This window comes from Urocitellus parryii, chromosome 2 (genome assembly GCF_045843805.1).
Source record: "Urocitellus parryii isolate mUroPar1 chromosome 2, mUroPar1.hap1, whole genome shotgun sequence".
NCBI classification, from domain to species: Eukaryota; Metazoa; Chordata; class Mammalia; order Rodentia; family Sciuridae; genus Urocitellus; species Urocitellus parryii.
Window position 1 is genome coordinate 169485595 of NC_135532.1, and position 72089 is coordinate 169557683.

Consider the following 72089-nt stretch of genomic DNA (forward strand, 5'->3'; position numbering starts at 1 on the left):
ATTTCCCCTGCTGGTACCAGGTATTGAGCCCAAGGCCTCACACATGCTGGGCTAGTGCTCCACCACAAGTTACACCCCAGTCAGTCCTAACAGCTAGAATATAGAATTATTAATTGCAGGGGAAGTGAAGGATGACTTAGTCCATCCTCTGCCCAGTCAGTTCTCTCTACTGTGCTATCTGTGACTTGTGATTATGTAGGCACTGTGACCATTTCAAATATGAAATGAAGAAGAAACTGATACTTCCTGGAGAAGCCTGTTCCTGAGCCAGAGGTCCTCCAGAAACTTTTCTTAGTTGTGAACTACATGACATAGTTAGAATCTACCTCATACTCTTAAGACGACTGGTTACTCAAACATAAGAACATCATACCTAACTGAAGTGGCATATATTGAAAATCCCTTGGTGGCCAGTACCCTGACCTAATGAGATGGATCTCCTGCCCTCGACCACAGGCTCCAGGAGGGCAGAGATCCCTCTTCTTTAGCTAATCCTGGATCCCTGTCTGGGGCCTATATTCAGTCAGGGCTTACTAAGCATTTGTTAAATGAATGAAGACAGGTTAAAAAGTAGAAATTTTAAATGGTGCAATGATCCATGGATTTTAAGTATATTTTTGGAAGATGGGAAATATTACTGAGATACAGAGATGGGTAATAACAAAGAGGGACCATAAAATATGTGTCTTTATGTGTCACTAAAGTTTAGAGTTATTACCAGTTCCCACGCAGCCCTGGTACCTGACCCCTCTCCTCTCATGAGGTGTTGGGATACACGGCAGGCAGGCAAGGTGTGGGAAGAGTGTTCTGCGTGTGGTCCTGTGGCTGTATCCTGTTCCCCTGTGTCCATGGGGTGAGTCACGGGTCCCTGGGTTCCCTATACTGCAATCCTTCTCTGGCCTAGCCTTGCTTCCATGAACTGTGGTCCAGTTCTCCACTGGCTTCTTCAGTTCCCCCATGATGGCCCTTGTTCCATACACTGCACAGTGCCCCATGCCACTCTGCTATGCCTACACCAGACCACAGATCTCACTCCGATGCTGCTCATAGGACAGTGGGCTCCTCACCTGCTGCAGTGGTTGTTACTAGTTGTAGGTCCCCCAGTCCATCGTTTCCCTCCTTCCCATGGCCTGTACCATGAAAGCAACTGCATGTCCAGAGTCCCTGGCACAGAGTCCCCGGCACAGCAGTACTTTTTCTAAAAATGCATGCATCTTGATGACCATTTTTTTATCCTTTTGACAATTTTCCCCTTAACCTACCTGCTAATATAAGAAACTGCAATCTTCAGTCCAGATCAATGCATTTTGCTGCTGAAGTTCAGGTATGTTTTATTAAAGCCACCATGTGATTTTGTTGTTGTTGTTGTTGTTGCTGGGTATTAAACCCAGGGGCACTCAACCAACGAGGCACATCCCCTGCTCAATTATTAGTTGCTGAGGACCTCCCTAAATTGCTGAGGTTGGCCTTGAACTTGAGATCTTCCTGCCTCAGTCTCCCAAGTTGCTGGGATTACTGCACCCAGCACTACTGTGTGATTTTTGAGAGAACGTGTAGACAAAGTGTTTCCATTCACTTGATAGAATCCTGCAAATACCTGTTGGTGTCCCTTGCCTTTCAGACTTCTCCTTTGAGGCTCTCTAGGCAAAACTGTGTCACTGAAGCCCAGGTTCCGCGTTCATAAACTGATAGAATACGAGTTAAGAAACAATACACCTTGCTTCTTTCCTAGCATGCATGAATGATGGGTATAAATTTGCATCATGAGAAAGTGAATACAAAAAGATCCCCCAGGGCACCTAGGGAGACAGAAAAAGCCAATCTAGGATGAGCATGGCATCTGTGTGAGAGTTCTTCTCTGCCTCAGTGACATAAATACCAAGGCTGCAAGTGTGGGGCAAAGAAAAAGAATCAACCTTTAATTCTTAACTATATAAATTTTGCTCTCAGTGTAGGATACCATAGCATCCCCCCTCAAAGATAAAAGAAACCCATTACATTTCTAAGAATGTTCCTCCAGAAAAATGGAACTGAAAGCTTTTTTTAAAAAAAATTGATCTGACCCTAAGAAAACAGTGGGGCTTTTTCTTTAATTTACCTAAGGAATTGACATTAAAAAATCTATGGCTCTGCACCAAAAAATATGCATAAAGTGTGAAAGCAGAGGGCAGTCATTTTTAAAAGACTGGAGATTTTTCTAAACATTGTATGTGTGGCATTTAATTACAAGTGTGCACCATGGGGAAGTGAATCTTTGGACTGTGAAATTGATGCTAATTTTCTTTCCCAGCAGTTTAGGAACCCTCTAAAATGTCACATCATTAATTTAGTCGCTTTGCCAGGAATCAGTGCATGTGGTCAGAGTGTGTGTGTTTTTAAATTAATAGCCTTTATTTTTAGAACAGTTTTAGACTTACCAAAGGGGGAAAAATTGAGCTGATAGTACAGAGAATTCCCATCTACCCTCTACCAGGGCACAGTTTCCCCCATTTTTTGCAAACTTGCATTAGTGTGGCATATTTGTTCTGATTAATGAGCCAATATTGATGTATAATTAAAGTCCATGCTTTATATTAAGGTTTCCTCTTTGGGTCATATAGTTCAATGGGCTATATGTATACCATGTACCCACCATCATACCATCATACTAAATAGTTTCACCACCCTAAAAATCCTCTGTGTTCCACCTGCTTATCCCTCCACATCTCCCTCCAAGCCCCTGGCAACCCCTGATCTTTTATTGTCTCCATTATGTTGCCTTTTCCAGAATATCATGTCATTGGAATCATACAGTATGTGGCCTGTTCAGATTGGCTTCTTTCCTTAAACAATAAACACTTAAGTTTTCTCCACTCTTTTTCATGTCCTGATAGTTCACTTCCTTTCATCATTGAATAAGAGTCCATGTATGCATGTACATAGTTTGTCCATTCACCTATTGAAGGACATCTTAGTTGCTTCCAATTTTTTGGCAATTATGGACAAGGCTGTTATAAACTTGTGTGTAGATGTTTGCAGTTATTTTATTTTTAACTCAATTGAGTCAATGTACCTAGAAGTGTTCTTGCTGGCTTACGAAGTAGATGTTTGCTTAATTTTGTAGGAAACTGACTGCCAATGTAATTTTATCGTTTTGCACTTTTACTTTTACCAGCAATGAGTGAGAGCTCCTGTTGCTCCACATTCTCGGCAGCATTTGGTGCGGTCAGGTTTTGGGGTTTTAGCCATTCGAATAAGATATGCAACTGTCCCCACCCTCACTCTCTTGAGTCCACTGTGGTCTGTGAAGTCTGGCAGCTCCCTGACCTCATGCCACAGTGGGAAATGAGAATGTTTACAGAGACTGCCTAAGCTGAAGGCTGCCTCTCTGGGCATGAGCCATCACCCTGAGGTTGTCACCCTCTGGGAGCACCAAGCAAGGGGTTCTGGGGTTCCCACTGCTTATAGGATCATACACTTCTGTCCTTCCTTCTTCTTGCATAAAACACAGGATACCCACATCATCTCCTCCATGGGCTTTCACAAAAGCCCAGAGGAGAGCCTTTGACTTTGGATCTCCTCTGCTCACCCCCACCTGCACAAATCTGTTTCAAAGAAAGTTCAGAAAACAAACACTACAGAGAGTGGAAACTGTTTATCCTACACTGGAACCGCCACTTCCACCACTATCTAGAATACTTTTAGACGGCTCCCTAGCCACAGGCCACAGGCAGTCATTTAAACAGAGCAAGGGACAGATGGCTGAGAAGGGAAATTAGAGCTCAGTGCTGGATGATTCTAAATGCTGATGGGTGTCTGGCTCTGTCACACTGAGCAGACCCTGAAGGTGTGGGCGTGGCGTCAGGAGGGTGTGTGCCTTTTCCCGCCCACAGCTCGGTCTACTGCCCTGGGTGGCCTCTCCCTCTCCCGCTGCTTTTCCTTGCAGCCTTGGACTTAGGCATGAGAACATCCGCGGATGAGGCAGTGGAGGAAGAAGGCCAACACAGAAAGCAGCTTTCTGAGGTTACCAGCAACTTCCTCCTCACCAAGCACAAGGAACTGATCTTCATTCTGCGCCGCCTCCTGGCAGCCTTTGATGCTGGTGACTACCAGAGCTGCTGCATCCTGTCCGCCCCGGGCTCTCGTGGCGCACAGGGCAGCCATGGTGCTTCTGATTGGCTGATCTCTGGCCCCAAACACCGACACACAAACAAGAGTGGGTAAGGGGGCGGCCATCGGCTTAACGTGTGAAAACAATCATGGTCAGCCGACCTCCTACAATTGTTTTAAGCTAAAAGTGACCTCTGACTCATTGATGAATGTCATCTTGTCACTGCCTGCTCCAAGCTGCCGGGGCCCTCTCTGCGGGAGGTATGTGGACTCACTCAGGGAGGAGGGTGCTGGTGGGAGGGTCCCTAGCCTGGTCTCAAGGACCCCGTTGAGCGGGGTCCTCGAGATCACATCCCACCGAACGGTGGAGGAGACTGCTGGTATTTAGCAGAGAGTGGATTTATAAAATCTGCATTCTGCATATCGGGAAACTTTGACCTAAGAGGGTTCATGAATATATTTTGGTAATTCTAAAAAACAGGACAGGGACAACTGGATGTTACTTACGGAGCTGGGGAGTTAGAAGCGGTAGATAAGGGATCATTATAAAAAGGACCATGTTCCTATAACTATCAGGTAGTGAGTCTCCGAGTCTGGCCAATGAGAAAGCAAAGCTCAGACATGCCTCCATCAGAGATGACACAGAGGGGTCCCTGCTTGAAAGGCCAGAAGGAAAGTTTCCGAGGTCCTTTACATTCTTGCAGTGCTCAATCAGTGAATTTCAAGACACCACATGGTCCCTTATTTCTGGTGCTGGCCTTGCCACTCATCTCCCTCCTTTAGGGTGCTTCTATGTTACAGCCTTGGAGGAGGCCACTCACTGTAAACAGGAACTGAAGTAGGGATGTAGAAAAGGAAAAACTATAAAATGGGCTTTTAAAATAAAGAAAAAATAGCCTCTGGTGTGCCACAATCTCAGGCACCATATAACTTCCCTAAGAACACACAGGTATCCGTAGCCACAGTATGAACACTGGTCTCTGTGATTCTCAAACCCAGTTTGATATGCCATTTGACTCATCTTTTTTTTTTTTTTTTTTTTTTTTGCAAATGATACTACTTTCTGTGATTCTTAGTATTAACATAAAACTTTCTTTTTAAATAAATTTAGTTAAAGTAAGTTAAGAGAAAAATACTATAAAAGCAATAGTCCAGATTTTACATGGATGTGAAGTGGTACTAGTAACTAGAATGACTAAAGTTTGGGAAATATAGCTTCAGATATTTTGATAGCAGCACTTTCAGTTTAGCATATCTTGCATCTTGACTGTGTACAAGGAAAAGGAAGACCCTTAAAAATAAGGGAAACATGAATGAATTCTCCTGTCCTCTGATAGGTGAGTGATTTCATATTTTACAATAAAAAAACCACACGGACCCTTTCAACTAAAAGAAAATTGTGATTGTAAAACCCAGAGGAAACCCCCAGGTGGAGCCTATCCATATAAAGGGTGAAGTTTCCAAGATCTGCATGTACAGTGGCTGAGGGGAAGTAAGGCCCAAGTGAGTCAGGACAAGGACCTGGGCAGCAGCCTGTGGGTTGGAGAGGCCCAGGATGGAACGTGAAGGGGCTTACAGACCCTGCTTGGGAAGAACTATCATCACCTCTTTAATGCTAAGGGGAAGATCCTTGTGGAAAGGTCAAAGAAAGAACTGGGAAAGACTCAAAAGAAAAAAAGGAGACTAATAACGGAAAGTTAAACAGCTCATACTTGCTACCAGGTGATTTGCATAGAATACCTTATTTGTCTCTCATAACAATGCAGAAAGGAAAGCTATAACTAGTCCCATTTCACAGGACAGAAGATTGAGACTCCAAGGTGTCCAATAACTTGCCCTGTATCCAGTGGTCAAGCTAGAATCTGATCTGGGACCACCAGTTCCAAGCCCAGGGTCCTTCCCCGGTACCACATGTTTTGGCTGGGTGAGCTTCCTCAACCCGGCCACCAATAACCAACTTTCACTTTGTCACTTTTCATTTCTCTAGCTTTGCAGGCCACAGCTAGCCTCTAAAAAAAGCAGGGGAGGCTTTCTCAGCAAGACTGCCTTGCTTCTTCTGAGCTCAAATGCTGCAGACCTCAGAGGCCCACAAATGCCTATCATTGCCACCAGTACCACTGAGTATAGGGCTCTGCAGTCCTCGATGCTCCAGGGCAGATCATAATGATCCCTGTCTATAATTGAAGCCTATCCCTGCTGAAGCACTAGGTTCAGAGATCTTTACCGGGCATAAACCCACCTTTCTCACTTCTGCTTGTTACTAGTCCCAGAACTCAACAATTCCACCCACTTCCAGGAATAGTGGACCAAAATAATAGAAGCATTCCAGATTCATACAATTCGGATTACATTAGGGTAATCGGACAATGATGGTTGCATATGAGGCTTCTAGCAGGATCCATGGAGAGGAATGAATGATTCAATCTCTGCTCTAATGGAAGACCATCTCCTGCATCTCTGGGAGCCAGATCCAATGTCTGGCACGTGGCTGAGCTGAGCTGAGTCTTTTCCCGTGGGCTTTGAAGATTGCCCTTCTCTTCTCTACCACTCTGTCAGGGAAGGTGTCTGTCATGATTGTGGATGGGGCTGTCTTTGGGGGTTTCCTCAGGGCTTTACACTGCCTCTCTGTCCAAGCCTGCATTTGTAGTCATTCTCATCAGTGGAAATGCCCACCTGCCAGCAGAAGTTATCTGGAACCACGCAAGAACACTGGCCCGTCTGCGGTGTTGTTTCTCTCTAGTCAGTTCCCCTTTCTGTATCTGAGTTCTAGCCTCAGTCCTGAGATTATTCTCTCTCTACAAGAGGAGTCTTAGGAGGCCTGGGGAGCTGGCACTAACTCCTCCGAGTGTATTTTCAAAGCTTCGCTCCTGTGCTCTTCGGGAATGCTGCTGTGCTCATGTGTCTGGTCTCTGGGAGCTACGGTGGATGGGCGTAAGTGACAGGTATGTTCTTTTGAAGCCCATGTGCCCGGGGAGCACAGCGTGAGAGAAGGCTGCATTGGGGCAGAGATGGGGCTGGTGGCTGGCAAGGGGATGCATCAGAGGGAGGGCAGAAGACATGCTTAAAACCTTTGGCCATCGGGCTTAATTTGGAGACTAGCTACATTGGAGATGAGATATCAGAAAAATGAGTCTCTTCCAGCCAGATCCCTGTATGGGCTTTAGTGGGCCAAGAGACCGGATAGGCAGAAGAATGGAAGGTGCCACTTACCAAACAGCCGGCAGCTGCCCTTGACCTTGGAGTGCTGGGGGCTCCAAGCAGCTCTGCTCTGGGAGAAACTGTCCAAGGATGTTGGCCCTGCCTGAGCCCCATGTACAATGGGAAATGTAGAGGAGGGAGGCAGTGTCACAACTTCTCTGTAATAGCCTCGGCTTTCCTGTCTGACCTTTCCTCCTCTGGTCCAGAAATGCTTATCCTCCCACCCCAACTTCTTCCCTTCTAGCTGCCCCATCCCAATATTGAGACCAATAGGTCATTTGGAAAGAAATACTCTGGTCAAAAAAGAGCCTGGTCAGTGGTTTAACACAGTTGCACATACTGTGAACACATTTGCATTTATTTGCAAATAGGCTTAAAATATCGCCTCCATTAATAGTGATTTAAGGTTCTGGAGAGACAGGTGAAAATAATTTTTGGCCAAGGGAACTTCCCACTCCTCTCAAATTGTAAAAACTGAGGAGATGGCCTGCTCTTCTTATATGTAAATTCAATCTTGGGACTAAGGCTCTGGACTGTGTATTTATGTGGTCAAATTCACCATTCTGTATTATGTTTGCTAAAGAGACCATGAGTGTTATCTTGTGAGCCGTCCAAAGTGTAATGGGTTTTCTGAATCTGTTATTATTCATATATTCAGAATATGTATATTGTGTGCTTACTATGTCCTAGGAACTGGGTTTTTTTTTTAATATATTTTTTAGGTTGCCAATGAACTTTATTTTATTTATTTATCTGCAGTGCTGAGAATCAAACCCAGTGCCTCACACATGGTAGGCAAGTGCTCTACCACTGAGCCACAACCCCAGTCCCAGGAACCGGGTTTTCAACAAGGAGCATAAATGATATAAGGGGACGCTGTGCTCTTGAAGCTGCTGCGCTCTTGAAGTGGAAAATAATGAAAGCATACTGTAATCACATTAGCACCACTGGGAGCAACAGTGCTTTGAAGGAAAGGAAAGGCTCTGAGTCATGGTGCTGATTAATTACTCTCTTTATGTTTGATATTTTCACAACTCTTATTATCCCTGGATATTGGATGTCCCATCCTGGGTAGAAATGAGGATTAGGAGAAAATTAAAAAAGAGAAAAAGGTGAGCCATGCCAGATTCTTTAGGAGAAAATCAGATACAAGTAGGAATTGAGGTTAGGGATCTCTGGGCCAGGGGATTGACACTTTGAGGATACAGGAGAGAAAAGACAGAATTAAAACAACCTGGCTTAGTGGGGAGGCGCCTGGGAAGTTTTCCAGAATTTACGCCGTTCACTTTTCATGACCAGGCAGATAAGAATATGTGAGGGGCGCAGGAAAGACAGCACCAGAGTCTGTGTGCACAACCCCTCATTGAACACTACTCCATAGATTTGTTTCTGAACTGTTTGCACATTGGAGGGTACACAGGCTGCAGCTTGGGATATAGACAACATTTCAAATGTGTGTAGAGGAAGAAAATGTGTTTTCAGCACTATACCTCTCTCCACCAAGGGCCTAGGACTTCATCCTCTTCCATCCAGGGATGTGATTCCTTTCTGAGTTCCTGAGTTCCATGTCTTATTTAGGTGAATTACCTTGAACTTAACTCCTTAGGGTTAACAACAAACAACAACGAAAAACCCAACCCGTTTCTCCCTTCTAACTCTAATTTGCATTTTGACAGGGGCTTTCAAAAAATGACTGACCCCAAGGAATGAGTAATGTGGGAATTCCAAGTGTTAGATTAGGACTGGTACACAGATGGGGAGAAGGGGCTGTCCCTCAAACTGTGCCCTTGAAACAGTTAGCTTTTCTCTCTTTGACCTGGTTCTGGTTCTGAAATCAGAAAGGGGCTCCCTTAGAGGGCAGGATGGGCATAGCTACCTGTTAGTAAGTTCTCTAGGCCTTGTTCCTGGCAGGCACAGCCCCTTCCCGGGATGTGTACAGACCTGGATAGGCACCTATAAAATTTTGCATGATGTTTTTACTTTGGGCACTTATTGGCAAAAAAAGGAAAACTGATTTTGAAAACCATCAATATTTTTAAAAGGTGGTAAATTTTAACTCCAAAAAGTTATGATTCTAGATATACCTAAGAGAACTAGGTGTCTGTCTCAAACACAAAATTCTTGTTGGGGGACAGGAAAATCTAAAAGCTATTCCTATATGGTGCCCCCTCTTCTGAGCCGATGAGGGTAATGTACTTGTTTTCCCCCCGTTGGGTACTAGGGATTGAACTCAGGGGCACTTGACCACTGAGCCGCATCCCTAGATCTATTTTGTATTTTATTTAGAGACAGAGTCTCACTGAGTTGCTTAGCACCTCGCTTTTGCTGAGGCTGGCTTTGAACTTTCAATCCTACTGCTTCAGCCTCCAGAGCCGCTGGGATTGCAGGCACCCAATGGGTAATGTACTCTTAATTTTAATACTTTAGTTACCACAGTATCAGAGGATGAGTAAAAGCCTCCTTTGGCTCCTTGTGGATCTGCTCAGATGTTTGCTTTTTGAATCAGTGCACATCCTTGTCACATGTACCATATTTGATGCTGCCCTCCTCATATCTGTGTGGAAATACTGTACTTCCAAATGAACAAGGGCAAGAGCAGCTCCTGAAAGGAATCCAAGAGTTAGGTAAAAAAATTCTCCATAGGGCTGGGGGTGTGGCTCAAGCAGTAGCGCGCTCGCCTGGCATGCGTGCGGCCCGGGTTCAATCCTCAGCACCACATACAAACAAAGATGTTGTGTCTGCCGAAAATTGAAAAATAAATATTAAAAATAAAAAAAAATTCTCCATAGATGGAGGCTACAGAGGGATTTGCTCCAAGGAGAGATTGGAAACTGATCAGGCCTGGATTAGAGGGAGATAAAGCTGGTGAGGGAAGTGAAGCTCAGCAGGAATGATGTGTCTGTCCATAGCCAGCTATCCTTGGTGTCCACCAGACCAGAACTGTTCATGTTCTCAGTGAGACACCGCTCACTCACCTCCTCCTCATGCCCACTGCCTCTATGCTGGTCCTGCCTCTTCATCTCAGGACCACAAGCTTTACTGTTGGCTTTCTTGACCACTCTGATACCAGCCTTAACCTCTTTCCTTGGGCCACTAGCTTATTTTCTTCAAATTTTCATTGCATTATTTTTATTTATTTATTTTTAGTTGTTGATGGGCCTATGTTTATATTTTATTTATTTATCTATCTATCTATCTATCTATTTATTTATTTATTTATAGTGCTGAGAATCAAACCCAGTGCCTCACACATGCCAGGCAAGCACTCTCCCACAGAGCCACAACCCCAGCTCATTGTTATATTATTATTATATTTTTAATATTTACTTTTTAGTTGTAGTTGGACGCAATGCCTTTATTTTATTTATTTATTTTTTAATGTGGTGCTGAGGATCCAACCCAGGGCCTCACACGTGCTAGGCAAGTGCTCTACTACAGAGCCACAACTCCAGCTCATCGTTACATTATTTTTTATACTTCCAAACTATTGATCCCCAATTCCCAATTTTCTCTCAAATCAGATATAAACTCTTTATCTGACTTTCCAGGCCCTGTTAAGCTCTTCTGATCTACTTTCAAAAAATTAATTCCTTGTTATTTGTGCAAATTCAACCTCTTCTCCAGTCCAGTCGACTCTTCTTAATTTCCCATGAAAAGGCTCCAATCATTGCTGCATTTCCATACGTCCCTAAACGTGATTCTACTTGACCATATTCTAGAACCTTGCCAGAGTAGCAGAGAGGATTTTGAATGTTCCCAATGCAAAGACATGATAAAAGTTTAAGGAGATGTTTATGAAAATTATCCTGATCGATCATTGCACATTGTATAAATGTGTTAAAATATCACACTGTAGCCCATAGATATGTAAAATTATTATGTGTTGCTTAAATTTAAAAAAATATATATATAAAAGGGAAAAATGTGAAAGAATATTATACTAAGAAAGAACATGGAAACCATGGTTATGCCTGACATTCTCTGCGTAGGTGCATGTATATCAAGAATGTGACTGAAAGGCTTAGCCAGTTCTACTCAATCAACATTTAAAAGAATGTTGATTGGAAGCTTGCAGAGCTTTTCAAGGGCAGAGGCAGAGGGCCATCACACCAAGTTCTAGGAAATTTATCATTGCTGATGTCACAGGAGAGCAACCCTTAGAGGAACCTGTTCAATGATGCAGTGGCCCAGGCTGAAACCCTCATGAGTACAAATATCAGAAGAAGTAGAGTTAGTTAGAGCCGATACTGGGTACAACTTCATCCACTCTAACAGAAACTGACTACTGCAATCCCTCGCAGCCTGGCTCACTTTGTTCACGCCATCAGGGTACAGTTCTGAGACCAAGTCAAGGCCCAATTCAAATACCACCATCTGGTACCTTTCTGGGTCATAGGAGGCTTGCTCTTCTCCATGTCATCTGAAGCCCTGGGTCACTTATAGTCAGCTCAACAGACTGTCCAGACAGGAAGGTCCTCTAAACATACCATACTGTCTTCAATGCTAAAAAAAAGAAAGAAAGAAAAAGTTCAGGATGGGGACAGACAGAGATGGAGTGCTTCCGCGTCTTCCTTTATTTTTCCTTTTTCCTGGAAATGATACTTTTAAATTTAAAAGTTATGGAGTTCGATTACATAACAAGAAATCCCTCCCCACAAAAGTATCTCTTCTGCATTGTACCCCACTTTTCCTTGAGCAGTGTTGATAATGGGGAGTTCATTTCCTCCCAAGAAAATTGTGGCTCTCCATTAAAACCTTCATCATCTGGAGCTGGACTCTGGCTCCTATGACTTCCAGTGATCGGAACTGCTTGCCCTTCAGCAACAATGTGTGTGCTCCCCCCAGGAGATCCCTTAAATGTTTTCAGAAGGCCACAGGGTGTTCACAGTCTTTTCTTCTTCAGGTTCATTACCCCTGGTCTTTTTAATTGTTCCTCATTTGACATAATTTCAATATTCCCTAGTGAACTGTGCTGCCCTTTCACTTGATAAACCCTAATTTTGTCAGTGTGATACCACAAGCTATGTGGTCTGATTAGCACAGAGTACAGAGAGCGAGTTCTATGTTAAGACTGAATTAATTGGGCTGGGGTTTAGCTCAGTGGTAGAGCACTTGCCTAGCATGTGCAAGGCCCTGAGTTGGATCCCAGGCACTCCCCTCGAAAAAAGGACTGAATTAATTTTGGTTAGCCACATCATATTAATATTTATGTGATTCTTATATTTATTCTAGATAAGCTATTTCTCTAGCACCCACCTTTTCCATTTACATAGTTGTTACTTTAAAACTTAAGTACAGGTCTGTACACTTACCCTTATGATGTTGGTCTCTCTTTTTAGACTTTGTGAATACTAATTAGGCTGACCCAGTTGGGATCATTTTTGTGTCATCTGTATATTTGAAAATAGAAGTATAATTTCTGTTGCTTTCATTTATAATTTTACTAAGTATATGAAAGTGAATATTAAAAATCAGAGAGTCCTGTGGTACCCACTGAGGTATCAGTGTGTCAAGAATGATTCTTGGCACTCAATTGTTGGATGAATAAAGGAATCAGTCAATGAATCAACACTTTGTTCTCATCCCTTATATTTAATCCATGCCATATTCTGTTAATTATAAACCTAATTATTTCTTCATCTACCAACTTACCTCCATTTCTGCTATTACCATTCTAGACCAAACAGCTATGTTCACTAAACAACTTCAGTGGCCAGCCCATTGGTCTTTCTGCATCTGGCTTCCCTACTATACATTTGCTATATAATAACTACAGTCATTTTTTCCAAAAGCAAAGCTGATTATGTCCATCTCTACTATAATTTCTTCTTCTCTCTTTTTTTTTTCTTTTTTTTGACATTGAGGATTAAACCCAGGGTTGCTTTATCACTGAGTTACATTCCTCAAACCTTTTTATTTTCATTTTGAGTCAGCATCCTGTTACATTGCTTAGGGGCTCGCTTAGTTGCTGAGGCTGGCTTTAAACATTTTTTTAAAAAAATATTTTTTAGTTGTTGATGGACCTTTATTTTATTTATTTGTATGTGGTACTGAAAATCGAACCCAGTGCCTCACACATTTTTTAAAAAAGCTCCTGGGCTGGGGGTGTGGCTCAAGCGGTAGCGCGCTCACCTGGCATGCGTGCATCCCGGGTTCGGTCCTCAGCACCACAATCAAAGATGTTGTGTCGCTGAAAACTAAAAAAAAAAAAAAAATCTCTCTCTCTCTCTCTCTCTCTCTCTCTCTCTTTAAAAAGCTCCTAATTGAGTTCTTACTTTAAAATGCTCTACCACTGAGCCACAACCCCAGCCCCAAGACTTTTAACTTTTGATCCTCCTGTCTCAGCCTCCTGAACCACTGAGATTACAGGTGTGTGCCACCACGCCCATCTCCACTATAATTTCTTTAGTGGTTCACATTGCTCTCAGAATAAAGACCAAAATCCTTAACTGACCTATAAGACAAGTATGGCCTGGCCCCTGCCTAAGACGTCCACCTTGTCTTCCACCTGCCTTCATCTTAGCCACAACCTTCTTATACCTTCTTTCATGTGCTCTCCTGCCTCACTACCTTTGTATATGCTATTTCCATTGCATAGAATCCCTTCTAGCCACACTCCCTAAAAACCCTTCATTTATTTAGCACCTATTCAATCTGTTTTATTTACCTATTTGGTGTATAAGGAATTCTCCCAAATACAGCAGCTTTAACAATGGATATTTACCCTCTCACAATGCTGTGGGTCAGGAATCTGAGCAGGCGTCAGAGTGATTCTTCTACTCTTCATGGCATCAAATGAGGTCACTTTATGGTAGCAAGCTAGTGGGTAGGTTGGCCTAGAGACACACTGATTCAGTGGCCACCAGCCACAAGTAACTACTGATCTCTTGGAATGATCAAGAGATCCTGGGGCTGGGACTGTAGCTCAATGGTAGAATGCTTGCCTGGCATGTATCAGGGCCTGTGTGCTATCCTCAGCACCACATATAAATAAACATAATAAAAAGATCCATAAGATCCATTGACAACTAAAAAAATTTTTAAAAATACTTAAGCTGAATTCTGAAGAAGCAATAACTTAACAACCTTCAAGGGAGTTAAGGAAGAGAGAAAACCCCAATTGAAAGAGAGAGAGAGAGAGAGAGAGAGAGAGAGATCCTAATTGAGTTCTTACTTTAAAACTTTAAAATTTTGTAAGTATAAATTACCCACAAGATTTTTGAATATTCAGTATAAAAATTTTGAAGTATTCATTAGTAATTTTTACATTGATTACTTGTTGAGATTATATTTTAGATATACTTGATTAAATCAAATATAGTCTTAAAATGAATGTCACTTATTTCTTTTTCATTTGTTCATCTGGTCTTATAGTTTAGAACATAAGGTGTCACCCAAAGGTTCCTATGTTAATACAGGAATGTTTGGAGATGAAATGATTGGACAGTGAGAGCTATAACCTAACCAGTCTATCCTGGTTTGAGTGGAGTAACTGAGTGGTAACTATAGGCAGTTGGATCCCCTAGGGGCATGCCCTGGAAGGAATCATCTTCCCTGTGACTCCTGCCCCCCTCTCTCTCTGTTTCTTGGCCATCATGAATGGAGCAGCACTCCTCTTCCACACCTTTCTGCCATGGTGTTCTGCCCCACCTTGGGCCCAGAGAAATGGAGTGAGCCCACTATGGAATAAACCTTTGAAAGTGTGAGCCAAAATAACCTTTTTCTCCTCTAAGTTGCTCTTGTTGGTATTTTGATCACAGTGATAGAACGCTGATAAACATAGGTGCCTACAAGAAATTTTCAAATTTCAATATGGCTCACGTGTGTGGCTTGCACTGTATCTCTATTGAACAGTGCTATAAAAGGCCAGATAGAAAATGTTTTCAGCTTTGCAGGCTGCATAGTTTTTTCACAGCTGCTCAACTCTGCCATTCTGAAAGCAACAGTAGATAATATTTAAATAAATGAGTCTGGCTCAACAAAACTTTCTTGTGTTTCAACATAACTTTATTTATAAAAATAGATGGAGACAGGCTGGGACTGTAACTCAGTGGCACTGGGTTTGATCCTCTGTACCACATAAAAAAATAAATAAATAAAATAAAGTTATAAAAATATGCATATATTTAAAAAATAGGTGGAGCCAGGCGTGGTAATACACGCCTGTAATCCCAGCAGCTCTGGAGACTGAGATAGGGGGATCTCGAATTCAAAGCCAGCCTCAGCAATGGCGAGGTGCCTAGCAACTCAGTGAGACCCTGTCTCTACATAAAATACAAAATAAGGCTGGGGATGTGACTCAGTGGTTGAGTGCCCCTGCGTTCAATCCCTGGTACCAAAAAAAAAAAAAAAAAAAAAAAAAAAGATGGGAGCCACATTTAGTCTGAGAATGCTGAGCCCTGATCTGGAGGATCCAAGGTTTTCTTCCAATCTGGTGGCTTGACAGAGATGTCTGGAAGACTGAGCTTGGCTAGGACTCTGGACCCAAACTACACGTGGCCTCTTTGGCTCTGTGGTATCAGGGTAAAAGAACATTTTATATGGTGGGCTCAGATTCTAGGAAATAAGTCCCAAGAGAGGCAAGTACAAGTTTCAAAGCTTCTCATGACCTAGTTTCAGAAGTTCCAGAACATTCTTTTTATTTCATTCCTTTAGTCAAATAAGTCATGAGAGCCAGCCTGGGTTCAAGGAGACTTAGACTCCACCTCTTCATGGGAGGAATAGCAAAGAATATGTGTCCATCTTCAATCTATCAGTCATTCTCTGAATGTCAGTTAAAAGTAGTCCTATAACAGGTTCTCAGAGTACCAGGAACCTCTCTTTTTTAGCACTTACCATGGTAATAATTTTACATTCATTCATATGATCATTTGATCATTATCTTGCTCCTCTACTAAAGTCTAAGCAACCACATGAAGCCAAGTTCTTTCTGGTTTTGTGCATCATTGTATTCCCAGCTCTAAGCACATGACTGGCTCAAGAAATGTTTGTGGGATGAACCCATAAATGAATGAATGAATGAACAAATGAGCAGTTAGTAACCGTTCTTGCATTGATTCCATTGATCCCACTTTTCTCCACATTGCTTTTTCAAGCCTATCGTGAGACACTTGGTCAGAAGCCTCGTGAAAACTCAGATGGCTTTGCCTTCCCCGCAACCTTCTCATTTTGCAGTTCAGAAACTTTATTAAAAAAAAAGGAAATAAGCCTGCTCTTTTCTGCCCAGTGCCTCAAAGATATTAATAGCTACTCCAAACATGTATCTTTGGATTCTGGAGCTTGCAGAAGTACTTCAGTGAAGCACACTGCACCCAGAGGCAAGTCAAGGCCTCAGGCAGCTGGAGTTCCTCCTGGCATCCACTCTCCTTACCCAGTTAATGTACAAGCCCAGCAAGCCTGACTGGTCCAGCCACAACTAGGCTCTGCAAGAAGCAATAGTCCTGGCCCTGAGTGCTGCTGGGTTGAGGGCAGACCTGGTCCTTCCTCCACCGAGGTGTAGCATCTCCCATTTTGCTTGGAACAAGGAGGACTCTATAGGCCCCGGGAGGGGCTAAGTGTTCCCACTTCCACACTAGTCCTGGAGCTTGACTTGGAGTTCCCTTGAGACATTCCACTTTCTTTTTAGTACTGGATGAGGGGCCAAGGCCCACACACCTTGACATCATCACCAGAAACCTCTAGAACAAAACCACTCCTGAGTAAACTCAGTAAACATGTGCCTGAAAGACTATCTGAATGAATACGCTTCCTGAGATACCAGCTCAACATTTCCCCTGGAACCCCGATTACCACTAATATTCTAGACAAAGTTGTGAAATAGGAAATGTCTTTCTCTGCTGCCCTCCAGCTTCTACCTGGAAACTCTTCTCTCATTTCTTGTTTCACCACACCTGCACTCCCCTGTCCTACCCCATAGGTGGCCGCCGTCATATGTGTCCTCTCATCTGCTTTTGGCCTATATTAGATACCCCCTGCTCCTTCAGACCCAAGACATAAACCAGCCCCCTTCATTTTCCACTCCTTTTCTCTCGGGTACTCCTGTTTCCCCAGGACTCTTCTAGTTGTGCCTGAAGCCAAACCCACCTGGAAACATAATTAGCTGACGGAGTTAGAGCAGAAAAAAGCTCTCTCCACTGGGCAGATGGTGGGTGCTGTGTGATATTTGTAGAATGAATGGCAGCTCAGGCTGGAAACCCCCATAATAAAAGGGGTAGTTTTTGCCTCTGGCTCCCCCTAGCCCAGCCTATCTCCCTGAGTGTCCCACTGTCATTCCAAGAGTCGCCACCACACTTGGCCCTGGGATGTGCTGCCCTCCTCTTATTCCAAGAGTGGAGAGAATCTGAATCCATTCTGTTTGCTCCCACTACAAAGCTAAAGCCGACTGACATTTTTAAAAGAGCTGCACCAATGTCAAATAGAAGTCAGTGAGGTTGGGTCTGTTTAAGTCTCAACTCTCCACCATTTGGTAGCTGCATGGCCTACGGCAATTTCTTCTCACCTTGGCAAGAAGAACAGTAGTGTATGTAATTAATCATTCACCTGACTCTTACTCATGTTCTGGGACGGACTGGGCATACAAAATAAGAGGAAACAGTGTGTGGCAGGTGCTCTTTGGTTTATGGAATGAAACTTGACTCACTTGGGCTAGTCTGTTAAGGTTTTGAATAGTTCACCTGACAAAAGTCTCCTTTCAGAGAATCCCCCTGTAAATTCTTAGATTTTTTTTAAGCTTCATGTAGTTTTTCAAAGTAAACTTATTTGTATAACAAAGGAATAGAATCAGCTTTGCTCAGAATACACCAATAACCAGTTTCTCCTATCATGATCCACAGAGGCAACCGAGATCTTTTTGTTGTTGTTTTTCTTTTTAGATATACTTGACAGTAATGTGTATTTGACATATTGTACATACATGGAGTATAACTTATTCTAATTAGGATCCCATTCTTGTGGTTGTACATGATGTGGAGTTAGACTGGTCGCATATTCATATATGAACATAGGAAAGTTATGTCCAATTCATTCCACTGTCTTTCCTATTTCTATTTCCCTCCTTTCCCTCATTCCCCTTTGTCTAATCCAATGAACTTCTGTTCTTCCCTCTCCGCTTTGTTGTGTGTAGCATCCACATATCAGAGAGAATATTCAACCTTTGGATTTGGGGGTTGGCTTATTTCCACTTAGCTTGATAGTCTCCAGTTCCATCCATTTACCGGCAAATACCATAATTTCATTTTTTTATAGCTGAGTAATATTCTTTGTGTGTACATACCACATTTTCTTTATCCATTCATCTATTGAAGGGCACCTAGTTTGATTCCATAGCTTCACTATGGTGAATTTAGCTGCTATAAACATTGATATGGCTGTGTCACTACACTATGCTGATTTTAAGTTCTTTGGGTATATGCTGAGGAGTGAGATAATTGGGTAAAATAGTGTTCCATTCCAAGTTTTCTGAGGAATATCCATACTGCTTTCCATACTGCACCAATTTGAAGTCCCACCAGCAGTGTATGAGCATACCTTTTCCCCCACATCCTTGTCAATATTTACCATTATTTGTATTCTTGATAATTGCCATTCTGCCTGGAATGAGAATGAAATCTTAGTGTAGTTGTAATTTACATTTCTCTAATTGCTAGAAAAATTAAACATTTTTTCATATATTTGTTGACCATTCATATTTCTTCTTCTGTGAAGTGTCTGTTCAGTTCCTTTGCCCATTTATTGATTTGGTTATTTGATTTTTTTTTCGGTGTTTATGTTTTTTGAGTTCTTTACATATCCTGGAGATTAATGCTCTATCTGAGGTGCAGGTGGCAAAGATTTTCTCCCATTCTGGAGGCTCTCTCTTCAAGTTCTTGATTGTTTCCTTTGCTGTGAAGAAACTTTTTACTTTGATACCATCCCATTTATTGATTTTTGATTTTACTTCTTGCACTTCAGGAGTCTTGTTGAGGAAGTGGTTTCCTAAGCCAACAAGGTGGAGAGTTGGGCCTACATTTTCTTCTAGTAAGTGCAGCGTCTCTAGTCTCATGCCTAGGTTCTTGATCCCCTGTGAGTTGGATTTTGTGCAGGGTGAGACATAGGGGTTCAATTTCATTCTGCTATATATGGATTTCCAGTTTTCTCAGCACCATTTGTTGAAGAGACTGTCTTTTCTTCTAAGGTTGTTTCCTCTCCCATTCCCCTTTTTACAGCCCCCTCCCACTTCTTGGGACATCTGGAGAAAGCCATGACTTGTCGCTGTGGCTGGGGTTCGTTCCTGAGGGAGCAGTGGCATTTCTGCCTTCCCATGGTGCCAATAACACTGAAGGAAACAGCTTCCCAACCCAGACCCTGGTGCGCTCTCTCTCTCTCTCTCTCTCTCTCTCTCTCTCTCTCTCACACACACACACACACACACACAATGGCTAGAGTTGAAAAATATTCTCCACACAGGACATTTATACTTATTTTTAAAAAATATTTATTTTTTAGTTATAGGTGGACACAATATCTTTATTTTACATTTATGTAGTGCTGAGGATCAAACCCAGCATCCCTAGCCTCATGCGTGCTAGGCGAGCACTCTACCACTGAGCCACAACCCCAGCCCCATACTTAATTTTTTTAAAAAAAGGGATCATGTCAACCTCAAGTATTTGAGTATATCATATTTTAATAACATCACTGACAAACTCAGTATCCAAAGTGTCTTCCAGAATCATGTGCCATTTACACAATCACCAGAGTGAAGTTTCCTGTAAGGACTGTCCCTGCTGGGCCAGGCCAGGACGTTGAAAGGGGGTTATGATGGCTGTCCCCAAATCCTTTGAAAAGCTTTGACTAAAGAATGTTAGACTTACTCTGGGTAGTTTCAGAGGACAAAACCAGTATCAATGAAAGGAAGTAAAGGAAAGGCAGTCTCTACCCAGGGGAAGAGAGAGTTCCCAAATAGGGAAGTCCAAAATGATACTGACTTCCTTGTTAGGGCCAGTGCTTCTCCCTACTGACTTACATTTTGTCTAAGACATAAAGATTTCCCACGGCCGTATTGATTTCATGTGATTATTTGAATTAAAGATGATTTATTAAATTTATGACAAAATATAATTTGAGTCTGTGTCCCTGTTTAACATATCATCCCAGAAGATTGTCTTAGATTAAGCAGGCTGATTTTTAGTTTACAAACATGAGGGATTCCTATATTTAGGTGGGGACTTAGATTCAAAGGAGGCCCAGTCCTCAAATCCTATGTCAAATAGGATGCGGTTAGTGATTGAGCATGAGGAGATGCCCAGGAATCAATCTCACTGGCTCTGCCCTTGAGTGGTGTCAGTATTAGTTTAACAGAGAGTGGCCCAAGGTTCAAAACCCATTAAAATAACTGGAAGGGTGGGGGATTGGGAACTAGCTACTCAGTTCATATGTTGAACTCCTGCTGTGTATTTCAGCAACAAAACATATTTGCAACATTGTCACAAAGTACTGATTTTCTAAATGTAAAAGAGCTCCTACAAATCAATAAGAAAAAAAAGACTCAAATTGAAAGTGGACAAAATAAATGAATAGACAGCACATGATCACTTCTTGGCCTTTTGGCTAAGATCAAGGGTAGACAGCACATGAAACAGGACATGCTACCTCTTATACATTTGAAAAAAAATGCCCAGATTCACATAAGAAACTCATTTTAAATGACAGTAAAAACCACCCCATGCCCATTGGTATTGCTGCTATTGAAAAAAATTTTAAAAGTATGTTGGCAAAGATGTGGACAAAATATAACTCTGTGCACTATTGATGGGAATGTGAAATGGTGTGACTGCTGTGGAAAACTGTTCATTGGGTCCTCAGAAACTTAAAAATAATATTTCCATATGATCATTAATTCTACTTGTGGGTTTTTACCTAAAAGAAGTGAAAGAAGGGTCTGGAAGAGATATCTGTACACCCACATTCAGAGCAGCTGTTATTCACAACAGCCGAAAGGTGGAATCAACTCAAGTGACCATCAGCAGATGAATGTAGTGTAGCATACATGGACTAGAATTTAGTCTTAAAAAATAAGGAAATTCTGACATGTGCTACAACAGGATGGACCTTGAAGACAATATACCAAGTGAACGAAGCCAGTCGCAAAAAGACAGAGACTGTATGATCCCATTAACACCTAATATAGTCAAATTCATTGAGATAGAAGATGGAAGGGTGGTTTCCAGGGCCCGGGAGAAGGGGAGAATAGAGAGTCATTGAACAGAGTTACAGAGTTGTAACTATACATTTTACATTGGTACAGAGTTAAAGTTCTGCAAAATTAAAAGACTTCTAGAGATGGATGTGATGGTTGCACAGTAATATGAATCTATTTAATGCCAATGTATATTTGAAAATTTTTAAGACAGTAAATTTTGTGTTATGTGTATTTTACCACAATAACAATAATTTTAAAAATCGTAATGAGATGCCATTTTAACCTTTCCTAATGGCAAAGATCACAAATTAGAAAACACAATATTGACCCAAAGAGTGTGAAAATAAGCACTCTTGTGTTTTGTTGATGGAAACATTAACATGCAATCTTAAGATAGGACAAATTTTCAATATGTGTAAAAACTAAAATTGCATTACTCTTCAACAAGTCAAGCAAGTCTACTGCAAAGAATATAGCACTCTCCTGCAAGTGCAATGTGGCTTATAATTGCAACAAAGGTTTGGAAACGATCTAAATGTTCCTTAGTGGGGGCTGGCAAAAAAAGTATTGCCCTCTAATAGCATGGTAGAATAATATGCAACATTAATGTGAGAATACTCATTACATACTGACACAGAACAATCTCCAGATGGTAAGTGTGCAAAATTATGTATAGAATGCTACCCTTGAGTTTAAAAATAAAAGGAGAACAGTTTATGGGGCTATTATTTTATTTTGCCTAAAATAACTCCAAATAGAGGCAAGAAACTGGTATCAGGTAACAATGGTCACTCCAGTTACACCTACAGAGAAAATCTAGATAATGATGCAACAGTTGGGAGACTTCTTTCTACTGTTTCTCATCTTTTTTTAAGTATTTAATTTTTAGTTATAGTTGGACACAATGCCTTTATTTTATTTATTTTTATGTGGTGCTGGGGATTGAACCCAGGGCCTCGCACATGCTAGGCAAGTTTTAAAACTTTAATTAAAAAATTTAATTAAAAAATAAACATTATAGTCTAGAAAGAAAGAAATATACAGACTCATTTAACCCAATGCCCTGCTCTAGGTGCTGTGGAGGCAGAGGGAAGGGTGCCTAGCACCTTGGGATCAAGAGTGGCTTTAGACAAACCACACCATGGAAGAAATTTCCTCTATTGGGTAAAGAATAGTTATGTATCTTCTAAGTTACAGTTTGTTTTGTATGAACAAATCTGTGAATTAATGGAAAGTCCTGTGGATTAATTCACCAGTTAGGTTTTTCTTTTCACCTTGACTGTTAAAAAGTTACAAGCCAGCTAGGTGTGGTGACACATGCCTATAATCCAGCAACCCAGGAGGATGAGATAGAGGATCACAAGTTCCAGGCCACCATGGTATCTTAGTGAGACCCTGTCTCAAAATTTAAAAAATGAAAGAGGTCTGGGGATGTCTCTCAGTGGTAGAGCACCTCTGGGTTTGCTACACTGGGTTTCCCAGTATAGCAAACAAACAAACAAAAAAAAAAAAAACCCAAAAAACAAAAAACTTAACTTTGAAAAAAGCTAAAAGCAAACTTATGTCCCACCAATGCATGTTGGCAGATTCCTATGGTAAGCATTTAGCATTGGCTTTGTCCCAAGTTCCATTTTATATTCCCATATTTGGCTTTGTATTAGCCAGCCTTGTGTCATGGTGACCAAAATACCTGACAAAAAACAACTTAGATAAAGAAGAGTTTATTTGGGCTCATGATTTCAAAGATCTCAGTCCATGACTGGTTGACTCCATTGCTCTGGGCCTAAAATGATGATGGAACTTGATGGCAGAGGGTGTGGCACAGAAAAGTTTCTCATGGTACCCAGGAGGCAGAGAGAGAATGCAAAGAGCCAGGGACAAAATATATCATCCCCAAAGCATATCCCCAGTGACCTGCTTCCTCCAGCCATGCCCCACTTGCCTACAATTACCCCCTCCCCAGCAATCCAGCCAAACTATTAACCCACTGCTTAGATTACAGATCTCATAATCTAATTGTTTTACCTCAAACGTTCCTGGATTAACACATGAGCTTTGCAGGAGGACACCTCATATCCAAACCATAACAGGCTTACTTTTCAACTTATTTCCAATGTTGGTTCTTTCTTTTTTCTTTGCTTTCTGTGTAATCCACTTTAAGCCCATTTTGGTATAAATGGGGTAAGTGGGTCTGTGATGAAGGAGGGAGAAAGGGAAAGAGATTGTGAATCCATGCATGTCGTTTTCTTTGGCTCCATCATGTAGATTGAGTAAATGTTCTATTGCTGTGTTTCTCAGAGCATGGTCCTTGGACAACAGCATCCATCACCTGTGAGATTGTTAGACATAAGCATTCACGGGGTTCACCTCTACCTACTAAATCAAACTCTTTATGATAAAGTCTTAGAAACTGTTTTACATGCTCTCTGGCTGATTTTGATGCACATTAAAAGTGAAAAACACAAGGAAACAAAAGAAAGATTGATTTTTAAATGTAACTACCCTCCCGAGACCCATTAGACCTGCTGTGTTGTTCAAAAGAAGTAATGCTAGCTACTGTTATAAATAATCCCCCAATTTTATTACCCAACATAGTAAGTTTCCTTATTTTATTTTATTTTTTCCAATGTCACAGTCCAGTTTGGATCAGTTCTGGGGGAAGTGTGGAGAGAACAGTTTTATTAATTTGTTCAGCTAAACAGTTCTCCTCCATAGTAGAATTTGCCATTTTCTAGGACCTTGAATGTTTCCTCTGAATTCCCTGCATCTAAGAAGCAGGAGAGAGAGAGAGCAGGAAGGAGGCTTTGATAGCCATGTCTGTAAGTAACGTTCATTTCTTTCTGTTCACAATTTCATTGGTTGGAACCCAGTCATGTGGCTAACATCAGGAGAGGCCAGGAAATATGGCCTATCTGTGGAACTAAGAGGAAAAGGAAATAGCTTTGGTGAGCACATAATCTTGTCTCTGCCACACCCAGGAACCCAAGTGAATCCCAGACTCCACTTCTAGGTCTTGTTTTGGTGAACATTGGTTTCAGTTTCAGTTTCTAACCAAGTTTTATCTTTTCTTTTTCAACCCTAGCATCATGGGACTGAGAATCACTCTGTTTGTGATGGCCTTCCTGCTTTCTGGTAAGAACCTTTTTACTGTGTGAAGTCCTAGAATCTTTCCACTATCTCCCAATGCATCTGACCACTGCAAGTCCAGGCCTGACACTTGGTGGGTCTTGTACCATGTACCAGGAGACTTTCCTGGAGGAGAAGGAAGTGTCATGACTGAGCCCGTAGCTCAGATAACAGCAGGCAGGCCTGGCCTGGGATGGAACCCTCCTCAAGCATGCATCTTCTTCCATTTCACCCTCAGGGGCCTGGATGCACAGAATAAGATGGACTGGGCTATACAGTAGCACCTGGCATTGCACTGAGGCCTGGTCACTTGACTTCTGCTCACACCTAATCCTTCTGGTCTTCTCTGTCTCCATTTATGGTACTCTTGGGTTCCTAGGAAATACCTGATGGACTTCCAAAAAGCCTCCTTCTGTTACACAGCATTCTGTTCCATGTCCCCTGCCTTCCCTGCTCCTCCTGTTCCTTTCCCCACCAGCCCATGCCCATAGACAAGTAGTCTCACCTTACTATAGACCTTCAGTTATGTCAGCAGGTTTACCACAAAGCTAACGAAGCTGATGCTTCAGGGCTCCCCACTCACACAAATCCTTTTCACGCTCCCCTTAAGACTCTCTGAAGGTCCCTAGCAACCCTCACATGCCTGATGATTTGGTAAGACTTAACCACTGTCTCTTCCTTCTGCATCTTTTCCCTTTATCGCATTCTCCTCCTTTCTGGTGGCATTATAGTGGCCATGGGCATTTTGCCTTTGAATTATGCAAACTTTTTTTTTTTTTAGCAATCTCTCAACCCCCCAGTTTTAGAAGCCTCAGACAATCCAGACCTTCCCTGTTTGCTGCTCTTTCTCAGTTTCAGTTTCTTCATCCTTGAACTGGGGTTAACAGAGGGTGCTTGCTGCACATCCTGTGACTCAGTGCCTTTTAGTTTCTCCCGGCCTGCCCCTTCCTGCTGTTCATTTTCTCCACCTGCAGCACTGAGGGGGAGGCCGTCCCAGTCATGGTGCGAGACAGAGGGGGCCAGTTTAGCCTGCCATTTGGCACACAGGCCACCCCCTGGCTAACTGGCCCTGACTAACCAGCCCAGCCATAAAGTCACCTCCCCCATATTGCCACAAAACATGCCCTGGGCCACTGTCCCCAAAGGATTGGGATACTACGAAGAGATGCTCCCTCAAATTATTTGCCTGCTGGCTGGGATTGGCCTTTTGTGATTTTTGTTTTCGCTTAGCACCTTGAGGCTTGCTGAGCTCCTGTGTGTGAGGTTTATAAGGGTGCTAATTGATCACTCCACAGACACAGGTAATGACAACAGCTTCCACCAGGCTGTTGAACCCTGATGCAAACAAAAGATCACCGACTCCAATTTTAAATCAAATTAAAGGAAGCTTGTATTGTGTACACAAAACAGAGAGCTGATCAGCAGCTGTCTCTCCCAATCCGGGCTAGAGATCAGCACCCCAGCTCCCTAGGAACAAAGTTTTATAGCACAAAAAGTTGCAAAGGGGGGTATCTTGAGAACTTACAGATAACAGGATTTTGACAAGCATAATACAAAGGCAGATAGCAGGTTAATGATTTACATGGCATGATATTTCAAGGTAGGGAGTAAATTCAGATCCCAACATCAGAATTTATGAGGCACTGCTGAGGTTTCAGAGAGGATTGTCATCTGGTCAGGGAAAGCCAGGCATGGGTGAGTTCAAGGCTCAGGCAGGCATTCCAAACAAGTTTAGAAATTGCAGTAATTTATAGTAAAACAGAAATTAACTTTTCATGACTTTGTGATGAGATGGCTCCCAATCTTAAAATGGAATTAGGCTGGGTTCATCACAGGACAGTGACCTGCTACATTAATTTCGGGGGTGGTGAAATAAATGTGTATGTGTGTATGTGTGTGTGTGGAGGGGGATGTCTTTGTGACAAGTGCCATTCCAAACATCTTTTTTATTGGTTGTTCAAATCAATACAAAGCTCTTGACATATCATATTTCATACATTAGATTCAAGTGGGTTATGAACTCCCATTTTTACCCCAAATATTATCTCATAACTTGCTGTTTAGTTTTTGTTATTATTCAATATTTTATTTACTGAAGCACAGAGAGGTTGTGTAATTTACCTAAGATCAACACAGGCACTAAATGGCATAGCTTAGATTCACAGCCCGCAGTGTAGATGCTGCACCTGTTCCCTGAATGGTGACATTAGGCTACTTCTCATACCCCTTGCTAGAGAATCATCCATAATTGAGAAAATCTCCTCCTTGGGGACCTGAACAGTATTGGTGGACCAATGTCACTACTGCCTTATTCATATTCTCAAGTTCCCTGACAGCACATCCCCTGCCTTACCTGCAGCTAACACCTGAAGTGCCCCTAAAGCTTGGGTCCTAGTCCTTCTCATCACAGTGACCAGCCCAGCTCTTATGACCTGGGAGACAAGGAAGAAAAATACCCTGGAAACAAATTCTCAGAAAACGCTCAGATGAGATGTCAGTTTCCCCATGAGCTTTCTGACTCTGCACATTGTAAGTGAGCAAGCAAAGCCAAGAAACCTTATCAAAACCACTCCCAGGTATAATTTTTGCCCTTGCCTTGCTTTGAAATTGCTTGGAAACTTTGTTAACTCCTAAAAAGAGTTTTATCAGTATTGAAACCTTAAAAATAACTTCTCCAAATGATACCTGTTTAGGTTTTATGGTGGGTGAAAAGATGAGAGATGATCTTGGGGGCAACACAAATTTTAAGTGGAATAGGAAAACAGTGGCACCAATTAGAAAATAACATTGCCAGTCCTCCACAATGTTATCTCCTTCCTCCCAGGGTGCACTCTGCATACTGGTCTAGTGGGTAGTGACCAAGCCCAGGGCAGGCATCCAATGAGAGACAGGAAATGCAAATGGCCCAGATAATCCACAGCAAAAATGCAGGGCTGAATAATTCATTTGATGACAAAGATTAAACACTATAGTGAAACTATTTTGTCCCCAATTGCATATTCTCCTGTGTCATAGAAATTGACACTTTATTTGCCAACCCTGCTCTTGAAGTTAAAATTAGATGAGAGTGTAAGACTGAAACGAGTAGGACGGGGCAGCCATGGCCTTGTAGAATCGGGTTATGATTTGTGATTTGTATTTATAAAGCTAAAGGGATTGCTAGGTGCCACTGCTAACCTCTGCTTCTATTCTGGTATCTGCATAACACATTTAACCTGGAACCAGTGTGGTTTTGGGAAATAAGTAGATTGAACATCTTGTGGAAGTATCTTTGCAGTTTAACTTTTCTTTATTTTTAAGATACAGGGTCTCTCTATGTTGCCCAAGCTGGCTACAAACTCCTGGGCTCAAGCAATCCTTCCACCTCAATCCCGTAGCTGGGACTACAGGAGCACTCTACACCACTTCTGGCCCAGTTTGGCTTTTGACAGTTACTCTCCTCTTGTCTGGGGGTTCTCTTGGTCTTAGAGCTTCTCATTTCTCTTGAGTTACACCTCTGGTTCAATTAGCATACCTGGAGTGTTAGTTGGAATCTTTTTTATGTTTTATTTATTTTCATAAAGTTGGTTCAAACTTTCATTCACAACCTATGGAATGGTCTACTGATGGCTGCCCCCTGGATTTTTGCAGGTTCTTGTGTGGATGGTTGTGTGAAGATAACATTTCTATGGTTAGGTTGGATTCCCATGTCCTGCTGTTGTAGATGGTGGTCACTAAAACCAGGCCCTGGAAGCAAATTACCTGTTCAGACTTACTGTTCCTACAGAATTGGCCCAGAGCCTAATGGCTGTACTGGAATCACTCCCTTGTATCAAGCCACTCTTTCAGGATCTTTTGAAATATATGTACATTACACAGTAAGGAGTGTCTTACCTCCAAATTAGTTGATCAATTTAATAGACTGTTTTTAGTAGTTTCCAGAGAGGATGAATGAACTGCCAGGCAAGTTAATCCACATTAAGAAGGATTAATACACATTAAAGGAAGATGGTTGCCAAATAGGATGCAGGTAGCACTGTTTGAGAGGAAGAATAAAACTGGCAGAGAAGAGAAAGGCACCAAGGCTGGCAGACTCCTTGAGAAAGAGCCAGAGTTTGAGACTCTGGTTCATTTTTCCTTTGTGAGAGAAAGAATCTTAATACCACTTTCTTAACACATAAGCTGGGATTTGGGCTCCCTCAATATTATTGAGATTTATGGTGTCATAGGTCAACTTTACAACAATTTAAAGATATTAATTGGTTTTATTTTGGAACTCTAGAATCCAACAACACATGATTCCATAAAATAGAGTAGGTTCTCTGAGGAGCTGAGCAAAAGAGGTTTTTGGAGAAGGGCCAAAGCAAGCAGAAACAAAGAGCCGATTGGTCAAAGTTACTTTCCTTGAAAGGTGGGGGCAAGGAGTCAGAACAATAGAAAATAAACAATTGGTTAACATCCGATTATTTTTTGTAATGATTAAATGATGTATGAATTAAGGAGAGGGAACTTCACTGTCATGCTGATTGGCCTATATGAGACATTTGGATGCCTCTCATTCTCCTGATTTCTTGGAAAGTCAGACAACAAGTTAGTTCTGGTTTGGTGGTGTGGAATTTTGGCATGGATGACTTCATTTTAATTTTTTAACAATGAAAATGAAAACACTTGTAGCCCTTCCTTTATGGCCAAGATCTTACCTTTGTAGTTGATCTATCCTACAGAGGTACACCTTTTTACATTTCCAAGCTATAAGACCAGATTCTGGGACCTCAAAATTAGTCAAACATTTTCCATATATTCTAAGAGCCCTTGCACATTCTTATGTCCATTCTTACTCTTTCTTTCATTCCCTCTTCCTAGATAGATAGATGTCTCTATTAAAAACTATTCAAATTCCCCCCCATTATTTAATAGTAACTTTTATGGTCTTTATTAGGGAAAAAATTAGAGTAAAAATAATTATATATAATTGCAATCACCATATATGTGTAAATCCATGAATATGTTTCGTTCAATATTGTTTCATACATACTTTCTCAAGTTTCTACGTACTCTTCATTTTTATAATGTTTGAAATTGCAATAGTCTTTTTAAATTTTTTTTTTAGTTGTAGATGGACACAGTCTTTGTTTACTAATTTATTTTTATGTAGTGCCAAGGGTCAAACACAGTGCCTCACACGTGTGAGGCAAGTGATTTACCACTGAGCTCCAGCTCCAGTCCACTGCAATAGTTTTTTTAATTAAAATGTTAACTTTGCTTTATTTTTTTGTGTGGGTGTGGGTTTTATTCATTTGGGTGTATTATCCCATTGTCTTTTTTCATGGTTACTTAAAGAGATTTTAGGATCATGATCATTGTTTTATAAATATTCTTCCTTCATTCTTAAAAGAATCACTTTTACTCTATTTGATTTATAAGTTTGGTAAAATATATATATATATATATATATATATATATATATATATACATACATACATACTTTGTGTTTATCAGGCTCACTACAATGTTTCTAAGTATAGATTTATTTTCACTGTATTGCCACTATTTCAGGGTCTTTTGAAATATATGTACATTACACAGTAAGGAGGGTCTTACCTCCTTACTTGTTTGGTACTTTAAAAATGCACTTTTGATCTGAGGACTCATGCCATTCTGCAGTTTTATAGATTCACAACTTCTATCTCTTCCAATATCACTTATTTACTATTTCTTCAATTTTCTTCTTCTAAAAACTATTAGAGCTCAGATTAATTCTTCATGATTCAATCTATTCTTTCTTTCTTCTTTTTTTTAATCTATTTCCCTTTGGGTGAATTTCTCAATACAATCTTCCAATTCATAATTTTCTTTTTTAATTTTATTTAATCTAGAGTTTATTCTGTTTGGTTTTGTTCTTAATCTGTATTTTTAACTTCCAAAATTGCTAACACATTCATAAACATATTTTTATATTCTCTTTCAATGTTTTATAAATTTTTATATTTTATAATACACTACTTCATATTTCTTACAGAATTCTAAGCATACACATTTTAAATCTTTCTGAGTAAATTTAACTAAAAATTATGAATTTGGTGTCCATGGACATTGTTTCCTATCTATAATAATAATGTTAAAAATAAAGTTAAAAACTAAAATTAAATAACTAAAAAGTTTTAACTGACATACAAAAATTAAACATAATTATAGAATACCATATGCTGCTTCAATACATTATACATATGTAATGTTCACATCAGGGTAAAAATATCAATCTTCTAAAAAATTCATCATTTAAACTTTATAGTGAAAACATTCACCATCTTTTCTCCAACCTGTTTAAAAATGTACAGTATATTTACATTATTTATAGTCACCCTACTGTGCAACAGAATACCAGAGCTTATCTCCCTATCAAACTGTGACCTGGTACTCCTTGACCAACCTTTCCTTATCCTTTCTTCCCTCTATTTTGCCTAGCCTCTAGCAAGCACTTTTTCACTCTCAAAATTTATGAGATCAACTTAAAAATAAGCAACTCTTAAAGAATGATTATCAAAGGTTACTACTAACTCAAATACTAACTCATTTAATCCTTAAAACAACCCTTGGATGCAGGGACCCATGATTGTTTCTGTTTTTTGGAAGAGCAAACTGAGAAATAGAGGAGTGAAGTAATTTGCCCAAGGTAACAGAGGTAGTAAGTAGTTGAACAGAGACTGAACTCATGCTGCCCAGAATCCACACTCTTAACTATGATGGCATAGTGACTTTGGCATCCTGTTTCAGAGTCATGTGGAATTATCATTGCATGGATAATATCATTATTTGTTATTGTATGGATGTATCATTATTTATTAAGCCATTTAACTTACTGCAAGTGTGTTCTTATAAACACATATCTGTATACATCCAGTTATGTGCATATGTATCTTTTTGTAAAATGAATTCCTAGAAATTGAATTGCTAAGTCAAGCCTTTAGTCTATCATTGATTTTTTTTTAACTTGTATCCATTTATTTTTATTTTTTATGGTGCTGGGGATTGAACCCAGGGCCTTGTGCATGTCAACCACTCTACCAACTGAGCTATATCCCCAGCTCCAATCTATCATTAATCTTCTTACATATTACCATTTGACCTCCAACACACTTTATCAGTTTTACCAACAATGCATAAGAGAACCCATTTCTCCACACTCTTTTGAACAGTGGGTCTTACCAATGTTTTTAAATATGACCTATTGATTAGGCAAAAGCAATGTTATCTCATTGAGATTTAAATTGCATCTCCCTGATTGTTATTGAGATATTTTCATTAATGTCTTCAATAAGTATTTACTAAGTGCTTAATATTTGTAAGGAAGAGTTGTAGACACTTGAAATGCCACAGAGAGGAAAAAGGACAAATTCCCTGCTTTCATGGGGCTTATTCTAATGACAATGTCAAGTGTGGGGCTGAGCTGGGAGAGAGAGGAGCTGTTAGGTGTCAGAGCAGCTGATTATATCAGCCAGAGGAGAATGAAAGAGTTGAGTTTTGAATCTCTTACTGTGATGGTGAAGCAAGAGGCTACATTAAAGAAAGGGCTGATTTCCCCTCTTTCATTTCCCCCATAGAAGGGTACACCAGTCAGGGATCATGGGGTGTCATCTCACTGATGAGAGAGCCCCAAACCAAAGGATCTGACAGTTTTACAGATGGGAGGCGAGGGACCCAAGGGTGGGGAAAACCAAAAGAGGAAGATGGAAGATGATGGGGGAAGCCAGGAGTGGAAAATTCCTGGGTATTGAGTCAGAGTGGGGAAAATGTCTTGGAGGTTCCCCCTCCTCCCCACTGTGAGGAGGCCTTAGTAGAGGCACCTAAAGACGGCCTCTGTCCAAGGCCTTAGATAAAGAAACCCAGGAATAAATGCCTGGGCTAGGAGTGCCACTATGTGAAAGAGCAAGACTGTCTAACTGAGACCCTGGCTGCAGCTCCCTTCAGAGGACGCAGTGGCTGGGTACCGAGCCTGGTGTGGGAGGGGCAGCTTTCCCCTGAGGACCATCAGATCAGCCTTTCTAATGGCCTATGGTTAGGCCTGGAAAACCACACGGAGGTTTGTTTGCTTTTATATATGGTAATTTTATTTATGATATGTAATTGTGAGCAGTAGGATTTTAAAAGAATCTTTTGTTGCTGTCGGCCATTGGCTGGGACACACATAGGTTCTTTGAACTCCTCGGGAGAAACAGACGATAGCCAAACAGACCCCATCATGATAAGTACCCTGATAAAAAGAATGAATTATCCCAAGGAACAGTGACAGGGATACTGTCTTCAAAAGATGTTCAGAGAAATCATCCCATAGGGTGACATTTGATAAGAGGCCTACAGAAAAGGAAGGAACAACCTTGAGACACAGGAAACAATCCGAGAAGACCTGAGACAGAGTGTGTCTGACCTCTGGAGGATTGTCAACGAAGCCTGTGTGGCCAGGGCAGAGTTAGTGAGGGAACAGGTCTGCGAAGCACCAGAGGCCAGACTTGAGGCCCTGTAGGCTATGGGAAGGACTTGGGAGATTGTCCTCAGTGCAATGGGAAGGGATTTGGATTTAATTTTCAGTGGGATGGAAAGTCACCAGAGGCTTTTGAACAATTATGCTTATATGTATGTATGTATATGTGTCCATAGACATAGGCACAGAGATAGATATAGGTATAGATATATTGTGTTGGTTTTTTTTTTGTTTTTTGTTTTTTGTTTTTTTTTTTTTTTTTTTTTTTGGTACTGGAGATTGAGACCATGGGCACTCTAACACTGAATTACACTGCTAGCTGTTTTTATTTATTTTCATTTCGAGACAGGGCCTCACTAAGAGGATGCCCTTGAACTTGTAATTCTCTTCCCTCAGCTACCTGAGTATCTGGGATTTATAGGCATATGCCACCACACCGAGCCAGAAATAAGTTTTTAAAGGGTTATCTTGGCTTGAGAAGCTAGACTTAGGGCAAAAATGGAAGCAGGGAGATCAGTGAGGAAGCAATTGGCAAGAACAAGTCAGGTCCATTAAGGGGCACATGAAAGAAAGATGAGTAACAATAGAAATGAGAGACAGTGGGTGGTACTGTCTGATGGCATGTGCTTCCAAGGAACTGGGTTTTTCATCATACAGTGATGTGTTTTACATGTTATATTGAACTTCATATACTTAGTAAATAATATTTCATGTAACATGGCATATGTATGTATTTTATAAAATAAATATAAATATTCTATATGATGATATATAACTCTACATAATTATGCATTTAATGTGTTTGTCTATGTAATTGAATGTTGGTGAGCATGAAATCAAAGCAAGACTCTTCTTACCAGAAATACTATCTGGGTCATGAAAATGCCTGGAAAACCATTCCTGGTCTATAACAGAGAATGTCTTAGAGAGACATTTAAAAGATAATGTCCCCAAGGTCCCCAGATGAACACATAATCCTGTACCTCTGATGGTTCCTTCTATTTGCTTCATACAGAGCCGCCACCCTTCCCATAGCATATTAAAGTTCAGCTCAGGCTGTAGTACTTCTAGATCTTCTCAGCCACACCTGTGCAGACCTTCTCTTGGGTATTTTCTACACATTCTTCAGATAATTATGGACATCAGTGGGTGAGGAAACCATGCATTGAGGTGGAGGAGAGGAAGAGTTGAAGGGAGGAAGAATATCTGTTGTAATCTAAAAGAAGGTATCCAACAGGCAGCTGGAGATAGGCAACTGGAACTCTAGCAACAGTCATGGGCTGGAGATAAACATCTATGAATTATTAACTTACGCTTGGCACTTGAATCCATGGGAAGAGAGGAGAAAAAGTGAGAAATCCAACAGGCATTTGAACCAGGAAGTTGGAGACTGGGGAAGAAGAGAGAGTTTCAAGGAGAAATGCCCCCAACAGTGTTAAACATTCAGCAGTGTCATCAAATGGACTGAGGTCAGAAAAGAGTACTGGGCTTGGCACTGATGGGAAGTCACTGGCACCTTTGTTGGGAAAGTTTCAGTAGAGATGTGGGGAGTAAAGGCAAATATTTCTGTTCACTTTTTCACGGAGTTTGACTATAAGGCAAAAAGAAACTAAAAATAGGAGCAGAGAGGAAGTGTTCGAAGTAACTGCTGTAAGAAGGAACAGACCAGTGGGCAGGGTGGTGAGCCTGGGGGTCATTTTAATGAGTCTGGACTCCACAGATTTGCAATGTCAGCAGTCGGTACAATGAAATCATTTCCTTCAGGAGGGCTCAACCACTTGATTGTGAGAACAGATAGGTAGACTGAAAATAGAGTATCCTCAGTATGAATTTTAATAAAGGGACACATTTATTAATTGCTGGCAAGGAATCATTGAAAAAACATTGTTGTGCTGTCCAACATGATAGCCACTAGCCATACATGCTTATTTAAATGCCCATTAGTTAAAATTAAGTAAGGTTAAAAATTCAGTTTCTCTCTCCAGTGCTGCAAAATAAATAAATAAATAAATCCAGTTTCTCAGTCACATTAGCAACATAGCAAGTGCTTAAAAGTTGCAGTGGCTGGTAGTTACGGCATTGTTCAGCCAGGGAAAGAACATTTCCATCACCTTGGAAGGTTCTTTTGGAAAGTGTTACAGGAGCGGATCTAGATTAGATAAACTTAGGTCTGGATAAAGAGGGAGAAAGCAATAGTAATGCCCAGAGGAAGAGGAGGTTGTGGACAGGTCCTCCCTGTTCTCCTGTATATGAAGGGGAGGACTCTAGGGGTGGAGCTGCTGCAGATGATGAGGTTCAGGGTTATATCATGGGAGTAGGGGCTGCTGAAAGAGTCTGTGGATGAAAACCTATGGGGTTGGCAAGGTGAAAGAACTTTGTTGGTGGACACATCCATGATGAAAGCACCAAGTTTATGGCAAGAATTGGTGAGAAAGACCTTGTGTGTGATGCCCAAATCCTCACTGAGCAAGGGTCTAGTGAGAATGATTAGTGGCTAACGATAATAAGAGAAGGACAACTCTAAATGGGGAGGTTGTTGCTCAAAGTCCCTGTGAAGTGAAAAAAAAAAAAAACAAGCTGTGGTTAGGAGACAAATGGCTTCTGTTGGGTAGGACCAGATCCCAATAACAGAACGTAGGAGAAAATGTTTACTAAAGAAGTTAAGGGTATAGAAGAATATATTACAGTGGTATGCAGTTTCCAGAGGGCCTAATAAAGCTTTGGAAGAAATTTAGGAAATGAAGAGAAATTCATGAGTACAGAAAAACATAGAGAGGACCCTTGAATGTGTCACCTACATTTGGTCTGATGGCCAGGAAGACTGAAGTCCCCATGGGGGAACTGACATTAGCAGACTATGGGGTTTGTGTGTCATTCGAACAGTATATTGCTGAGAAGGTCCTTAAGTGTCCTAGGGAACAAACTGCTGGTCAGGGAGATGTCCAGCTGAGTTCCTGATCCCCTAGCTCCTGACATCCTCACAGCAATCAGTTATGGCTAGACCATCTCTCTCACCCAAGTGCTGAAGAAGGGTGAGATTCTCAATGCTTTCCACCAGTGGAGTCCCAGTGGGTCCAGCTGCTAGAGGACCTATGCTCTGGGGTCCTAAGAGTGAACGCCTGAAGCTACTTAGGGAAAACAGACCTTGACGTCATATCTTCTCCATATGATCAGGAGGGGGTTAGCAAGATGCCTTATGCCTAGCTCCGAGTGATATCATGAAATCCAGTGGTGGGTGAGGAGCTGCAGAGTGGAACCTATGAAATATTTTCAGCTCCACTCAGAATGGACTAGAGTGATTTCCACCCCCATGGTGTGGAGAGGGGATTTGAGGAGGAATAGATAGAAGTAAATCTGCCCTGTCTTCTTCTCTGATCCACTCTGGAGATGGAAACAGAGAACATCTACAGCAGCTTCTCAAATGGGAGTTTTTGTTATGATGCAGATTCTGACCCAGAGCTCTCTGGTGGGGACAGAGGTTCTGCACTTCTGACCAGGCCCAACACGATGCCAATGGCCTGGTCCATAGATCACTCTTTCGGTTGATAGGTGAAGAGGGGAGCATTTTGATGGGGATAAGAGAAAGCCCTGTATAATCTTTTGGAGAAAGAACTGCAGCAGAAAAGTTGGACTAGTCTGTGAGTGGACAGAGTAAGTGAGAAGGAGAAAAAAGTACTGTGTGTGGGGATCTGTTGGAGAAAACTCTGTAAATCAAGATAGAAGAAACTATAGATGAGGTCCTTCCCAAGTCTGAAGGCACAATCAATAGCTGAGGCACAACATAAAATTGACCAATGTTAAAAGTTGCAACTGGGTCATCTGCCCTTTGTCATATAGCAAATTATACCAAAATCAGAATGTATTCCCCAGAGACAGTGCTGGAAGCTTTTACAGTAGGTGGCACTGTTGCATTATTAGTAAGAGCTCAGCAAAGGTGCCACACAAGATCCAGGTTTGCTTTGCATGTAATCACCAAATACAGTCACTCTTGCTTAGATCATGTTTTCACTGTTCTGAGTACCCATGTAGGTATCCCCCTCCTTCACAAAGTTCTAGTGAGAGTAATGTAATAGGCCATAATGCAAAATTTCTGCCTTAATGTCACCGTCCCTTTGCTGAAATCCTGAACGATGACTCTTCATTCAGAATCCAATCTGACTTCCTCCCCAAGGCAGCACCTAACCTGGTATCACCTAAGCAGGTCTCCTACCCTGCACTTCCCTTCTCCCACTACTTCTTTGACAAGTCTCAAGTAATTCTGTGACCCAGAAAGACCCTACAAAACCTGTCATCAATCACATTTAAGGAGTTGGGTGATATAAATCCCTCCCCATATACCAATATGTCTATGTCCTGGGGGGACCAAAGCCTTTCCCTGCTCTCTCAGCACAGCCCCTGTGGATTGTGAGTTTCCAGGAGAAGTGTAACCTGGGAACAACAGGTCTGTGTCACCTGGGATTTCCCTAGTACTCCTAAAACACATTCTCACCTTCCCACCTGTCATTCACTCCCAGCATTTTACTCATGTGTCTTAAATGGTCTCTGACCATCACAACCCCCAAACTACCCCCATTTTGCCCAGTTCTCTTTCTGGTCCCTGAAAGAGCTTGGAGAGGTTACTGAGCATAGATACCTTGGCTAACTATTTGAGTCAAACTGTTTCTGTCCTGGGGAGAGCTGGTCATGGTGGGAGGTCTATAAAGGGAACTGTTAGAATTTTCAAAGATATTACTCAATGTGACCCCCAACTAATAAAGGTTAATAAAAGGAGAAATAGCAAGCTGACTAGCAATATCAGCAATTCTTTCACCATAGTAGACCAAGAAATAAGGAGATAGGGTGGGGCAAGGAGGGCTTTGGGGGTGATATAGCAGTTATGGAGCCTATTCCAGCTATAGTGATGAGAATCAATGTTCAGGCTGTGGGAAGTTAACAGGTAACTGAACCAACTGTCTAACTCTCAGAAATTCACATTCACAGAACCATACAACTAGACTCTTCTAACACTTAATCCCCCCACCCCCAGTTCTTTAAAGAGATGAGGAAACTGAGACTCATGAAAATTGCAGTTTGCACAAGGCCATGCATTCAGTTAACAGTGAAGTAAGAACAGAAGTCCTAATTGCCAGGTGTCCAGCATGGATGCAGAGTTTCAGATCTTAATAAAGAGCTCTTCAATCATTGCTGATGAGATAGCACCTGATATCATATAAAAAGAAACGGAGGACTGGGGTTGTGGCTCAGTGGTAGAGTGATTGCCTGGCACATGTGAGGCCCTGGATTTGATCCTCAGCACCACATAAATATAAATAAATAAAGGTATTGTGTCCATCTACAACTAAAAAAAAATTTTAAAAAGAAATGGAGTTGGTTGTTCTTCCCTCTTGCTTCTTCCTTTCCTAATCTCCACCTCTTCTTTTCCAGATGCTGCCTCCCTCAAGAGTCAGGCTTCTTTCAACGAGACTGCCGACTTGCCTTGCCAATTTATAAACTCTCAAAATATAAGTCTGGGGGAGCTTATAATATTTTGGCAGGACCAGCAAATGTTGGTTTTGTATGAGCTATATTTAGGCAACGAAAAACCTGACAATGTGGCTGCCAAGTATCTGGGCCGCACAAGCTTTGACCAGGACAGTTGGACCATGCAACTTCACAATGTTCAGATCAAGGACAAGGGCTCCTATCAATGTATTGTCCATCACAAAGGACCCCAAGGAATTGTTCACCTATACCAGATGACTTCTGAGCTGTCAGTGTTTGGTATGTAGACCATGGGTGTTCAGATCCTCATCCTTGTCAGATAAGATTGCAGATGAGGAGAGAAACATTGGAGTTGGGAGCTCCTTCGGCCCCAGGAAGGGATATCATGGAGAGAAGGCAGAAAACAGTCACTTCTGGGAAGTCCATTTAAAGGGAGCACAGGTTCTAGGAGTAGGGAACTGAAAGTCCCTACGTACTTTTATAGTTTGCTTCAGAAGAAGGATCAGAAGAAATATTCTTTGGGGACAAAATAAAGCCTGCTGAACAAAAGTCATGTGGCCAAATGAAAATCATGGGTCATTGTGTCTAGCCAGAGCAGCCTGGAATCATTACATTCATTTGCTCCTTTGATCCAGGTTTTCCTATTCAATAAATCTTGGCCTATAACTTCTAGTAACAGCTGACTGATTTGGGTTTTCGCCTCAACCTTTTATAGGTTGCTATGGATGATCTGCTGCACCAACCATAAGCCCAGTAGACGGAAGGGAAATAACTCAATTAAGCATAACACACAAAGAGACAAACCTGCTGCTTTCACAAGACCTTGAAAAACCTAAATGTCACTACAGATTTTTAACAAATTGTCATACCATAAAATTAATGGTTTCTGTTCCATTACTTTCTGTTACATTACTGTACTTCTATTAATTTATAGATTCTGTATAGATTTGCAATCACCACTATATACAGGGTACAGAACATTTCCATCACCCTAAACAATTTCCCTTATGACATTCCTTTGTACATAAATCTAGTTTTGCATCCAGTAGTTTCATCATTTTGAAAGTGTCACATAAATGAAGCCATACATTACATAACCTTTTAAGACTGGCTTCTCTTGTTGAGCATAATACCTTTGAGTTTTATCCAAGTTGTTGCAGGTATCAAAAATTTATTCCTTTTTACTGCTGAGTCCCATTCTATTGTTCATCCATTCAACCTATTGAAAGACATTGGGTTGTTTCCAGTTTGGGGCTGTCATGAATAGAGTTGTTATAAACATGCATTTATGGGTTTTTGTGTGAACATAAGTTCGCATTTCTCTAATGTAGATACTGAATCCAGATTAATTCTTGATGAAACAGGTAAAGGAAGATCAGCACCTATTTTGAAACCACAGAATAAAAATAGAGGCAAAAATTGACCATGCAACCCTGTGTGATTCAAACTAGGCATCAGGGATCTCAGGACATTTAAATAAGTTCTAAATCAGTCTTTAGAGTGTTACCAGGTACCACTGGAGAAGCATGTGATTTAGGTGTGACTCAGTTGTAAAACAGTTTTGTTTTTTATTTCAACATGTATTAGAAGAACTATCACTTATTTAACCTATGATTTCATTCGCTATTTAGACTAAATAAGGTCTGGCAATTCATCTCTACAGACCACATAAACTACAAGCAGAATACTCAAGTAGTATGTTGATATAGCAAAAACTGGAAAAATGATATGTAAATGACTGCTATTTTAGAAAAATACAATAAATTATAAATTAGTATGTAGAACTTGAAAACTAGTTAGGAACTATAGAAGAAGAGCAAGAGATTTGGCAGGCAGAGGCCTATGTGTCAGATCTGGGGACCACGTGCCTTTGGTCCTCACCAGCCATAAGAACAAGAATGGCAATCAAAGGCAAGAGAAACCCTGTATTTAGATCATGTGTTTTCCCTATAAGTGGATGGAGTTGGCCTTCATCCTATAGTATATAATGAAGACATTGGACAGTTGAGCCAAAAAATCAGTATTCTGAATTTCTAAATCCAAAGCCCCCACCCACTCACCACTGTACTACTAGAGTTTCTAAATGAGACCCAGAGCATGTCTACACCATGAAGTCAGTTCGTTTCTGGTGGGACTTTAGCTCAGTCCCTTTCTGCTCTCCTATTCTGGTGATCTGGAATGTACCCCTTGGGAAACTTGGGTCGTACAAGCAGACCAGGTGTCCTGACAAAGACTCTACTCCCTGGAGTAATAGCTTAATTTTAAACCTTTGGTGAGTTCATGTCAGTCCCATCTCTCAGAGAGCATGCCTTTGATTTGGATATGCAGGAAGTAAGCATTCTTCCATAATAAATGGTTATTATATGGTCCTCCCCAAGGGCTAAGACCTATATTTTAGATACTTTGGGGTTTCCAGGTATGCCTTAATGAGCTCCCAGATCAGGCACTTAATTATTGATTGTTTTCTTATTTATGTATCTAAATTTAGACTATTTTTTCGTATCTCTATTCTGCTTCCAGCTAACTTCAGTGAACCTGAAATAAGGCCACTTTCCAATATAACAGAAGATTCTGGCATAAATTTGACCTGCTCATCTAGTCAAGGTCATCCACCACCTTTAAGGATATATTTTGTTCTAGAAACCCAAAACTCAACTGTTGAGCATGATGGTGTCATGGTGATATCTCAGGATAATGAAACAGAACTATACAACGTTTCTGCCAGTTTGTCCGTTCCGTTCCCCGATGACACGAGCAATGTCACTATCACCTGTTTCGTATGCACAGCCTCAGGGACGCTTAAGTCTCCACCTTTCAATACAGGTAAAGCTGCTTTCCTAGGCTATTTCTTTCACCAGGTATTATACACAAATGCTTGAGGCAAATCAGCCAATGTTCCCAGCTTGCTAGGAAACCTCCTACCAGGCCATTTTATGATAGTACTAGGGAAGATCAAAGTGGAGGGCTCCTGATGCAGCTGAGTGATGCAGAGTCCAGGAGCCCGTGAACCTGTGGTGCACTTGAAGGAACAGGTGCTTAGCCCTGAAACTGACCATCTTTTGGGCTATCCTTGAATGGAGGATTTTGAAGGTTTGGGCAGGAAATGCAGAAATTTCTCTAATTCTAACCTTAGAATTCTTCTTTTGATTAAAACACACACACACACACACAGAATGTACACACATATAGTACTCATTAGGAATATAGAACTCTTCTAGATATTGTTTATTATGGGATAGAAACTAAAAGGCATGAGATGTCCTCCCTGTTCTTGAGGATCTTCCAATAGAACCTGAACTCCATAGTGGGTACCTATGGAAAACAGAATTCTAAAAAGATTGAATCAGAATCTAAATTATATTACATGGAAATATATGACTAAATTTAAAACAACCAATAATCAGTTTCAAGGGCACTCACAGGCAAGATATTTGGGGGTTAGGGAAGCCTTCCCAAAGAGGTGAGACCTTATAATACCACAAAAGATCAGTGGGCTTAATAAGTGTGGTGAGGAGAAGGGAGGGAATTCCAGATGACAGACTCTCAAATTAGTTGTGACTTCTTGCTTAGAAAAATTTGGAGATAGTTCCTAGGCTGAGCAGGTGCGAGGACCACAAGAATTAGCTGATCTGACATAAGGGCAAGAGATACACCAAAGAAAGACAGAAATGCTTGTGGCATGTTCATGATGTACTATAGGAACTGATCCAGCCGGAGGAAGGGCTTGAACTAAGCAGTGCCCCCTAATGGGAGCCTGATGTCTCAAAGTCCCAGCTTTGCCTCGGAGGGTACACATCTATATTTGAGACCCCATTTTGAGGAACAGTAACTGCAAACTTCCCTCCCAGAATAAAGGCAATCTGCACCCACACTGTTCCCATCACTGTTTGATCTTAGCCTGACCTCTCCTCCCATCCATCTGCCTTCTGTTTGCCTTGGCCCTTTCTCTGGCTCTGGCCCTTTGCTTTGGCTCCTCTGATGACACCCATCTGACCCTTTGTTCCAATCCCTGGATTTGCTGCCTCCTTGCTCCTAGTATCTCATTCAAACATAATTGGCCTCCAGACTTACTCTCAGGAACATCCCTTAGAGCTAGTCCCCACAAGCCACTTTTACAACAGTGTCGGTCCCTCTCCTGGTACTAATTTCTTCCACTCAGAGATGGCCAGGTACTGCCATCTTCAGAAATGTTTTAGTCCAGCTCTAACTGCCTTGGAAACATAGGGTTTGTCTCTCTGGGTCCCTGTTCTATGGGTTGATCAGAGATAGGTTAGACCTTGAGCCAAGGAACTTTTTCAATGCCAACAGGTAGCAGTATCCATATTGAAAGTAGAACCCCCTCTACTGGGATGCCAACCAGGTTCAAGTATAATAAACTGGGACATACTCAACAGATATTAAATGCGGCCCTCAATGCTGACAACTTCTCTCCTTACTGTACCAGGCACAGGGCAAGTGCCAAAAATTGTATTAAGCTAATGGGAGACCAGCTGGTTCTATTTTTTTTCTTGCAATTTGGGATTAACTACAAGAACTGTTCCCCCAATATGCCTAAAAAGTGAGCCACTCAATTTTCTAGCACAAAATCTATTTTTCAACTTCCCAGAAATGTAGGAGTTCCTGTGCAAGGAAGTTAAGTCCTGACCTCCAGGGAACTGATTTTGACCCTGACTTCTCAGGCATGAAAAATATATCAGCGGTTTTCTTGTACATAAAATTCATGTTGAGGAAGCCTGCTGTGACCTCAATGGGAAAAATGACCACACAAATGTAAACTGGAGGTTGGGGGGGCCTGTGAGGAATGTTCCGTTTTTTCCAGGTGAGAGGAGTCTAGAACCTGATGTAGAGATGCCAGTGGACAGGGGGATCATGACAAGGGACTGGGGGAGCAGGGCACTGTCTGAATGAATGCAATCAGGGCCTCAGCACAAATATTTTACCCAGATCCCTGTATCATGCCCCGGGTGTCATCCCCACCTTGGGGAGGGGAAGGCTGCTCAGACCAAGCTCAGAGATGCTGGCCCGATTCTTAGGTAGCTACCAAGGCCCTGAGCCTGATGCTTCCTATGGCCTCATATTGTAGATTCCTGGCTCCTCTGGCTCCCTGGGCACTCGAGTCCTGGGGAAATGCTGGCAAGCACATAAAGAAAACAGCAGCGAATATAATCCTTTTATAAAAGAGTTGCTGGCTGATTGCAATGTGTGGTCATTTCTAGTTCTTCCGACGGACTCCTTGGCTCGTAAAGACCAAACATACTTGGCTGCCTTTGGACTCTTGATCATCTCGAGCATCATATTTGTGGTGGTGTTGTGTCTAAAAAAGCAGAAGCGGCGGCGGAGGCAGCAGCACCAGCAGACTGCCGGCTCTTCTGAAGGTGATTAGTGAGTATTTGTCATCTCTGCAGATGCCACCTTGCAGCTGCTTCCCCATCAGCTGCCTCTGGAGCTCATTGGCTGAGCCCAGACTGGCCAAAAAGTCAGTGAATTGTTGGAGGAAAAGGTTTTCCCTTGGGGTGTGGAGGATCCATAGGACTCTGCAGGCTGATGATGTTGCCCTGAACTTTTAGAGAAGGCAGCATTTTGAACTGAAGTCTAAACATGCACTTTGGGTTTCTAGCCAAATCTGACTATTACTTGCTTTACCTCCCTCACTACCACTCACCTTATTGTGACAATAATTTTGATAAAGTGAAATGATGAAAACAATTGTAAACAGTGGAGGTTATGGACTTGGTCATGTTCCAGCAAGAGTGTTTGCTAGATGACAAGACTTTGTTTTCTCATCTCTAAAGGTCTAGGCTTCCTATGAAATAAGTTAGATGCGTTGTTCACCATTCACTTGCAAACAATATATTAATTTTTTACTGAATACAAAGTGCTACATATCTATTATCAAGTCTACCCCAAACAAAAACCACCTCAATTCCACTCCTGAGAAAAACATGGTTATGCAGACACCATTTTAGGCATTTTCTAGATTTTCCTATTTATAAATCTATGTTATTATTCATAATTGGGATAATATAATAATAAGGATGATTTTCACATGTAATATAATACCATCTGACCTGTTTTCTAACTTTGTTATGCCAAATGTAATAAGACAATTTTCAATGTCATAAATATCATTCTACAGCATCATTTTAAAGAGTAGCAAGATATTCCATTATGTAGCTATACCCTAATTTATTTACTGACCAACCCCATTTGTTGGATGCTTGGGTTCTTCTAATAGCTTTGCTACTACAAAACGCATAGCGTGGAATAGCCTCCTCACTGACTTCTGTTGTCATGTCTAATGAGGGCAAAATGGTCCCTGACTCTATAATAATTCCATGCCTATTTGTGGTTTGGGCTGGTCTGAGTGAGATAAGATTGAACTTTATATCCGTAATTGCCTCAGTAGTAGTTTGGTTGGTGTTGATAATGAAGGTAACGTAATTTGTGATAGAAAGCACAAGAGGAGTAATGCTTTTGGCCAGCATTGTATTTGAGATTTCAGTGTACATATTTTAAGATCTATTTGGAAAATAGATGGATGACATTTCGGAAATAGATGGATGGCAGTAATTCATCTCATTCTACTGTATTTTGAAAGGGGGAAATTAGGGGAGAAAGGCATGCCTTGAAGTAGAAGGGTGACCATTAAAGAAGAGGGAGGGAACCAGAGAGAGAGAGAGAGAGAGAGAGAGAGAGAGAGAGAGGAGGGGAGAGTGCATGGGGCAGGGGAAAAGGTGTTGGGGAGTGAAATTGATCAAATTGTATTTTTATGTATGTAAAAATGTGACACAATGAAACTCCCTATTCTATATAATTGAGATGCACTAATTTAAAAACAAAAAAAGAAATAAGAAGACACCTTAATAATGAGAGCTTTGGGGTTTTTGGCTAAGATCAGGTACAGAGTTGCTTTCATAAAAAAACAAAATTTTAAAAAGAAGGGGGAAACTGAGGAATAATTTTCAAATATCAATAAACTACTACAAAGCTTTATAGCAGAGTCACTCAAACTATCAAAGTATGGAGTGAACTGAGCCATTTCTATGAAAAAAAATATGTGAAAGTATAATATTCAGAACACAGACATTTCATGCATCTCCAGGTTTTGACTTTTCAAGATGAGAGTTTTGAGCTTCTCTTTCTTTCAATCTCTTTCAATTTCATTCCAGAATGACCCAAATATGCAGAAGCAATCTTCATCTTGGGAGTAAGCTATTTCCTAAATTTGCTTTCACGTTGAAATGATCAGTTGAAACAAAAAAGAAAGGATTGAGAAAAAGAGACTAAGAATATTTCCCTGTGAGATACATAGAAAATTTTAGAACACTAGATAAGTGAGTTAAAAGAGGATGCATGTGTATGCAAGATAGAAATTGAAGGAGGGTTAAAGAAGCTATGTGTGTGCACATAAAATGGTCACTTTGTAAAAGGCAGAAGACATAACTGGGCATGCTTGTAATGGCCTAGGCCTGTAATCCCAGCAACTTGGGAAGCTGAGGCAGGAGGATTCCAAGTTCAAGGCCAGCCTTGGCAACTTAGTGAGACCCTGACTCAAAAATCTCAAAATAAAGATGATTGGGGATATGGTTCAGTTGGTAGAGCGTTTTGGGTTCATTCCCTAGTGACACACACTCACACACACACATACACACACACACACACACACACACACACAGAGGCAGAAAACAAGAGGCGATTATGCATATGTTACCCTCAAGAAAGTGATAAAGATATTGGTAGGAAAAAGTTGTACAGTCAATTACCTGTGCCAGCAAGTTTGGCCAAAAAAAAAAAAAAAAAAGAATTCTTGATACCCGTGGAGGGAGGCATGCCACATACAAACATCATGTAGGTACAAGATGTTTGTAAATTTGAGTTCTGTAGCCTTGGCAATATCTACAAAGGTAGCTACTTCTGGCATTGGCTTTGTGATAAGTAGAATATTGACCCTAACATAAATGTCCACCTCCACCTCCTAAACCTTTGAACCTATAATATGTTATCTTACATGACAAAAGGGATTGTGCATTGATAATTAAGGTACTGAGCCTGAGACGAGGAGATTAGCTTGAATTATCCAGGCAAGTCCAATCTAATCACATGAGTCAGAGACCCCAGGTTTTGAACCTGGAGAAATAAACCCATAAGCCAAGGAGGGTGGACCACCTGTAAAGGCTGAAAATGGCCTTCAGTGGTCAGTCAGCCAATAAGGAAATGGGGATATTAACTATACAGTCACAGGGATTTGAATTCTGCCAACAGACATGGAAACAGTCATGATCCAATCATAGAGATGAAAGCCTATTGATAACTAGTAGGAATTTCTTCAAAAATGGAACTTCCCACTAATCTAACATTAACCCTTTTCTCAGAGGACATAATCCTCAAACTAAGCATTAAAAGTCACATCCAGGGCTGGGGTTGTGGCTCAGTGGTAGAGCACTTGCCTAGCGTGAGGCACTGGAGTTTAATCCCCAGTACCACATAAAATTAAATAAACGAAATAAAGGTATTGAGTTCATTGACAACTAAAAATATTTTTTTTAAAAAAATGGTCACATCCAGATTTTGTTTGTTAGTTTTCTATGCCTCAACTATACATATTTACCTTATTAGGCCATGTCAATAAATAAAAAAGAAATGCCAAGGTTACCCTAGCTGGTTTCTAATCCCTCCTTTTCCCTCCCCCTCCCCTCCCCGTCCTTCCCCCTCCCCCCTCCTCCTCCTTTCTCTTTCTCTCTCTCTCTCTCTCTCTCTCTCTCTCTCTCTCTGTCATATAGGGCACATACGGTACAAGAAACTGTAACTATGAGTTACTGTCTTTGTCCATCAGAGTTGCCCCCATTGATTTACCCACTTGGGACTTGTGTGGCTGAAGCCTGTGTATAATAGGACTAAGCAAAACTAGCAGGGGTTACAACCAGCTCCCTCGAACAAACAGAAGAGTCTCATCTCTCTTAGCAATGATTTCTTAAAGGCCAAGTGTCTTTTACAAAATACATCACCTTTAGTCAACATTTAAACAGAAACCTTCACAGAGTTTAAAAACTGAAAGTTGATGATATCATCTCATTTGCCCTTCAAGATGCTAAATTGATAATCAAATCCAAAAGTATAGAAACAGATTTTTTTTATTGTCTGCTTTCATTTTTAAATAGGGGCTTTTTAAAAAAATGATTTTGTAATAGGATGAAAGAATAGTTTAATAATTCTGTGTTAGTCTACAGACATCTGAAACATTATATTCAGCTCTAAGCACCACTCTTATTTTTTCTTAGAAGTGTCAATGTTTTCAAGAGGAACTTTGAAAATAATAGAACCTAACCCAGATCTATAAAGTGTCTGGGAGTTCGGTAAAACAAGACAGAGCTCACATGTCTTAGCTCCTTCTGTGTTGCTATAACAAAATACCCAAGACCAGATGCTTTATAAGAAGTTTATTTTGGCTCATGGTTTTGGAGGCTGAAAAGTTCAAGCTTTGGCAGCCACATCTGGTGAAGCAGATAGCATCACATAAGGCAGGTAGTGCATATGGAAGAGCACATGCATAAAAGGAGACCAAGGGAAGGTGGCAGGCTTTGTAGCAACCTGCTCTTGCAGCAACCAACCCAGTTCTGTGAGACCTAATCCACTCCCATGAGATGGGCATTAATCTCTTCCAAGGATAGTGCATAACTACCTCCCAGGAGGCCTCACATCTGAACGTTACTCCACCTCTCATGACCCGCACCCTGGACACTGGGATTCCAGCCCATGGATCTTTAGAGGACAGACCCCATCCAAACCACAGCATCAAGCAACTGAAAATGTTGAGCTGAGAAAAAACCCAAGAAGAAAGACGTGCTGATTCAAATATCTGAAGAGCTGACACAGGGTACAAAGATTACACTTACATGGGTGGCCCCAAAGGACATCTCAGTGAATGAAGGTTATAAGAAAGTCCAAGGAAACAAGAGACACTTTTCTAACAATTAAAAGTCTTAAAATTGTGTGGAAGAAATGGACTTCTGCATTCTTCCACAAAGATTCACTACTATAAGAACTGTCCTTCTGCCATGAAAAAATAGAAATCAGTAAAAAAAAAAAAAAAAAAAGTAACAGCTGTTTTCAGACCTTAGACAACAGGCAGCAGAAAAAAAAAATGTAGCCCCAAGAGAAGGAAAAGGTGAGAAGAGCCCTCTGATTGCCCCCAACTTCCTGCCTACTCTGCAGGATGCTCTTAAGTAGGGGGAGTCCTGGTACCAAAACTAGAAAAGGACATTGCAAGAAAAGAGGACTCAAACAACCCTGTGAGTACAGAGGTCAAAATTCTTAACAAAATTATAACCCCAAATCTAGCAATATATTAAAAACACACTACACCAGAACCAAGAAGGGCTTATTCTAGGGACACAGAAAAGCTGAATATTCAAAACCAATGAATAAAATTCACCACATTAGCAGACTAAAAGAAAAACCATGTGATCACGTCAAGGAACACAGAACAAAGCTTTTGACAAAATTAATACCCATTCATAATTTTTAGACAGGAAGAAAAACTCTCATAAAAGTAGGAATTCAAGGGGAATCCTTCAACTTGACCAAGGATATCTACCAAAATTTTTCTCTTACCATCATATTTTCTGGTAAAGCCTGATTGCTTTTCCCCTGAGATTGGGACTAAGACAAGGACTGCCTTTGTTCACTGGAGGAACTGGCCAGCACACCAAGATTAAAACAACAAACAATGAAAGGCACACAGATTGGAAAGGAAGAAGAAAAATTGTCTTTTTTTTTTTTTTTTTGGCAGATAACATGACTGTGTTTGTAAAAACACCTATGATCTATATCTGGGAGGAATATACCATGGATTAAATTCAGGGGCACTCGACCACTAAGCCACATCCCCAGCCCTATTTTGTATTTTATTTAGACACAGGGTCTCACGGAGTTGCTTAGCGCCTCGCTTTGAACTTGAGATTCTTCTGCCTCAGCCTCCCGAGCCGCTAGGATTACAGGCATGCACCACCTCACCCAGCACCTATAATCTATTTAAAAGCTATTAGAGCTAATAAGTGAGTGTAGCAAAGTCACAGGATAAAGGTCAAGATACAAAATCAAGATCTATTGTATTTCTGTATAGTAACAGTGAACAATCAAACTCTGAAATAATGTTTAAATATAATTTACAGTAGCACCAGATAATATTAAAGTTTGGGAGTAAATTTAACAAAGAAAACACAAAATCCATATGCTGAAACAAATAAATTTAATGAAACAAGTATAAGACCTGTATACTGAAAGCCACAAAGCAGTATTATTGGTGAAAATGAAAGCCAACCTAAATAAATGAAGATAGAAGCCACATTTATGGATCAGCAGACAAAATATTGTTAAGGTATCAAGTGTCCCCAAATTGATTAATGGATTCAAAGCAATTTCAATCAAAATCCCAAAAGAATTTTTAGTAGAAATCAAAAAGCTGGTTCTAAGGTATATGGAAATGAAAAGAAGCTACATGGCCAAAAGAATTCTAAAAAATAAGAACAAAGATGAAAGACTTATGTCGCCTAATTTTAAGATCTACTGTTGAGTTATATTAATTGAGACAATGTAATATTGTTTAAAACTAGACACATCAATCAATGGAACAAAACAGAGTAAAAAAATAAATTCACATGGTTAACCAATTTGATACAGGTGCCAAGGTAACCCCATGAAGTGATGGTATTGGGAGAATTAGAGAGCCACATGGGGAAATGTGAACATACCAAAAAAAAAAAAAATGACTGGATTTAGATCATAAATGCAAATGTGAGAGCTAACATTAAAAAACTTCTGAAAGTAAACATAGGAGAAAATCTTTGTGGCCTTTGATTAGGCAAATCTTCTGAGATAGTTCCCAGAAAACACAAATCATATCATAAAAAGACAAAATTGATAAATTGGACTTCATCAAAATTAAAAACATTTGGTCTTTTTTGTTTTAACAGATACAACTTTTTTAATATATTTATTTTATATATTCATTCTTTGTTGTGTTGAGGATTGAACCCAGTGCTTGTACATACTAGGTGAGTGCTCTACCACTGAGCTACAACCCCAGCCCACATTTGGTCTTTGACTGTGTTAAGAAATCAGAAAGTGAAGGGGCTGGGATTGTGGCTCAGCGGTAGAGCACTCACCTAACACATTCGAGGTACTGGGTTCAATTCTCAGCACCACATAAAAATAAATAAATAAAACAAAAGTTAATAAAAAGAAAAGAAATACCCAATATTTTTAAAAAAGAAATCAGAAAGTCAAGCACAGGCAGGGAGGAAACATAAATATTTGCAAAATACATATCTGATAAAGAATGTATATCTAGAATATATAATTATATATTACTACTGATTAATAGGAGATAGTCCATCATTTAACAAATGAACATATTCATGCAATGAAAAAATTTTAAGCTATAGAAAGAATGGGCTCCTGGTAATATGCAACAACACAGATGAATTTCTAAAGTGTTCTTCTAAGTAAAGAAGCCAGGCATAATACTATACAATCTCATTTATATTTATATCCTTTTTCTTGAGATTCAAGAAAAAGCAGAACTAATGTGACATTAAGCAGATCATTGATGACTAGGGGAAAAGATATTGATTGAAAGAGGGCAAGAGGAAATTTATAAAAATATTTTTTCATGATTTTGATTGCTTACGTAACTGCATACTTAAAAACTCACCAAACTTTAGGCTGAAAATGATTGAATTTTACCGTTCATTAATGTAGCTCCATAAAGATGATCATGTGAAACTGTTAATGAGAGGAAGTGTTCAAATGACTCTCTTTGTAGTAAAAATTGAGTCACAAAACAAACAAGGCTATTGTTGAGAGGATTTCCGTGGTCCCTAAATTCATCCAAGGGTGCCAAAGTGAACAACACTTAAGACTGTGCGATTCTGAGTGGGACAACAGTACGGACACAACAATTAGGGAAACCTAGAGGAAAATCATCCCAAACTGCATCTGCAGCTAAGTCTATACGAATAGTAATTATGGCTTAGGAGTTCTGACTGGCTAGAGAATTCCATTAGGCCTGTGCATGCAACAGTGGGTACTGTCTATTTGGTGGCATCACTGGGCATCAACATCCATTTAAGTATCAACATCTTCAAAAGTCCCTTTCCTTCACCTTTTTGCTTGCAAAAAAAAAAAAAAAAAAAAAAAGGATTGGAAACTCTTTTTTTTTTTTTTTTTTTTAACCACGATATGATTGCTAAAACAAAGGTACCATCCCAGTGGTATTTTTATTTCAGGAAGGATAGAGCTTTAATTGGAAAAAAAAATAATCTATGTCCAACATTAGCACTTAAGACACAGGGATCAAGAGAAGGCTTTCACTTTTTGAATGCAAGGAACTCCTTGCCTGAGACTGTGTAATGGCATCATTTTGGTGACCATCTCTTTCATGTATGAGGCCATCACAATGTCTGAGTCCTGTGACTTTAAAATCCCTTCAAGTTTTTCCTGTTTTCATAAGTATGAGGAATACAATTTCTAAGGTTGTTTTTGGTCTCTTTCAGAAACCATCAAAATGGAGAGTGAAGAGACCAAAGAAAGGTGAGTCCTGACCCTGCAGCAATTGCTGAAAGAGGTCTGATCCCCCAAGGGTCTAAGGTTTGAATGGTCTGGAGCCCGCGCCTGCTGAGACCTCTGCAAACAGGAGCTCATGGGGAGGGAGAGGAAAGTGAGACTGGTTAGTCAAGTCCTGGTCATGTAAAAATGAATACCCAGGGTTCTGATGAGGTGAGCATGGACTGCATCTTATTCACCATGGTAACTCAGCTCCTAGCACAGTGCCTGAGCTAGTGAATGCCCTGCATATGTGGGATGAATAAAAGAAGAATTGAGGAATAATAATACGTTCTCTTCAGCCTCGGTGCCTTTGCATCTTCTGTGCCCTCTACTTGAAAGGTTCTTCTGCCACTGCTTCACCTCATTCTTCAGATCTTGCTCAAGCAGCACTTTCTTAAAACCCTTCCCTAAACTAGATCATGTCCACCTAAACTAGATCATGTGGATCCCTGGACTTTTTCTTCAAAATGGCAGATTATACTAATCTATTTGTGAAATTATCTTATTAAACTCTATGAAGAAAACTAAATTAAACTCTATGGAGGGCAGAGACCTATCAGATAAGACCATCATTGCACCACCAGCACCTGGCACAGTGCCTGGCATATGGTAGGTGCCCAATCAGTATTTGTTAAATGAATGAAAGAATGCATGAAAGTTCCTGATTATAAATCCTTTCACAACATAATATAACCAGATTGTCTGGACTCCCATCCCTTTTAGGAATTGGGCTCTCCAGAATAGCAAGACTCTGACTGCCTGGTCATAGGCCAGAGAGACAGGGTCATGACCCCCAGGGCACTGAAGCCACCAGAGTGCTCTGCACTAATCCAGTGATTCTAGCAGCAAGACTAATTGGGGAGCCAGGGTACAAGGTGCTGCCTGTCTTGTCAGACGCAGTTCAGAGATGGTCTAGAAGAGCCTATAATGAGAAGACAGCAGAGAATCAGCACAGGGCAGGGACAAGGCCAGACAGAAATGCAAGCTCAGCCAGACACAATAGCGCACGCCTGTAATCCCAGTGGCTGAGGGGCTGAGGCAAGAGGATCACTAGTTCAAAGCCAGCCTCCTCAAGGGCAAGAGGTATTAAGCAACTCAGTGAGACCCTGTCTCTAAATAAAAATACAAAATAGGACTGGGGATGTGGCTCAGTGGTTGAGTGCCCCTGAGTTCAATCCCTGGTAACCCCCACCCAAAAAAGAAAAAAAAAATCCAAGGTAATTGTTGAAGGAGGCAATGATGACAATGTAGACCAGGGGTCTTTTCTCCCACCGTCTCCATCTCTCTCTTCAATAATTTGTTTCTATTCATTGTTATGACGATGGTCCCCTTTGTCTGCCTTATCACTGAAATTTAGAAAAATAAAGTGGTATTACATGAAATCTCACCCAATCCTTTTTTTTTTTTTCTATTTTTCCAGAGTGGAAATCCATGAACCTGAACAAAATGATGAAGAAGTTCAGTGTATTGTTCACTATTCAAAGACACCTTCAGGCAACCATCATGCTACACACTTTTAATTAAAGCACAAATTCCATATAAGTATTCCTGTCCCTTTCCTCTGTAAGTTTTGGGGCAGCCTTTTTTGATTTCTTTCTGGAGATGAGAGAACATTACCCTTAGTACTGATGGGGGCTCCAAGACTCCTTCTGAGTGAAATCACCTCCCTAAAATATCAGCTCTGTTCCCGGTGCCAGGAAGCAGATTTAAATTTTCTATCTGCTTCTTTTCATTTCAGAGCGCACTCATGGGCTGTGCCCACCTGAATGACTCCTTGCCTGGGAATAATGTTTAGGACCAACGCTTTCAACTTCAGATCAGATTCCTTTCTTAGTTTTACCAAATTTGTTTTTATAGGGAGCTCTTAGTTCTGAGAACAGTTACTTTTCTCTGCCTCCAAACTCTAAGGTGGTGCCTCATTTCATTCTCTGAACTTAGAACTGAACAACTACCTCTTCCACCGGAGTAGGAGTTATGTATTTTACAACTTTCTCGTGTTCATGTTAATATTTTAAAATATAAAGAAACAGATACTGTGATAATGTAATTAGCATGTTCGGAAGAAAAGCCCACCACTTGTAAGGAATGCTTTCCCCCTTCAGGATGGTAGAGAATACAAGGACCTAGTTAGAGTACAGGCCACAGTGAGGGGAGCACCTCCATCTTGGGAAATCAGGAAAGACAGAGAGAAACTAGGATCCCGGAGCCGTTTCTGTCTGGGTTGATGCTGTTATTGGGAGGATTCACCTGCCCAATAAGCAATTAAACAAGTGTTGGCAGAGAGCATTGAGAAAGCAGGGAAATGCTGTGTCTTGTGAGCCCTATTTTCTCTGGAATGAAAAAAACGACTCAGATGCAAGAGAGACCACCATGCTCCTGAGAAAACAACAAAAGATTTCAACCAACAAGATACACATGAAATAAATGGTCTATCGGGTCCTTTGAGAAGTCTCAAAGAAGCCACAGATGGACAGTCTGTCCAAATGGACCTGGACAAACAGAAGTTTCCCTGGTGGTCAGTGAGGGATTTTGATGACAGCCGAGTTATTGTGAAGTTTCATCTGATTGGAAGCAGAGCTGGGGAGGAGAGCGCTCACCTGGATGACATGAGTGGACAAGGCCAGGACTCTTCCAACCCATGGTCAAGAGAGAGGAGCTGGAGTGGAAGTAGGAAGGCCAGGCTGCAGTCCTTAGCCGGTGGACGTCCTGGGGGATATGAACGGCCCACAGCAGGGCTAGCCAACTGAGGACCATTTGTGTTGGAAGCAATGACTGGAAAACTGGATACAAGCAAGAGAGAACCCAGTAGAAATGAGTTGGAAAGCCTGGCTGTACAGTGGCACAGCCAAGGAGGGACCAGCCTCAGTCCAAACCCAAAGAGATCTTTAGGAGGCCCAAGTCTTACAAAATTCTTCTTTATATTTTTCCATAAAAGGCTGTGGAGGGTTGTGGACTGCTACCAGAGTCAGGCTGATCCTTGGGATATTACCATCCGTGCGTCCTGCCTGTTGAGAGCCACAGCCAAAGGGGCCCCAGCAAACTTCCAGCTGCCAGCAAACTTCCAGCTGCCGGCTGATGATTGGCTCACAGTGACCCCAGCAACATCTAGCTGATTGGCTCCTCTGCAGTCATGTTCATTGGGCTGTTTCCCTGCCCTTCAGACTGCCAGCTGATGATTGGCTCACAGTGGCCCCAGCAACATCTAGCTGATTGGCTCCTCTGCGGTCATGTTCATTGGGCTGTTTCCCTGCCCTTCAGACTACGGAACTGCTCATTGGGGGACTTCTTTGGCTCCGCCCACGCGACCTAGCCAATCGGCCTCAAGAGCAGGAGGATTGTGGGAGGTGGTGGTTGGTGTGTGGGAGAGGCGTGTGGAAGCCGGTAGTGGCAGTTGGGCTCTGAGGGTTTTTCCTGAGGAGCTGTTTTGTTTGGCGTTTGTAGTTTTAAAAATAAAGTTTGTTTCTTTTGACAAGTGGCTCCTGAATTGTGCCTAGCCAGACTGCGGCATTTGGTGGCTCGCACGGGGAGCGACTGAGGGTAAGTAAACTGCTCGCCCCTGAGGGCAGGGCGAGAGGATGGGTAGCCATTCTAAGTTTACTCTTTTGTTTTGCTTCACTTTTGTTTTAAGTTGCCTGTCCCTGGAGATGAGTGAGAGGGAAGAAAAACCGCTCACATCTGAGGAAAAACTATTTGCGTCTGAGGAACAGATAGGGAGAAAGGAAGAAAGGACATTTCAGTCCCTGGAGATGAGTGAGACGGAAGAAAAACCGCTCACATTTGAGGAAAAACTATTTACGTCTGAGGAACAGATAGGGAGAAAGGACGGATGCACATGTCAGGAGGATAGAAAGGCTATAATGAAATTTTGTTGTTCCATTTTTATTGGATTCTGTCTCGGTTTGGTTTGGTGTTATCTTGCTGGGTTGTATTATAGTAGAAATACGGGATCAGCAATTAGTAAAAAACAAACCGAAAGAGTGTTAAGTAAATTGTTAGACGAAGGAGGCATCTCAGTAAAATCAAGAATACTCAGGGCATACGTTGATACAATACAAAAATATAGCCCATGGCCTTTTAAGGAGGAGTTGTTAGATATATCACAATGGAACCATCATGGTGAAGATTTAAAAAGAATAGAAAAGTACAACCCAGGGACTCTGCCAGTTGGCACATTGACATTGTGGGCGAACGTATCTGGTTTGCTTAGTCCAAAGCCTTCAGTTCAGACAAAGGTAGAGGAAGGAAGTTTAGAGCAACAAAAGCCATCAGGGGAAAAGTTACAACAGGAGACTGTTAATAACATCTTTCTATTAGAGAGTGAAAGTCTCCAACCAACAGCAACACCTCCATATGCTAGGAGGCTCCCAACCCCTGCAGTTGATAGTTGGGATCCTGAGACAGGATCTCAAGTATGCCCTGTATTTGAGGTAGGAGGGCAGCGAATTCACCAGGGTTTATTTTACAAAACAGTGAAGGAGCTAAAAGAGGCTGTAACAACCTATGGTCCTCAAGCACCCTTCACTGTAAGCTTGATCGAATCCATTACCAACTTAAATATGACGCCAGCAGATTGGGCTAATATGTGTAAAGCTGTGCTAACTGGAGGACAATACCTGTTATGGAAGGTTGCTAATGAGGAATTTTGCAAGGAGACGGCTATGGGAAATGCAGCAGCTGGTTATCCTCAGAGAAATCTAGATATGTTGTTAGGAAAGGGACCTTATGAGGATCGGCAGCAACAACTTGCATATGATCCTGGTGTATACGCACAAATTGCTGTAGATGCACTTAAGGCATGGAAGACTTTACAAGGACATGGAGGTTTACAAGGTCAATTATCTAAGATAATACAAGGAGCTAATGAACCTTATGCTGAATTTGTAGATAGGCTTATTCAAACAGCTACCAGAGTTTTTGGGAATACAGAACAAGCAATGCCATTAATAAAACAACTGGCTTATGACCAAGCGAATCGTTGGTGCAGAGATATCATTAGACCATGGAAACAGGAAGATTTAAACAAATATATTAAATTGTGTAGAGACATTAATGAACAAGAGCAAGTCATGGCAGCTGCAGTAAAACAGGCTTTAGATGCCAGAGACATTAATGAACAAGGGCAAATTGTGGCAGCTGCAGTAAAACAGGCTTTAGATGCCAGAGACATTAATGAACAAGGGCAAATTGTGGCAGCTGCAGTAAAACAGGCCTTACATGCCAGAGACATTAATGAACAAGGGCAAATTGTGGCAGCTGCAGTAAAACAGGCTTTAGATGCCAGAGACATTAATGAACAAGGGCAAATTGTGGCAGCTGCAGTAAAACAGGCTTTAGATGCCGGGCCAAGAACATGCTACAATTGTCAACAAGCAGGACATTTTAAAAGGAATTGCCCCATAGGAGGAGGGTTTAACAATACTAGGTATCAAAGGAATAGAATACCGGGTATTTGCCCACGATGCCGTAGAGGGAGACATTGGGCTAATGAATGCCGTTCTCAAACCACCATAGAGGGTACTCCATTATCAAAAAACGAGCAAGGACAAGGTTTTTATCCACAATATCGTGGACAAAGGCATCGGGCTCCGTTGCCAAAAAACGGACAGGGGGCCCCAATGCTCCGGGGCCCCAAACCACAAATATACGGAGCTCTGGAGGAACCCAGCAACCCCAGCAACCCCATCAGGGTAGTGCCCAGGGCATCAGATCCCTCGTCAGACAGACTAGAGGGAGCGCAGGGTTGGACATCTGCGCCTCCGCCAAATCAGTACTAACTCCAGAGATGGGAGTTCAAATCATTCCCACAGGGGTGAAAGGACCTCTTCCCAAAGGAACAGTAGGCTTATTATTGGGACGCAGCTCTTCTACTCTAAAAGGACTTTTGATAAGTCCTGGAGTAATTGATCCCGATTATGAAGGTGAAATAAAAATTATAGCCAGTTCTCCAAAGGGTATATCAGTAATTTCACCAGGAGATAGAATAGCACAGTTACTAATAATACCATGCCTACATGATAAATTTTCCAGTCATGCTGTAGAAAGAGGTTCCAAGGGATTAGGCTCCACAGGTGTAGATTGGGCTATGCTTTCTTTAAATTTAGATTCTCGCCCCATGCTAAAACTAAATATTCAAGGACATGAATTTAATGGGTTACTGGATACAGGTGCAGACCTTAGCATTATCTCTCGTCAAGAATGGCCAAAACATTGGCCATTACAACAAGCCACTCAAACGCTTCGAGGCCTAGGAGTGGCGAATAATCCCGATAAAAGTGCAATGGTATTAGATTGGAAGGATCCTGAAGGATGTGAAGGAACTATACAGCCATATGTATTGGATCATCTTCCTGTAAATTTATGGGGACGAGATGTCTTAGATCAATTAGGTTTAACATTAACAAATAATATCAATCAAAATGCACCCACTATTATGGCTAGACAAGGTTTTAGGAAAGGAAAAAGATTAGAAAAACAAGAACAAGGTATAGCAGCACCAATACAAATAAATCAAGGAACAGACAGACATGGGTTGGATTTTCACAAAGGGCCACTGAGACAATAAAAATTACCTGGAAATCAGAAAGACCAGTATGGGTTCCTCAGTGGCCCTTGACTAAAGAAAAGATACAAGTAGCCCATGATCTGGTCAAACAACAATTAGTGGAAGGACATATACAACCTTCTGTATCTCCCCATAATACTCCCATTTTTGTCATCAAAAAGAAATCTGGTAAATGGAGATTATTGCAAGATTTAAGAGCGATTAATAATGAAATGGTCATTATGGGACCTGCTCAATCCGGGATTCCTCAGTTGTCTGCTTTGCCAAAAACTTGGTATGTTTTAGTTATAGATATTAAAGATTGTTTTTTTTCAATTCCAATTCATCCTGAGGATAGTCCACGTTTTGCATTTACTATCCCTGCACTAAATCATGAAGGTCCTGATCAGAGATATGAATGGAAAGTACTCCCTCAAGGGATGGCTAACAGCCCAACTATGTGTCAAATTTATGTTAACAAAGTAATCCAGCCACTTAGAAATCAAAATCCTGAGCTACAAATATTTCACTATATGGATGACATATTATTAGCACACAAAGCTAAAAACACATTGCTAGAATGTTATGCCACACTTACAAACTTATTAAAAAATTATAATCTAGAGATAGCAATAGATAAAGTACAATTAAATTTTCCAATTAATTATTTGGGAGTTCTATTATCCTCAACCATGGTCTGTCCACCAAAAATTCAAATACGAGTAGATCAACTCAAATCACTTAATGACTTTCAAAAGTTATTAGGAGACATAAATTGGATAAGGCCTTATCTAGGTATTCCAACAGGAGAATTGGGACCTTTATTTGATATCCTAAAAGGTCCATCAGATCCAAATTCACCCCGAATGTTAACGCCTGAAGCAAGAAAGGCATTAAAAATCATTGAAACATATATGGAAAATATGCATTTGGATAGAATTGATATAAGTTTGCCTTTATTATTTATTGTACTATCAACAAAAAATATTCCTACAGGAGTATTTTGGCAAGAAGGTCCATTATTATGGATACATTTATCTTATTCTCCTAACACTATTCTTACTAGGTATCCTGAGGCTGTAGGACAATTAATACTCAAAGGAATAAAAACAGCAAAGGCAGTGTTTGGAATTTCTCCTAATAAAATTATTACTCCATATACTATGAATCAAATTGATGAGTTAGCTAATGAGTTAAATACTTGGGCAATAATCATGTGCAAATCTAATGTTTCATTTGATAACCACTTACCATCTAATCCTTTATTGTCTTTTTGGTCATTGAATCCTGTAATTTTTCCAAAAATGACAAGAAAAACACCTATCATGAATGCTCCAAATATATTCACTGATGGGTCAAATAATGGTACAGCAGCAATAGTTACACCTGATCGAACTTTTACATTTTTAGTACCCAAACAATCAGCTCAAAAGGTAGAGCTTAATGCAGTATTACAAACTTTTGTGATGTTTAAAGATTCTGTATTTAATTTATTTTCTGATAGTCAGTATATAGTTAATGCTATAGTATCCCTTGAAGATGCTGATAGGATTTCCCCTTCTTCTACTGTTTTCTCTTTGTTTTCCACTATACAAAGTTTAATCTGGGACAGAAAAGATCCATTCTTTATAGGACATATCAGGGCACATACAGGATTGCCTGGAGCCCTTAGTTTGGGCAATAATTTAGCAGATAAAACTACACATGACGTACATATTTTCTCTATACTAGAAGAAGCTATAAATTTTCATAAAAGGTTCCATGTCAATGCTAATACTTTACAAAAGCGTTTTAAAATAACTAAGGAACAAGCTAGACAAATAATAAAACAATGTCAAAATTGTGTGACCTTTTTACCACAAGTTAATCTTGGAATCAATCCTAGAGGATTGATACCTAACCATATTTGGCAGATGGACGTCACACACTTGCCAGAATTTGGAAAATTAAAATATTTGCATGTTACAGTTGATACTTCTTCTGGATTTTTGATGGGCTCCCTTCATGCCGGAGAAAAAACTAAAGATGTTATAGCTCATTGCTTACAAAATTTTGCCACTGTGGGCATTCCAAAACAGTTAAAAACAGATAATGCCCCTGGTTATACGTCTACTTCTTTTAAACAATTTTGCTCATCATTTGGCATTACTCATATAACAGGAATCCCATACAATCCACAGGGACAAGGCATAGTTGAAAGAGCTCATCAAACTATTAAAATGTACTTATTAAAGCAATAAGACGGAATTGGGAAAGGGTATATATTCCCCAAAGATAAACTTAAAATAACCCTTTTTACTCTAAACTTTTTAAATTTGGATTCATCAGGACTTAGTGCTGCAGAAAGGCATATGTGTCCAAAAAATGTACATAAGCCCAAGGTACTTTGGAAAGATATTCTAACAGGACAATGGAAAGGTCCTGACCCAGTAATTGTCTGGAGTCGGGGGTCTGTTTGTGTGTTTCCACAGGAAGAACAGCAGCCGATTTGGATTCCAGAGAGATTAACCAAGGTCCTGACCCAGTGATTGTCTGGAGTCGGGGGCCTGTTTATATGTTTCCACAGGAAGAACAGCATCCGATTTGGATTCCGGAGAGATTAACTAAAATCCTGACCCAGTGATTGTCTGGAGTCGGGGGTCTGTTTGTGTGTTTCCACAGGGAGAACAGCAGCCAATTTGGATTCCAGAGAGATTAACTAAAGCGAATTCTACAGACCAAAAAGAAGATGATTTGGCTCAAATCAATAATAGCTGATATCCAAAACTCCAATTTGGCTATCCTTACATCTGCGACAGAACCAGGATGCTTTTTTCAATATCTGTTTTATTATTGCCCTTTCCCATATCATGAAGTTCTATTTTGTTTTTTGAGCTCATACAGACCTAGGTTAATGTTTTGCTGATCAGTTCTATTTGTTTTCTTTTTTGACTATTGAGTTTTTAAACATTGCAATGGAGATTTCACCTGTAAAAAGTTATAAGGCCTTTACTATTATGTTATGTGTTGTATGTATTATATTATGTGTGCACACTTGTGTTTTGTGTTATATGTTTGAATGTACATATGTCCATATATCATATATGATTGAGCGCTCATAAAAAAAAAATGGATCCAAAAATTTTTTTTTATTCACGTGATTTAAATGGTTTAATTTAAATTGGGTAAATAACTGTTAAGAATTATTTTAATATGTAAACAAAAAAGAAGGTTAACAGATCTGTTTGTTTACTTTCACCTATTCTTTTCATTATATTTAATAATTCTTTTCAAAATAATGTAAATTGTTAAGAAAATTGTTTTCTTTTAGTGCCTTCTAGAATGTTACACAATTATTAATATTAACCATTATTGCCAAAATTCCTATCTTCATCCCAGTGCCGGTGAAGATAATGTAAATTGTTAAGAAAATTGTTTTCTTTTAGTGCCTTCTGGAATATTACACAATGTTTTCTTTAGCCATTATTGCCAGAATTTCTATCTTCATCCCAGTGCCAGTGAAGAATTGTTAAGAAAATTGTTTTCTTTTAGTACCTTCTAGAATGTTATATAATTTTTTCTTTAGCCATTATTGCCAGAATTCCTATCTTCATCCCTGTGCCGGTGAAGACAAAGATAAAACTAATCTACAGTTTCTGCAATAGCCATCACTGAACCGCTTACAGAACTTGCCTAAACTATGTGTCACTTGTATGCATTGTCACTTGTATGCATTGTGAACTATCTGTTGGTGCAGCGACTTGTGGTAGTGTTGGAGTATTGATTTGGTATATCTTCCTCCCTTCTGCTTGTAATGATCGTTCAGCTATTTGGGGGCCAACAGAGGTGAGGCAAAGAACCTCACCCCCCCCCCCCGCTGGTACCTCTCCACAGGTGTGGCTGTATACTGGACCGGTAGTCAATGACGGGTAAGATCCAATTACAATGGTACCAACCTAAGACAGGAGGCTGACGCCCTGAGGTCAGCTCATCCGAAGACGGGTAAGGACCATATGTAGTATTGGACAACCTAAGGCAGGCACGGTCCCTAAGCCACATGCTTGTTGTTTAAACAGAGAGGGGGAGATGTTGAGAGCCACAGCCAAAGGGGCCCCAGCAAACTTCCAGCTGCCAGCAAACTTCCAGCTGCCGGCTGATGATTGGCTCACAGTGGCCCCAGCAACATCTAGCTGATTGGCTCCTCTGCAGTCATATTCATTGGGCTGTTTCCCTGCCCTTCAGACTACGGAACTGCTCATTGGGGGACTTCTTTGGCTCCGCCCACGCGACCTAGCCAATCGGCCTCAAGAGCAGGAGGATTGTGGGAGGTGGTGGTTGGTGTGTGGGAGAGGCGTGTGGAAGCCGGTAGTGGCAGTTGGGCTCTGAGGGTTTTTCCTGAGGAGCTGTTTTGTTTGGCGTTTGTAGTTTTAAAAATAAAGTTTGTTTCTTTTGACAAGTGGCTCCTGAATTGTGCCCAGCCAGACTGCGGCACCTGCCCCTGCCTGCCCCTAGCTGGTTGGTTTCTAGTAATGTTTTGTATAAAGTAGTTATCAATACAGAGTTTTGGTGTAATTATTTAAGCCTGCATCTTCTATAATACCCAAGACTTGTAGCCCGATGTCCCCCTGGGTCGTCTTATGCACTTCCTTTCCCCCAACATCTTTGTAGCTGGACGTCTTCGGCTCCTTCTCTCTTCCCCCTAACCATTGCAGAAGGGGAGCTTACGGCCTCCTACATATTTATCTCAGTGGTGGAACATTAAAAAACAAGTGAGAGAGGTTGTTTCTGAGGACAACTAGGAAATTCCGAATAAGAAGGACACCTGCTTTTACGTTTGTAACCTTTCACACTCAGCAATTTTTAAATGATGTGCTCACATGTACGTTAAACAACTGTTCAATATAAAACTATTTCCTGAAAATACTCTTTTGACTATAAAATCATAGTTATAAAAGCATACACGGACATCGACCTGTAGCATGTGAGAAGGGCCAGGAAGTTTCTGAAAAAAAGAAAACTAGACTCTGGGAGGGCAGGGATATGACGGGCTAAATTATCAATGGATCCCAGGCAACAAAGGCAGTGCTTCAAAACATATTTGTTTAAAGATTGAGTGAAACGTGGACACGCCCTTTGGTGAAGGCATCACTCCTCTGTATACTAAATTCTGCCTGCTGAGTTACAAGGGTGGGGGAAAGAAAGAAAAAAGAAAAAACCCAAAGAGAAAGTTGAATGGGGTCATGGGTTATAATAGCACTAGTTTGGTGACTGCGTGTTTACCCTGTGCCAGCTGCTCTTCTAAACCTTTGAACTCATTATTGCCTTTTAATCCTCACAACCACCCTGAGAGGTGGGACATGGGATGGCCGACCCATTTTGCTGAAGAAGAAAGCTAAGCTCAGAGATGTCCAAGTAGTTTACCCCAATGTTGTTCACTTAGTCAGTGGGGAAAGTTAGAAAGTAGAGCTGGCGAAATTGGGAGTCACTCCCCCATCCCCACACCCCACTGTATTTCTCGGCCTCTCTAGCTATGACAGTTGTGTACAGGTTGAACGTCTCCACTGCATCTTGCACTCTACCACCTCAGCCCCTTCTTTGCTCGGGCCCTTATTTACTCCTTGCAAGAACGCTCACTACCCAGCTGATCCCAGTGTCCCACCCTGCCAAACAAAGAGGAGTCAATAGTGAAAAAAGCTCTCCCTCCCATTCCTTTCCCTGAGCCACACCACCCTGACCTCCAGCTTCTTCTGTGTGTTTCCATAGACACACTCTGCCTATGTGTGTGCATGTGTCTGTGTATTCTCCTTCTTTGAGCAAATTTGTATTTTCCTACACCAGAGTCTAAGAAAGCCAGAAGGCTCTTGGTAGGATCATTAAGAGAGACACCCACGTTTCACCGTAACACTTCATATTAAAAACATACAGCTATATTTTATCGGTTTTCAGTCTTGCCCATATGATCGCAAGTTGGGTGGTCTTCAAAGTGAGGTTCTGATGCAGCCACATCTATGTTTATAGAAGCTAAATTCAGAATAGCTAAACTATGGAACCCACCTAGGTGCCCTTCAATAGATGAATGGATAAAGAAAATGTGGTAAATAATGGAATATTATTCAGCCATAAAGAAGAATGGATTTATGGCATTTGCCAGTAAATGGTTGAAACTGGAGACTATCATGCTAAATGAAATAAGCCAATCCCTAAAAAACAAAAGCCAAATGTTCTCTCTGATATGCAGATGCTAACTCACATTAAGCAGTGGGAAGGGAAGAATTAGGATGTGCATTGGATATGACAAAGGGTAATGAATGGAAGGGAGAGGGAATGGGAATAGGAAAGACAGTAGAATGAATTGGACATAATTTTCCTATGCTCATATATGAATACATGACAAGTAAAACTCCACATCATGTACAACCCCCCAAATGGGAAACTGTACTCCATGTATGTATAATATGTCAAAATATATTCTACTGTCAGATGTAAGTACAAAGAACAAATAAAATCTTTCTTGTTAAAAGTGATGTCCCATTGGCTCTTATGGTGTCCATCTGTTCACTCCAGGAAAGACACAGACAGACATGGAGTCCTGCACCATCTTTAGACACAAATTTCCAAGCCTGCTCCAATCTGAACAAATAACACCCTCAGTCTGGTGAATAACTGCCATTCTGAACTGGATCTTCTATTTCCTATGCTCCATTTAATTGTATTTCTTGGTTTACTCCCTGCCTTGAGGGAACATATCCTCTAGAAGTCTTCTTAGAAAGAATAGAGGAGAAATAAATTTAATGAGATTTGGGGTACCTGAACATGTCTTTATCCTACTTTCCCACTTTATTAATAATTTGGCTTGCTTTAGAATTGGGGGTTGGGAATAATTTTCATTATCTATAGCTTCCAGTGTTGCTATTGAGAAATCTACAAATATTCTGACTCCTTTTTATGTGTTTGCTTTTAGGAACTTCTCTCCCGTGTTTTTGAAATTTTGTCATAAAAATGTCTTCTCATCAATTGTGATTAACACTTAGGTGACCTTTTCTACCTGGAAACTCGGGTCCTTTCCTCTGTGGAATTTTCCTGAATTACTTCCTTGATTATTTTCTCCCCTCTGTTTCTCTAATCTCTCACATTAGAATGTTGGATTCCTGGATGTTAAGTCTCTTCACTTGAGTCTCCTGTTTTCTTATCTTTCTTGCCTGTTGTTTGTCTTTTTGTCTTTGGTTCTGTTTCGTAAAGATTTGCTCGACTTTGTCTTTCAAACTTTCTTTTGAATTTTTAATTTCTGCTACCATGTTTGATTTCTGCTACCATATTGTTGTTCTATGAATATTTCTTTTTACAAGGAGGCTGTTTTTAATGACTGCAATGTCATCCCGTAACTCTCTAAGGATATCAATATAGGACATTTGTTTTAAAGTTTTATTTTCCAAGTTGTTCCTTCTTGGAATCTATATGATTCATATTAAAAGATTCCTCAGATATTTGATGATCCTTGATTGGCTGTTCATGCTTAAAAGTGGGGGAATTAATTTTTTTATTTATTCTTTTTAGATATACATGACAGTAAAGTGTATTTTGATATATTGTATGTACATGGAGTATAACTTGTTTTAGTTAGGATCCCATTCTTGCAGGTGTAGATGATATGGAGTTTCATTGGTCATGCAGGAATTAAAATTTTGTTTGGAGGATCTGAATGGATGGATGGACTTACCAAATTCAGCTTCACTGTAAGGGGATCTGGGGTGGTCCTTTGTTGGGAAACCATCTCTGCATCTTTTCCATTGGGCTGGTGTTTTTTTCACTCTTGTTTGGAAGGTAGAAGTCTGGCTGCCAGAATTTGGGTGCCCAGTGAGGAAAGAGAGGTGCAGGAGTTAGGTGGGGGTGGGGCGCCTGCCATCTTCATTCACTGTACATGAGTGTATGTAATCCATGTGTCTTCAGCATGGCAATCCCATCCTCAAATGTGTGAGATGTTGCCCAATTCAAGATCTCTGCTTTATCTGCTCCAGAAAACAATATTCCATACTTCTGCTAGGGTTAGAGAAGGAAATTGCCCAATGGTAGTATGAAATAGGAGCTTTGGCTCTAATTGCCACTCAAACAACTGTCACCTATTCTCCTTACTTTAGCCCTTATTCTTCTCCCAACCTGAACTCTAAATTGTCTCCAGTTCTGCCAGTTCCTGAGTCTTCTGGGCATCCTGGGCTGTCGACTGGGTTGTTTTCTAGGAATTCCCACTTAGGATTTCAAACACTTGTCACCATTGCTTTTCCTATTCTTGTACTTGCTAATTTTTGCCATTTAAATTAAAAAATCATTTTCCTTAGTTTTAGCAGAATTTCAGAGGATAATGAAGTTGGATATGTGTGTTTAATCTTCCATATTATCTGAATTTATTTAAGAACTCTACCATGAGCTGCCTTCAACCTAAAATTCAAAGTCATCAACTTCAACCTTAGTCAGCTCCTTACCAATCTTATTTTACCTTCTGTTTCTATTGGAAAACCATGATCCTGACAGATTTAATTAATAATCATTCTCCAAATATAGCTTATATTATCTTCACTGATGATCTTCTGTATCTCCAGAATCCCTTGCTCCCAACTAATTACATTCTTGCTCATTTTTAAGCACAGCTTAAGCACATCCACCTCTATTAGGGCATATACCTCACTACTACCCTGTCTGCATACAGTTGACACCACGTCCTTGGGCTATAATACATCGTCTAACAGTAATTAGTTTCTGTCCCAATACTCCTCTATCCCACTTAAAACCATACAGAAAAGTTTCGGGTTTCCCAGAAGCAAGTGTTTTTGTGTTGTACACAGAATTAATCCTAAATCTCTTGGTCTGGGTAGTTTCATGCTACATGTTCCAAATTTTTCCAATTATCCTGGTATCTGACCACCAGTTGCTGCCTGTCCTTGTTGCCTATGGTAGCCACAACACTTAGACCTGATAACCAGCTCCTCCTCCCAAGTTACAGCCTTGGCTTCCCACTTGAAGTATGACTTGGATTTAGAAACAGCAATCGGACAAAAAACTGCATTTGGCCATCTAGGATGATTCTCCTCTAGGACCCGTCTCATCCTCCAGGACCCATTATTTCAGAGCATTCACATAGACCAGTTTTTCCCCAACCAACAGGAAGCGGGATGGTAGAGCAGGTGTGGCTATCTACATAGAAGGCAACCGTGTGCCTGCATCCACCCCTCATTTTAGTAGACAACTTTATTAAATAAAGCAAAACCTCTCATTTTATGACACCAAGTATTTTTAGAACTTAAAAGGAGTCAAACAGTCCTTGACCCTCCCAAGAGCTGAGGGTGGGGTACGACAGGGATTGGGAAACAGGGTCTAGAGAGATGGGGAGCGGAAGACAGGCTCACTCATAGATTGGCATGCACAACGGTGTGTGGAGTTTGGCAAGGTTAGCTCAGAAAAGAAAAGGAAAAACATCAGAGAGGAATGAAAATTTTGGGAGATGCTTTTGGAGAGAGGGACCATAGGAACTTTCTGTACTTGATCTGAATGGGAGGGAAGAAATCTTAAAACATGATGTTGGGAAGGCTGGATAATCCGGGCACAGTTGGCAAAATGGAAATAGTATTATAAATCACAGTGTTCCGTTGTAGAGTAAAAAGATCCTTTTCTCTATCATAGACTCAACACAAGGTTAGGGGAGAGATTAACTTCAGGCATGAGTGACCAGAGGCATAGATACAGACCAGGAAACAGAGGCTAGTAGCTTCATATCACAGGCTTCCAAATAATTAAAACTCTTTCTTAAATTTGTATTTTGTGGGCCATAACCTAGGCCTGGAGCTTATTATTAAAACATGTCAGGGTATAGTGACTATGCTGGCTGGTAACACAAACTAGTTACATGCTGTTTCTACCAGTCCACCTTCCACTTTTTAACTGCACACATCAAGTATTTGCCCTCAGGCTTCAGGCCACTTAAGAACAGTTGAGCTATGTCCACTCAATGGCAGAACACTGAGTCCATTTCATTTGAAAAAAAATAAAAATAAAAAGCCAAACAAATCAGTTCTTTCACGTTTTTCTATTTTTACCGGTTTATTATTTTCTCCTCCAATTTTTTATGCGTTTGTTGAACTCTCAGACTTACAGTCCTAGAGTGATATTTGAGTCTCTTGTTATCAAATCACAAAGAAAGAAAAGAAGGAAGGCTTCCTTTAATGTCAAAAAATAAATTCTGTTCCTGTGTCCAAACCAGCCATGCATATTAACATGTGCAAATGTCCTTACGGTTTAAAGAATCTTGACTAGAGAAAAAAAATATTGGAGCAAGAGTTAAAGAAGCAGATCAATAAGAATGTTAAGAATTTTTGTTCTCTCCGAGGAATTGCTGATTTACAAAAATTACTAGAAATGGTTTGTTTTCAACAAGAAATATAAGTAAGATATCAGGAAAATACTGATTTTTTTTTGGGGGGGGATATTAAGTGCCACAAACAATCGATAACTCTTCCCAAACCTGCATAAAAGAGTGGCCTTGCATCATTGTCCACTCTTGGTATCATTCACATTTACTGAGCACAGTGTGACCCCAAGCATGTGTGCTCAATCAACAGGTTAAATACATTATCTTAGGGGAAAAAAAAGAAGAGATGTATCATCTTGCAAATCTAAGAAATGGTTTTGAGAAGAAGGAACCAAAAGAAAGTAGGCTAATTCAAATATTGTAAGAATTTAGGGAAAAGCTAGAGTGTGAGTCAGTGGTAGAGTGTTTACCTGGCCTGCTCAGGCCCTAGGTTTGATCCCCAGCACTGCAAGAAAATGTCTTGTTTGTTTGTTTGTTTAATCTTACAGAAGAAGAATAATTACGAGAGCAGCAGAACAGTGAGCCTCTGTTTGTCATCTTAGGGCAGGATGGGGAAGTACAATTCATGACAAAGGCCTGATACTACAGCTCAGATATAAGCCATCATGTGGAGAGAACGAGGGTCCAGAAGCAGGGGATAGTAGGAACCATTAACCCTCAAGAATGAGAGAATCCAGGCATGTTGGATAGAGGGATCACAGAACTAATGTCCAGGGTGGGTAAGCAGATTTTGAGGAAACCAGAATATCAGTTCAGTGTCTGTATCTTGTGTCACCGGAACAAGGAGCCAGTGGAGAGGAGATCCGTGACAGGGATCACAGTGAGGTTGTGAAGAACCTGTTTCCAGCTGCACCTGAAACCCTGTTGCTGGACTTTTTGTACATGAGCCTATACCTTGTTTTTCACTTACTGTCCCTCTTCTCTCCTCCCACCCTGTTTTTACTCCCTAAGTTAGTTGTATTCCTCAAGTCGGGCACTGTATTCCACACAACAAAAAATGTCCGGAGTGATGTATAAGTCTTGGCCTGCCTGTTTCTGAAGGCATAGTGAATACTTTCAGGCCACTCTCTTTTGCAGTCTACAGTTTTGTTCTTGGCTCAGGTTTTCTTTTCATGTTGTCCTCTTTCTCTCCCATTACTGTCAGGTTCCTCCATGCAGCTGGGAAAGATGGCCACAGATAGCTTCAGCTAATGCTGTCCAGAGCCTTCTCTCTGTTAGCTCCAACAGAAACACCCTTGAGAGGATGCTAGTTGGGCTTGGTTTGAATCACAAGTTCATCCTGGAAGCAAGCACCCTGGCCAGAGATTTTTGACCTATTAAATAGACCCACGCATTGCTCTCCCGTGATCCCTCCAAAAAATCCTAGGGAAATAGAGTCAACCTTAAATACATGGAATCGAGGAAAGACTCTCTAATGAATGTTGTTAGTCTCCTCCACCCCAGGTGCCATTTACCTGGCCAATGCACCATCCCCAGATGTTTGAGTGATGACTGATAACCCAAAGCTGCCTTCTCTTTGGGACTTGGTTTTGGTCAAACAGCAACTTCCTCTCTTAATTCTATCTTTATTTAAAATTTGATTTTGTTCATCATAATTTTTGGATTTTGGGTTGCGATTATCCATAACTGAGTTTTGGGGGGCACACCCTTAAAACTTTACCCTTCTCACCTCATCCTGGTCCTAGCTCTGGCTAAAAAGCTATACTCCAGTCCTTCATCACATCTCTGGGGGCAGCCAATGATTAACTAGGGGTACAAAAGGTCACCATCCTTGCCTCAAGGTAGAGCTAACTCTGTGGCAGAATTAGTGTTCAAGAGATCCCTGCGGGATCAGGCTCCAAGTTAGTCTCCAGCTAGGAACACATTCTTGCTGGTTTTATCCATGCCATATGACTGCCTGCCTTCCTTATTCTCTTTTCCTGAGAAAATTCTGCATAATAACTTGCATAAGATTCCCTGCCTAACTGATGCGATACAACAATCTGTATACGGGGTAAAATTGGGAGTTCATAACTCACTTGAATCAAACTGTGAAATATGATATATTAAGAACTATGTAATGTTTTGAACGACCAACAATAAAAAAAAAAAAAAGATTCCCTGCCTCAAGCTCTGCTTCTAAGGGCACCTCCCTGAGCCTTAATACCAGGCAGTGTCCTACAAAACAGGTACTAAGAGTGGGATTTTGTAGTTGGATTACCAGCTGGATGACAATAAGACCAGCTGTTGATACTGGATGCTGTGTGCTGTGGTTGGAATGTATGTGTCCCTCCATGATTCATAAGCTGAAAACCTAATACCCAATGAGATAGCACTGGAGATGGAGTCTTTTAGAAAGTGATCCAATCAAGAATGTTCTGCTCTCATGAATGGGATTAGTGTTCTTTTAAAATAGATAGAAGGGAGTGCTCTAGTCCCCTTTGCTCTTCTGCCATATAAGGACAGCAACACGGCAGCATCCTAGAAGAAGTGACCTTTTATCAGACATTGAATCTGACGGTGGCTTTATCTTGGACTTCCTAGCTTCCAGAACTGCTAGCAAAAAAAAAAAAAAAAAAATCTGTGGTTTATGAATTACCCAGCATAAGATGTTTTGTTGTAGCAGCAAGAACAGACTAAGACATCATGATTACTAAAACATTTAGTGAGCTATAAGGAGACACAGGTATAAGAGAATGCACTAACGGATATAATATCCTAAGCCAGTAGTTCCAGGGTCCTGCATATTAAAGTTGCCTGGGACTCTCTTAAAACAACTAAGACTAATTATATGTTGATCTCTGGGGGCAGCACACAAGCACGGTATTTTTAGGTTTTCTTAGGTAACACCTATGTGATGACAAGTTTAAAAACTACTGGCTCTGGCAATTGAGTGTGGAGGAAAGTGGCTGTGGAACTGGAGAGCTGTTGGTAATCACTACTTAGTCTTCATAGAGAGAAAAATCACAGATTCGGATGAATCAACAACTTGAAGCAAAGCATGAGAATCTCCTTAACAGCATTTAAAGACTCATTTCCTGCAGCAGGAGAGAAGTTATGGCTGAAGATTGGGCTAAAGATTTATTGAGGCTTTCTC

At 40.8% G+C, this 72089-nt stretch overlaps 1 protein-coding gene across 1 annotated transcript; it reads left to right on the top strand.

Annotated features, from left to right (window-relative positions):
* Nucleotides 1–24559: 24559 nt before the first annotated feature.
* Nucleotides 24560–53656, top strand: Cd86 (CD86 molecule). The gene is made up of 6 exons (XM_026395250.2): nucleotides 24560–24598; nucleotides 38475–38810; nucleotides 41052–41354; nucleotides 43748–43906; nucleotides 52085–52121; nucleotides 53557–53656. Exons 1-6 carry the CDS (start codon nucleotides 24580–24582, stop codon nucleotides 53654–53656), a joined length of 954 nt encoding a protein of 317 aa, XP_026251035.2. The 5' UTR covers nucleotides 24560–24579.
* The last annotated feature ends 18433 nt before the right edge of the window (nucleotides 53657–72089 follow it).

Bases quoted from the DNA above. Each gene is read 5' to 3' on its own strand.
- Cd86 (XM_026395250.2), top strand. The intron at 38,811-41,051 runs GTATGTAGACCA...TTCTGCTTCCAG, and splicing joins TTCTGAGCTGTCAGTGTTTG to CTAACTTCAGTGAACCTGAA. The intron at 43,907-52,084 runs GTGATTAGTGAG...GGTCTCTTTCAG, and splicing joins GACTGCCGGCTCTTCTGAAG to AAACCATCAAAATGGAGAGT.